Here is a 72,089-nt window from a genome sequence, read left to right as displayed (position 1 = left end):
TGGAGTAGCCTTCAAATAACGAACAATACGAAGCGCAGCATCCATATGAGATATCCTTGGCTCGTGCATAAAACGGCTTAGAACATGCACAGAATAAGTGATATCCGGCCGAGTGATAGTGAGATATATTAACCGACCTACTAATCGTCGATACTTTTCAGGATCCTTGAGAAGTTCTCCTTTATCAGATAATTTTGTGTCATCCATAGGAAAAGCAATGGGTCGTGCTCCCAAAAAACCATAGTCCTTGAGAATCTCTAATGCATACTTGCGTTGAGAAATATAAATCCCTTGTTTGGAACGAGAAACCTCAATACCCAAAAAATATTTTAAATCACCAAGGTCTTTTATCCGAAAATGATCACGGAGAAAAGACTTCAGAGAATTAATGGCACTAGCATCATTGCCTGTAATCACAATATCATCCACATAAATGAGCAAAGCTGTGAAAGAAATACCAGACTTTTTAGTGAACAATGAATAGTCAGCTTTGGATTGTTGAAAACCGGCAGAAATGATGGCACTAGTGAATTTGGCAAACCATTGGCGAGAAGCCTGCTTAAGACCATAAAGTGACTTGTGAAGGTGACACACAAGATTCTCCCCCTGTCCCCGAAGACCAGGAGGAGGAGACATATAGATTTCTTCTTGTAAGTCACCATGTAAGAAAGCATTATTAACATCAAGCTGATGAAGAGACCAAGACTGACTAGCAGCAAGAGCAAGAAGACAACGCACCGTAATCATCTTAGCAGTAGGAGAAAAAGTGTCATGATAATCAATACCTTCAGCCTGAGTGAAGCCTTTAGCAACCAAACGAGCTTTGTAGCGGTCAATAGAGCCGTCGGAATTGTGCTTGAGTTTGTACACCCACTTACAACCAATGGGAATTTTGCCAGGGGGCAAGGAAGTTAAAGTCCAAGTACCATTAGCATGTAAAGCTTGAAGCTCCTCAGTCATAGCACGTTGCCAATTGGGGTCAGTGGCAGCCTCGGCAGAGGAGGAAGGCTCCACAGTCCGACTGACAGAGTTAATGTAAGAAAAATGCCTGGGAGAGTAACGGTGATAAGAGAGAAAATTACAAAGTGGATATCGCATACCTTGTGTAGAACCGGGTTGCGAAGTCGAAGATGGGTGGGATGGCAGAATCACCTGCGAGCAAACGTAGTCTTTTAAATAGGATGGAGGTTTATGGGCACGGGAAGAGGTGCGGGGAAGGGGAGGATTGGTAGGTAGTGGGGGGGGGTAGGGATGTTCGTGGGTAAAAGGGTGAAAGGTAAGGAAGTAGCGGGGGGGGGGGGGGGAAGGAGGGGATGCCGAGAGGGCAAGGGCATGGGGAGGAACGGGTAATGGGGCAGCAAGGGAATTTGTGGGAGGCGTGGAAGGGGAGGAAGGTGAAGGAGGGTGAGGCGTCGGGGCAAGAAGGGGTGGGTTATATGTAAAGTCCAGAGGGGGTGGGATGGGTAGGGTAGGCGAAGAGGATGGGATAGGAGGGTGAGAAACGGCATAAGGGAAAGTAGTTTCGTGAAAGATGACGTCTCGACTAGTGAAAATGTGATGATTGTCGAGATCGTAAAGGGTATAGGCCTTTTGTCCATGAGGATAACCGAGAAAAATGCAACGATGAGCCCGAGGGGAAAATTTGGTGGTGGGAGTGACAGAGGTGGCATATGCCAGACAACCAAAGACGCGGAAGTGGTCATAAGATGGGGTTTTCGAAAAGAGAACCTCAAATGGGGATTTATGATGGAGAAGACGGGTAGGGAGACGATTGATGAGATAAGTAGCGGTAAGAACACATTCCCCCCAAAACTTGATAGGAAGATGGGATTGAAAACGAAGGGCGCAAGCGGTTTCAAGAAGATGACGATGTTTTCTTTCAACAACGCCATTTTGTTGGGGGGTATAAACACAAGAAGTTTGTAAAAGCACCCCATGATCAGAGAAAAAACTACGAAGAGATAAAAATTCACCACCATTGTCAGTACGAATGCATTGGATGGTAATGCGGAATTGGGTAGTGACATAAGCAAAAAAATCCTTAATTAATTGTTGAGTGTCGGATTTATGTTTCATGAGGAAGACCCACGTAAAGCGAGAAAAATCATCCACAATGGTTAAGAAATAATAAGCACCAGAAAGAGAAGATTGACGATTCGGGCCCCAAATATCACAATGAATTAAAGCAAAAGGGAAAGTTGATGAAATTGAACTCAAAAGAAAAGGTTGACGAGTTTGTTTTGCCAACGGACAAACATCACAAATATGACTAGAATCAAAAGTACAATTAAGAGAGCTAGATGCTAAAGCTTGCAAACGAGTGGAGGAGGGGTGACCAAGACGCATATGCCAGAGGGAGGAAGGGATGGTAATGATGTTGCAGAGAGGTTGACGGGTGGGGAGAGAAGAGGTAAGGGCCACAAGGTAATACAGATCGCCACGTCGCTTACCCACACCAATCATCGCCTTCGAAACCAAGTCCTGCAAAACACACCAAGAAGGAAAATAGGTTATGGAACACGATAATCCATCTGTAAGTTTACCAACCGATAAAAGGTCCACTCGGAAATTAGGGACACATAAAACATCCTTCAAAGTAACTGATGAATTTAAAGGAAGAGTGCCGGTAAAAGTAATGGGAGCGGAAGCACCACTAGGCAAAGAAACAGGCGGCAAATGTGAAGGAGAACGATTAACCAAACATGAAGCGGAAGAAGTAATATGATCCGTAACACCCTTGTCAAGAATCCATTGACCATGACGAGAGGTGACAGGTAACAAACCTTGGGCAAAATCAGTAGTGAGAACGGCATTGGCCTGAGGAGGGGTGGTGGTGTCACGTAGAGCAGCTAGAACACGGGAGTGCTGCTCGGCAGAGAGGTCAGGCATGGCAAGCTGCAAGTCATGCAAAGTGGGATGGGCCCCGTGCACTTGGTGGGTCGCTGGAGTAGAAGAGGAGGCGGGGGCCTGGGTGCCTTGCACGTGATGGGCCTGGGTGAAATTATGGGGCTGGGAAGCAGAAAACCGTGGCTGCCGGGGAGGACTGGAAGGTGCATGGCTGCGGGAAGAACTGGAAGCAGTGGCATGGCGCGGTGGTCGTCACGGTTGGCCATGGAGGGGATGGCCAACGGAATACCCATGAAGTTTATGGCAGGTGTCTCGGGTATGATAATCAAAATTGCAGTAGGTGCAGTGGAGGGGAGGACGAGCAGAGGAGGGACGGGACGGGCCACGAACAGCCATGGGAACGGCAGAGAAAGCTGCCGAAAAAAAAAAATTAGGGCTAGGGTTATAAACCTGCTCTGTATACCATGTAGAAATTATGGAAGAGAATGCTTTGTGGAAAATATGGAAGAGAATGCTTTTTTTTCATTAATTTTTCTCTACAAGATTACAAGGATATATATACATGATACAAATGTGTAGGTAGGACAAGGTAGCTGTCCTAGTGTGTAGGTAGGACAAGGTAGGACGGCTGTAGAGGACAAGGTAGCCGTCCTAGTGTGTAGGTAGGACAAGGTAGGACGGCTTGACGGTTGTAGGACGGCTAGTGTGTAGGTAGGACAAGGTAGGACGGCTGTAGGACGGCTTATTCTTTCAATAATAATATTATATACAATTACACAAGGACTCCAACCATATTCCTTATTTGTCTAACACACCCAAAACCACCTAATCTAGTGTGACTACACAAAGCCTCGTCACAATTCACTTTGATTGTACAAAATGGAGGTTTTGTCTTCCCTTCTTGGATTTCCCCTCACTTGCTGCCCACGATATGGTAGCTGCGGCAGTTCCCCTTCATAGCCCTCAATCTTAGCCCATTGTTGCTGAAGTAGTTCCAACGCAACATGAGGTTCGACACCAACCTTCTCAAACACCGCACTATTCCGACACTTCCATATCTGCCACAAAGCACATACAACCTAGCGCATTAGTTGGCCAGTCTCCCCCTCTTCGCCATATTTATTACACAACCACTTCAAACACTCCAAAAATTCCCTACCCTCAACCGTTACCACATCCAATTGAAGCAGAGAACCAAACCAAAAAACACAAGCAAACGGACAACGAAATAATAGATGTACCTACGTTTCCACATCTTATGCACAAAGCGGGTAGTTGCGCTCCAAGCGAATCCCTCAGCATTGCAAATTAGTACGCACAACAAGGATATTTTTGCACCCCTTCTAAATGAAATGACGTAGCTTGGGAGGAACCCTCAAATGCCAAATGCCATCCAAATCGGATCCTTGTTGTCTTCCCTGCTTGATTGTCCCACACTTTTCCGTCCAAGCTCCCAATTCCGATTCATCTCTTGAGCAACCATATAACCAGATTTAACCGAATACACCCCATTCCAAGTATAATGCCAAATAATACGATTAGGACATTCAAATTGGCTAAGTGGCATACGTAAGATAATATGAGCTTCCTCATCAATAAAACATTACTAAATAATATCCTTCTTCCATTTACTTCCAGGGACCACAATGTCGGCAACCATTCTAGGCATCTCCGCATGTCTTGAAAAAGGCCGAAACATGCGCGGCGTAGGCAACCATGGATCCTTCACAATTCGAATACTCCTCCCATCCCCAACCCTTCATCGTATGCTGGCCTTCAGTACTTTCCTCCCCTACAAAATCCCTTTCCAACCCTATGAAGTTCCTCGTCCCGCCGGTGCATCTAGAAAAGACGAAGAAGGATAGTATTTGGCTTGAAGCACTTTAGCCAAGAACGAATCCGGATTACAAATAATATGCCATCCTACCTTAGCCAGCATAGGTAAGTTAAAAGTAATGATTTCCTTAAAGTCGAGCCTTCCGAATGATTTCTTTTTAGCAATTTTATTCCAGGCCACCCAATGAACACCCTTGTTTGTCTTCTGATCCCTCCACCAAAACCGTACAATAACTTGTTCAATCTCCTTTGCCAATTGGATTGGTAATTGGAAACATGACATTGTATAATTAGGTAAAGTAGCAGCTACTTTTAATTAATACCTCATTCCCCGCAACCGACAAAAACTGTTCTGCCCATCCATTGATTCTCTCATCCAATCTATTATGTACATCTTCAAACACCTTTTTATTCGAGCCCCCAAAATCCGCTTGAATACCCAAGTATTTCCCGAATCCTTCCTGATGTTTAATCCTTTTCACCTACGATAATTAGGCTTTCAAAACTTGTGAACATCCATCACTGAAATGCACTGAACTCTTTTCCAAATTAATGAATTGCCCCAACCCCTCGGCATACTGTTGGAGTAAACAGGGAACATTACGAGCCTCAATCTCCATAGCACGGCAAAATAGAATTGAGTCATCTGCAAAGAAAACATGGGATAGGGGCTAGGCAAGAGAATTCACTGTAATCTCCCAAATGCGTCCAACCCTCTCCTCATTATGAAGTAGAGATGAAAAACCCTCGGCACAACTTAGGAATAGGAAATGAGATAACAAATCCACTACTAAGTGTGATATAACCCATGGCATCACCATTAACTACCACACTATACGACACAATTAATTTGCACATACTCCATCACCCATTGACAAAAAATATCATCAAATCCCAATTTGTGCAACATAGCATTAAAAAAAGATCATTCAACTTGATCATAAGTTTTTTCCATGTCCAATTTTAACGGTAGAAAATTAATACCGACCTCATTTCCTTGTTTCATGGAATGTAGTAGTTCATGAACCACCAAAATATTATCAGAAATTTGCCTTCCCGTAACAAACACCGCTTGATTCTGACTAATTTCTTTAGGGGGAACTTTCTTCAACTGGTTCGTTAGTACTTTTGAAATAATCTTATACACCACATTAGATAACGAAATTGGTCAAAATTGGGTCATTTACGTCGGGTTAACCACTTTAGGGATGAGCACAATATTAGTATGATTCAACTCTTTTTGCATCTGCCGTGAGTGAAAGAAAGATTTAACCATACCCATCACCACACCTCCCACCGTTTCCTAATGATGATGAAAAAATCCCATATTAAACCCATCTAGACCTGGTGATTTTGTTGGGTGCATCTGATAGATAGCATTTTCAATCTCCGCATCAATCACCTGAGCAATCAATAAATTATTATCCATGTCCCCTACCTTACTCGGCACACGCAGTAATATTTGCATAAAGCTAGCAGGTCAATCCGTGGAGAACAAAGACTAAAAATATCGAACTGCAATTCGATGAATCCGTTGCCTATCAGTGCACCAGGTCTCATCCTCATTTTCTAACCCACGAATAGCATTCCTCTGTCTCCGTTTCAATGTTTGAGTATGAAAGAACCTTGTATTTTTATCACCTTCTTGTAACCACTGTACTTGAGACTTCGTGCGCTAATAGACTTTTTTCCTTCTAATTGCCTATGTAAGATACGCTTCCAACTCCTGAATCCGTTGGCTATCAAACATCGGTTGCTGATATGCAGTTCGTAGGACTTCCTTCAAGTGACAAATATCCTTTTGTTCATTATGTCCCGCATTCTGCCACGTCACTAAGCCATATTTAACCTTTTAATGAGTTACCAGGTTATATGTAGGAGTTTCACCGAGAGCACTACCTCAACATGCTTGTACCCCCTTATTGCACTGTGCCTCATGATTCCATCGTGGGTCGTACATGAACCTTTTCTTTCGTCGAGGTTGATCCACCTTTGTCGAAAGCACTAACATTTGCATGGCTACCCGCATACATTTGTAGCAAGAGCGCGATCAATCATTTCCTAGATAAAACCCTCATCACGTCTATTCCTCCATGTATGCGGGTAGCCTTCAAAACCCAAATCCAAGAATCGTGCATGTGCCACAAAAGTCTGAAAGGATCACATACTTACAACCGTCCGCACATTGCCCCCTCATTTTCTGATTCTTATAATAAATCATTAAAATCTCCCATCGAAAGGCATGACTCTGGGTAGCTAGCAATACGATCATTAACACACCCAATTGTTGTGCCCTTTTGCACTCATTAGTACTCGTATAAACAACCACAAGCCGCCATATACAATGTCTGACCACATCCTTAATCAGGACCTCAATGAAAAAATCACCATACTTAAACAAAGCCACATCATTTGCATCTCTTCAAAACAAACACAAACCACCTGTAATTCCCCTAGGCTTGATAGCATGCATACACGACATTTCGAGCCTTCATTTCAAGTAACGGTACCTTTTACTATGATTTTTAGTTTCCAATAAAGCCACAACCGAGGGAGTGAAGCCGATTTTGCTGCAAAAGATCGTCAACTGTCAGGTCCCCCCCGATACCTTTATAGTTCCAACATATGATTTTCATTGTGATCGCAGAAACCCCTCATAGGTGGCCTCCGCTTGGTTAACTCCAGACTTTTAGATCTTGTTCACACGGGTCAAACCTTATTCGAACACCTCCAATTCCTCACCATCATCCACACATCTCATTTTCACTCCTCCCCTCGAGACAGCCTCAATTATAGGGAAAAGATTAAATGGATCGGAGTCCTGAGACAATAACCCTTCCCCCAAATCTCCACTTGTACTGTCCTATCATAACTCTCAGCATGCTCCTCTACAATTGGCATGTTTAGATCAATGTCACGACTTAGCTGCAATACCTTGGTACTTTCCCTATTAGCACCAACCTTTTCTAGATAATTCACCAACACTATCATCCCTGCTTCAGGTGCAATGGAACCTCCCGGACCAATAAAGGTTGCATCAAACACTCTCTCATGTTCCAACCTTTGGCGTTCTTTCCCCTTGATCTCCATGACACACCTTCCGCATAAATCAAACCCCTTTGAGCTATCATGTTGTCTCTAATTAGATGATGTGACGAACCACTCCGCCTCCTTGTCCCCCTCTGCCCATCACCTCTCCCTGCAAGCTAGTTCCCTCTCAGATCATATTTTGCATCAAGCCCCTTAAATGCATATAAAGCCTATGTGTCTACTTCCGAAGCCTTGTCACCAAGTTTTTCAGCCTTACACCACCGAGTGACATGCCCCACCTTGCCACAAATGAGACAATAATTCAGTAGCCCTTTATAGCGAAAATCAACCCATATTGTCCCATAATTTGGAAATTCCACATTTGCTCCCCTCATAAGCAGTTCTCGGACATCAAAAGAAATCCTCACACGTAAAAATTTACCAATACAATCTCGCCCATCGTCCTTGTCCACCTTGACCACTTTACCGATCAAGCCTACTATTTCCAAAGCAACAGCCTTCGTCATATTGAGTGGAGGAACATTATGCAATTGCACCCACATTGTCGCCAAGTGAAGAAGTTCTGCCCATTGACCATGGCGAGCACCATCAACAACTAAAACCATATCATCCCGAAATAGCCATGGCATATCTGCCTCTAATACTCTACACATATCCCAACGGCCTATAAAACGAGGCATAAACCGAGCCCCACTCAATGCCCTAATTGATACCCCTTCCCTTCCTTTCCATAAACTAGTAAATTAATCGATAAACCCATTCTCATTGACAGCTTTCTTTGAAAAAAAACCCCGCCACAACATTATAATGGAAGCCCAACAAAGCACCCTCAATAGCCTTATTTTCAATTTTAGTCCCCCCTTCTCCTTCTTTGACAGAGAGACTAGTTCCAAATTTCATTGCCAAAACATCCATATTCTGCATACCCATCATCTCCATTGCAAACCTTAAGATTATTAGGGTTAGTCGCACTGGTAGGAATATGCCACCAGGTCCCTAATACACTAAGCCACCACAAGATCCGATCCTAAATCACGTTCTATGATTCGGAAAGCAGCACGCCAGTATCAGCGCTGTCACGTTCTTGAACCCTAACCTTAGAGCCTTGCTGCACATATGATACCCTCCTCATGAGGACTCATTTTGTTTTTATTGAATGCAATTATATGAGTTTTAGTATTCTACTTATGGCATTAGAGTTTCTTAAATATCATTAGTCAGCAGCTATGATTCTTGAGATAAGATGCTTACAAAAGCTTTAGATTCCTGCACACACCACTACGCACCACTGCCTTAAGAGCAATTCCAGTGTGTAAGGGCTCCCCATGGCAACAGGCAATTGAATCCCCTTTAGTGAATAGTAATTACCTTTAATGAATAGTAATTGCATTTTGCATCTCCACCCCTAAACTGAATAGTCATGGCAATAGGCAATAAAATATTAGTATTTTTTATTTATAAAATAATAAAAAATATTTTTATTTGTAATTTTGGATAGGATTTTTAACCAATCACGCCACGCCATATGTCATTATCCGAAAGTATAATTTTTGGTGATAGATTTCGATGCAATTTTTTGTCATATGGCGATAGATTTCTATAAGATTTTATCCAATTCCGTTGCGCCACTTGTTGTTACCTTTTTAGAATCATTGAGGATAGATTTCCAATAAAATTTTTAACCAATTCCATCGCGCCATGTGGCACAATCTGTTTAGAATTTTTTAGGATAGATTTCAATAAGATTTTTAACGAATCACAGCATGTCACGTGGTATTATCTACAACCTAATCCTTTTTTTTTTCTCCATATAACCCACCATCCATCCTAAGAAATCACACACCAAAATCAAAATCTCTATCTTTATTCATAGTTTCTCCTTCCTTCTTACAATGTCTTCTTCAAGGATATTGTGAGAAATCAATGAGTAAGAGAAAAAATTGTTTAAGCAAGAGGAAGAAATGTTCAATCTCCAGGAGGGAGAAAATTAGATGGAAGAGGAAGAGGATGAAGAGCATAGAAGGAGAGATGACGAAGCAAGAAGCCAAAGAGCCTCACCTGGCCGAGATCTCCAGGCCCAGGCGTTCCGTAAAACATTGATAGAAATAGGCAAGGATGAGGTAAGGATCTCTTGGACGATTATTTTGACCGTAACAGTGCATTCCCTGATGTGTACTTTAGACGTCGTTTTAGAATGCAACGACATTTGTTCAACAAATTCATGATTTCTATTTGCAACCATAATTCTTACTTTGTGTAAAAGAAGGATGCTTTTGGTGTCATGGGTCTTATTCTTGAGCAAAAAATTATTGCTGCCTTACGGATGCTTGCATATGAAGCATCTATAGACCAAGTGGATGAGATAGCAAGGATGGGGAAAACAACCATTCAAGAGTCTTTAATGAGGTTTTGCTTTGCAATCGAATCTATTTACACCAAAGAGTACCTCCGGAGACCCACGACAATGGACTTGCAAAGGCTTCTAAAGAAGGGTGTGATGCAAGGTTTTTCTAGCATGATTGGAAGCATCTATTATATGCACTGGACTTAAAAAAACTGTCCAATTGCATGGCAATGAGCTTATAGAGATAGAAAAAAGCCAAAAGTATCATTTTGAAAGTTGTGTCATCATTTGATACATGGATTTGGCATGTTTTTTTGGGTGTTCCAGGAGCTCAAACGACCTTAATGTCCTTGCTCAATCCCTAGTGTTCAACAGTGTCCCGCAAGGAAGAACTCCTCAAGTCACATATACAATCAATGGAATAGTACACTCAGGGGCATACTACCTAGTAGAGGGCATCTACCCAATATGGACATCATTTGTCAAAACAGTGTCACATCCACAAAGTGAAAAGGAAAAACACTTCGCTAGATGTCAAGAGGGGTGCAGGAAGGATGTGGAGTGTTGTTTTGGTATCCTCTTAGCTCGTTGGGTGATTGTCAGGAATGCTACCAGATTGTTTGATTTAGAGTCGCTTTGATATATCATGAGGACGTGCATCATTCTTCACAGCATGATTGTGGAAGATGAGTATGATTATGATGCCAATGATGAATTTGAGCTAGACACGATGAATAATTCCAAAACACAGATGTATTGTGCTCATGACACCACTGAAGAACACCGTGCAACATGTCCTCTTTCTCCGAATTCCAAAAATATTTAGAATTCGGAGAAATCGCATCTATAGGCATGTTCATAATGTCACGATCTTGTTGAGCCCTTCTTTCTTCTTTAAGCATCTCCATTTTCTTGCCTAAGTAGCTCTCTTTCTCTCTTATTAGCTTAAAGCAGTCTCTCAGCAGTTGCAACTTTTGCCTCATCTTTAGCCTTATGAGCCTCAAATTTACCCATTTTCCGCTCCAAAGTCAATTAACCTTGGTGAGCAAGTTCTTCCATATATTTTGCATAATCATTCTTGGAAGAACTCCCTCTTCTCTTTGAAGCTTTCTTACCTTGAGGCCTGAGTGGATAACAGGTTGACCCCGACACTTGTTCAAGGTTCGCTTCCGGCACTCTTTTTGTATTACTTTCATGAACATGCGAGTCATGATCTGGCGTAGAGTGTAGAGGGGTGTTGTTCATGACAACTCCTGGACCAACACTTGTTCAGGGGTCGCTTCCGGCACTCTTTCTGTATTACTTTCATGAACATGCGAGTCATGATCTGGCGTAGAGTGTAGAGGGGTGTTGTTCAGGACAACTCCTGGACCGACAGGCACAACTCTGAATTTGAGACAATATTCCAACATTCCCACCAGATGAATGATTTATTGTTATTTTTTGGCATTGTGCCAAGCTTGTACTTGAAGTGTCTACAAAATGTGGGAGAAGAAAAAATTATAATCAAAGTAGCTAATGTAAATTTGGGTACAGTACAAACAAACAAATAATATATTGTTACCTGATACGCGTAATTTTCCCACTTCGAATATTAGTACTAGATTGTGCCAAGGCGTTTCTCCAATGAGTAAACCATTAGCTGAGTATTCCCTCGACTTGAAAGTGATTGTTTCGTTCTTTTGCCACCAATTTTCTCAAGAAAAAGGCAATGAATATTGCTCCACATTTCTAGCAACTACATCTCATTACTGATAATCAGATAACGAGTAATTTCAACCCAGCTAGAACACAATGCAACATCTTCAATAAGCGTCCAATTCGTACATGCATCATTGGCCTTTTTTTTTGGAAACAAAAGTATATAGAAACTTTGAGAGAAAGATCGGAATGTGGTTGAAAGTATTTGAGAAAATATGAAAGTGTGGTGTAAGGTGGAAAATAATGATAAGAGATTTATAGAAAAATAAAAAAAAATTTCGAATTTTTTTAATTAATTTTAATATTTTTTAAATTTTTTATTAACTTAATTAATTTGTACCGTTGGATTACACAAAATTTGAAATCCAAGCCTCCAAATTGTGACACGTGGCATAATGGTAACATATCAAATTTTTTTTTTTTTTTTTTTAAAAGCTGAAAAACTTGGACTGTTGATCTGTATTCGAAGGGCTCAGATAGTGTCATGTCAGCTAGTCGTTGGGGGAGTTTTGAAAAATTTTTTGACTGTTGGAAATCGAACGGTTCAGAAAAAAGAGTCGTTGAAATCCAACGGCCGAGAGGGTGCCACTTTGCACCCAGCAACGGCTACAAACAACTTGTCCAGCGCGGGCCCCATCGCTGCAAATCCTATCAATTATACACCCCCACGTGCGCTTGTGTTGCACGCCCCTAATGCAAAATTTTTAATAACATGACTAACGTCAGCTTGCATCATCTCCCACTCAGGCGGTCGGGCCTTGGATTTGTACCTGAGTTGTCCTTTGGGCTACCCCTCAACCCAATAGCCCGAATGGGCTGGAGCTACTTAGGCTGGCGATTTTAATTGGTGGAGCAGCCGGTACCCTTGGCGTTTAACCACGCTGGTCTTGCTCCAAGAACTTCCCATTACCCAGTCCTCTAGTTTGTTCATCGATCCATTCATCATGTCGGTGACTACTCACGTTAGTGTAGTTTGCGCTTCGATCGACATGAAACAATAATATAGTTTACACCAAAAGAAAAACAAAATGGCAGCTTTCTTTTTTAAGACAATTAATTATTTTATTTCATCAGAAGGTCAGGCTTCGATCAACATGAAACAATAATGTAGTTTACACCATAAGCAAAACAAAATGGCAGCTTTCATACTTTAATACAATTAATTATTTAATTCATCAGACAATGAGAAAAACAAATTAGTGTAGACTTGCCGAGCTCCGTATTGTCATTTTCCAGTAACTCCAACCTCCAGAGAATGTTGCGCTGATTTCTAAGTTATTCCATTAATAAACTTACCTTAATTTGATTGAATCGTGCATTCATTCATTTTCTATATATTAATTGGAAACGGTCTGATCATCAGTTCCAAAAATAAAATAGAAGTCCCACACACACAGACACATATGTGTGTGTGTATGTATATATGTATCTGTCATCATTTTACATAATGTAGGAATATAGTTCTGTTTTGGTCAAATTGTAGGAATATGGTTTAACAAGCTTAAATTCCTATGATATCAAGAGCAGAACAAAGTGGTGTTAAGTCTTATTTTGTTGAATTTTGAGGATAAAATTATTTGTAAGACTTATTATGCAATCGCCACAAAAGTTAAGCTTGAAGATGTGGAAAGTGGGAGTGATCACATGTAACTGATGATTTGTTTCATTGTACTTAAACCAAGTTGTGCTTGTACCCAAGCCAAGCTCCCATCCCACTACCGAGACAGAATTGGATTTTATATGCATAAAACCCTTACAAGGAGGATAGATAGTGGAACCCTAGAAAAATGGGTGGGATTTGTTCCCAACTTTCAAAACTCCTTCCAGTTGTGGTGATATGGCTAATTAAGTAGTTGATCATGGTAACGTGTACACATCAATTTTCTTTACTATATCAACTGCGCTAAATCAGCTTAGTGATTTCGGGGGTTTTTTTTTTTTTATTAAAAACCAATTTGCCTTAGGAGTTACAACTACAATGCAATTAAAGACTACTTAAGAGAAACCATGGAGAAATTTTTAGGTGTACCGGGTACACCAAAAAATTTTGGTGTACCCTCACTCATTAGAATTTGATTTTATTTATTTATTGAAAAATAAGTGAGGGATAAGTGAGGATTTATGAGTGAGGGTACACCAAAATTTTTTGGTGTACCCGGTACACCTAAAAATTTCTCGAAACCATGAGGCCAATAAAAAGAGGTGAAATTTTATTCAGTTAATTAGACCATAGCAGACGCAAAAGCTTAGACTAACCATAAGATTTTACACATAAAAACAATATAGGTTTAGGTTCAGCTTCACCATATATATGTATCTGACAACCACCAGAAAGAAGTATATGCCTTTGGGGTTAGTTCAAGTCATGATAAGAAAGTTATTTCGTTAAGTTAGGATTATGATAAGTTTAGAGTTCATATGTAAATAAACGAAAAAGTAAGGAGTGAGGAGTGAAGGGATAAGACACATTGCGTACTAGTTCTAATATCGTATTAGACAACCAATAAAGCTCAAAATACTTAAATTGTTAGGGACTTTTGTAATATAATTTAAAAAGTTGAGTATATAAATTTGTGTACTGAATAATCTTTCCTCTTTGCAGCACGAATGGCATATAGGACCATAAGTAGGTGAAGATAGAAAATTATGGGAGGTAGAACTTTAAATTTGCTCAGATAGAGTTTCAACAGGCCCGAAAGAGGATAAACAGAAAGTTTATTCTTGCAATTATGTTCATATTTGTTTGTATAAGTTCAACTTCCATATACCCCACATCATAATTACAAATTAAAAGTCAGTAGAAACAAAAATGATTACAAATTAAATTAATAGAGATCAAGCAGAGAAATGACAAAATTATGTTTCAGTCTAACTCATTAATAATTATGTATAATATAGTGCCTTTTTTTTTATTAGATGAGCTAGTGTAAGTAATTAAATATCTGTTAGATGAACAACGAAGATCAGACAAAGACAAAACGAAAAACAAGAAGCTCAAGTTCATAAATGTCTTCTTCTAACTAATTAATCTCACCAATTAGGTTTGCCTCCTGATGATCTGCTGGTTGTTTAAGAAACAGTACCCGACTGTTGACTCATTGATTCCACCCGATGAAGTCATCAGCAAAACCCGTGATTAAGCTAAACAGTGCACCTTAGCATGTTTGATCATTTCATTAATAACTAACTAAATTAATAATGTGTGTTCAGAACTTGAGCTTAATCACATGTGACCAGTTGGTCCAAATTATTATTAAGTCAGTAAAATGTTTGTTCATTCTGCAGAATTGTAACACCCGAAAAGGTTTTGGGTGGATAGTGTTCTCGGCACAATGTAAGTATTTGATGTAGATGATGGAGTGGACTGAAGATCAAGGGCTCCAGTGTTTGATTTTCATTGATTTTTATTAGGATGTGAAGTTTTAACGATGTATTTTTATTTTTAACCAAATTCGAGGAATGGTCTCTGAACTATTACTCAAATGTAGTTTTGGCCTCTAAACTAAAAATTCATTAAATTTTGTCCTTCAATTTGATAAAATATGGAGTGTTGGTCCTTCTAATTCAAATCCGTCAAATTTTCTTGTTAAGGTGCTTACATGGCAGGTATGAGAAACCCAAAATCACAATGATGGGATCAGTGGCAAAGTCAGATATTGTCGGGTAGGGGCAGAATTTAAAAGAGTAAAAGGTTTCCAAAAAATGTAGACAACCAAATCCTTTTAGACAGTAAACAATATATATGGATACAAACAAGTTACAATTGTTGCGAGCGAGGTTTCATGTCATGAAAATGTCGCATAATAGACTCATTATCAATAAAAGAAAATACAACACTCTCAATGTAAACAACTGTGCTATCAATCAATTATTGATTTCCTATTTTGTTACACAATGGTGTTTTCACAATATTAATAGCAAAAAACACTCTCCATTGAAGCGGTTGCTACTAGTAACACCATGTACATGTGAGATGCAAAACCACTTTTACATCTCAGTATACATCTCCGGAGATGCAAATTTTATTTTTACTCCAATGCATAGATGTAAATGAGGAGATAAAAATTTCGATTTGTAAGTGTTCATTCGTTTTCGTGTAGATTTTTTTAATTAATTTATTTTTTGTTAACATAACTTTTTTCCTCACAATTCGATCAAAAAATTTCAAAATTTGGACAATATTGATTTCATCAGAAGAACCTTGAAGCAAAACTTAAAAAAAAAAAAAAAATTAATGAGGAAATGTTTTGTGTGAGAATTGTTAGAAAAGAAAATTTGTGGATGGATGAACAAAATGTTATGCCTAAGCGTAAAGGAAATTGTTTTGTTTAAGTAGTATTTTGCATCCCGCATGTACCTTTCTCTTCTTTTTCCTTTGTGGAACCCACCTTTTGTGATGCAAAATCAGTTGCAAATATGTTTCTGTACATGCCTTTTCCGGTGAGTTGCAAAATTTGCAACTTATACATCATCAAGACTGGAGCAACTTCAGCCAGCAGCAAACAGAATTGCAGGTTTACGCGCAGGTTAAGAGGAATTAGAGAGGTAGATTTTCTCTCCTAAGGTCAATTTCTGATGACCGTAGATGCGGCCGTATGCTTCGCAATTGAATGGGGTGACACGTGGATGACAATAAAAATTTACTTTTTTAGTAATTGAAAATTAGAAAGAAAAAAAAAGTTTGGAGGAGACGTTCGGCGGTGAGCGGAGCATCACTGCCCATGATTTCGAGGTCCAAGTCTCCGCAGAATAATGAAAATGGTTCATCCTTGGTATAGGGGTTGGGTTGTGGTGGGGGAAGGGCCGGAAGGCTGTGGTGCGCAGCTGGGAGAGATATGGATTGAGGAGGGAGAAAGATCGGGTCAGGGAGTATGGATTCAAGTTCTTTTCGTTTTAGTTTAGTTTAGTTTTAGTTTCTGTTGTGAATATTATAAATATATGTGATCGTGTAAATCCTAGTTAGATTCGGTTCTAGATTATCCATTATTTTGGTGATTCTTTCCTATTAGATTTTGTATTACTTTGAGGACAAGTTATTCTTTCTTCAAAGTTTACTATACATAAAGGCACTGCATAAGAAACGCTCTGGTCCGATAGGTGGAAATGCCTTAACCAAGTTAGCTAAGTGTACTCTCAACAAAACTTTTGTTTAATGTTCACTAGGACGGACACATGATTCAAACTGGGAAGGAAACCCCTTCTTGGTTGACCGTTGCGATTATTAAAATCCTCTGACTCGTAATGGGGCAAGGTGAATGAACAAACGGAATCAAAGTCATGCATAAAGAAAAAACTTCTTGCGAACACTTAGAACCTTTTGCTATTGTTAGCCATTATTCCTATTCAGCCTAGCAATTGAAACATGTTAAACTGACATTAAGGTATGGATATCATTATGGACAAGATTCGTTACTTTTTCATCCTTAATCCGTTCAATGCATCAAAGCAAGTTTCGGAGCAAGAGATCTTTCATAGACCTTAGACCTAGAGTTGGATAAGGTGGTATTTCGATTATCGCAAAGGAAATCTTTATAAACACTCAGATTAGTAGATAATTTTTTTCTTCATTGTTATATGTGTCCAAGCCTTAACCTACAAGCTTATTCGTGTTTGACTCTATTACTTAGTACTTCGAGTTGGTTTCCTTTGGAAAGATACTCCGCAAGAAGGAAGGAATGAAGACTTTAGTGAAGTCAACTTAGCAAAATATCTCCGAAGGCATCTAAGTCCTTCCAAGGATGAAGCAAAATAGGCGCATTCTGCCTTGCATCCAACTTTTTCGTTATGCATCGGAACTTCGACCAGGGGTTTACAATATGGCTTAGAACTCTTAAAGATTAGATCCTTGATAGAAAAGCAAGTAAAACTAGCCAGACTTGGTTAGCTTCGAATCAAACAAGCAGTTCGAAGGACATTTTGATACTCATTTTGAAGAAGTTATTCTGGGATGATTTGCGCATTTTTCATTGGCAACTATCCATCTTCGAGTGGGATGCACTCTCAGAAGCACAATTAGGGGCAATTCTGGGACACAAACACGTGGCACCTCGAGTGACAAGAAGCACCGGAATACCCATAGCTCACTACTGTCAGACTAGTCAGATTTCTCAATCAGTTGGACTTAGCCTTAGTCTGTAACTTGTATTACTAGTCTCCCAACCCTAATTCAAGCCAAATTAGGATATCTTAGGGATTAGGCAATGTAATCATGATCCTAGGAGGATTGGATATCTTATTCTATATTCTTTCCTAGATAGTCTCTCAATTGAATGGGGATTACTCTCCCTACAAGAACTCAATGATCATTATAAATTCCCTAGCTTAGGTATTTACTAAGGATCTTTTTTCTGATCATATTCTCTCTCTACAATATACATATTCTCCCATACATGCCATTCACATATGCAGGCATGGAGATTTTGGTTCCAACATGCTATTCGTCAAGGATGGTTCACGATGTTGCACACATCACATCATTCTTTCTTTAGAATTACACTAGTAATTCGATTCTCCTTCTCGGAGATATGTAAGCAGTCTGATATGGATTCAATCACACTCTCAATCAACTCCATTCCCCCTTGCCGGAGTTCATGGGTAATTCTAGATTTCGTCTCTATCCGCAAATGTGCACGAATTTAGTTCTAACATATTCCTAAAGCTTCTACGGCTAAGAGGCATTTATATTTATTATTTATCTTATTATCAGGCAATAAAATTGGGGGTTTTTCTCATACTTTCTCGTGGATTCCACAAGACTCCCCGGCCAAATTTATCTCATAACACACATATCATAATAATTTGATGCATGAGCATATGAAAAGCTATAAAACAAATTTATATTTCCATGAACTCAAAGGCTAGCCGCTAGACTAAAGAAAGGGAAACAAATAACAAACTTACATTTGTAAATACTCAAAGGTTGACCCAGGATCATTCCTAACTATAGAATTAAAGAAAAACTAATGAAAATGACTTGAAAACTTTGAGTTCTAACGATAAGGACAAAATAAAGGATAAAGTGAATAGTACCGGCATTGATTTTTTAGTGTAAAAATATAATTTTTCATTAAAGTTAACAGTACAGAAGATTTTCGTTAAAGTTCCCTAAAATTAAGGGTGGTCATTTGCTCAACAGGGTCCGACCTTGCCACCTCTAGTAGACAATTGAGTGACTTCAAAATTAATGAACATGCTGTGCATATACTGTACTCCATGGGTTAAAAAAATATATTAATAAGGGAATCTCATTCCAATGGAAGGGACGAAGAATCTACATCACTCTAGTATTTCTAGAGCATATACGATTGCATATTTCTATTGGTTGAATTTTTTAGTTATATAGGGACCGGGTTGAAAATAATTCAGATCAAAACCTATATATTATTCCGTATACGTCCATATATTTGTGGCCAATAATAGAGTGGTTTGACTTGGATTAATAATATGATAAATGGCTTTTAACCAACGACCCTTGTCACCCTTCCGTGATGCAAACTATAGATATGCTAATTAAGATGTTTTACTTATACTATGCAGACGAGCAGCTTTTATCAATTTCGTAGATTTATTATGGGAGTTTTTATTTGCAGTTATGCAGTTAGTCTATGGTATCCTTTAAAGAAGAGAAGTGCTAATTATCTTTAATTTAATGATATTTTTGTAATGGAATCACTTTTATGCATAACAGTCTACTTTGATAATATAAAAAGTTGTCTGCAATGTAAACACAATTTAAGAGTAATGTTAGGGAGATCAAAATTTTTAAACCGAATTTGCAAATTAAATGATGTGATTGTAGATGATTGGATTATTAATTAAGTATCGATTAACGTGCTTGTTTTAGTGACACATCATTTGGTTTAAAAAATTTGGTCTTCGTAGCATTACTCTTACAGTAATAATGATTCCATTCTATTTCAATAACTATAACCTTCGCTTTCTGTGTTACAACATGGCATTAGAAACTAGAGAGGTTTTGCAACCTTTTGAGAAACCAAAGAGGTTCTAGGGGGATTCCCTTAGAAATGCTTCTGCATGTATTCTTGTCCTAATCGCTGGTGCTAGATAGCCTGGATTCATGCTGCATATGTCTTCTTTGACTAGATATATGAAGTCTTTAAGAGGTTAGAGGGGGAATTTGTTAGTGCTGTTGGCTAGATTTGTGAACTTTACGATGTTAAGGTGAAGAAGACTAGTGGATATCTTTCAGCTTTAATGTTCTCTAGGCGAGTTTGGTGCTCTAAATTATAAAAAATGATACTCTTACTATCTACTTGTATATTCATTTGTATCATCTCTCTAATAGAGATGAAATCCACATATGTTAACAAGTCTTACCTCTATTAGAGAGGTGGTACAATTGATGGTATAAATAGAAGTAAGTGTAGCATTACTCCTAAATTATATAAGAGTTTTGGTTGATTTAAGACCAATTGAGTAGTTTTTACATCATAATACTGGATGTGCATTGTTTGAATATGTTGATTGAATGTTAAATATTGCTTTGGGATCATAAGGTGATTTGAGAGTTTTTATCTATTACATGATCTTCCAACATCGATTGCGTTGGTTTCTATCATTTTCCTCCTTTCTGATTCTAGCAACATGTTGTGAATACTATTTTGTATTTTTTACATATTATTGTTTGTAAGGATCCTCCTCCTAGAATCATATTCTTCATCTGATTCCAATCTTTTGGAACTTTTACCTTCCCAATATTGACTGCCACTTACTCATGTATATATAACTCTTCCAACATACAAAATAAATGAATAAATAAACCCCTCAAGAAAGAAAAACTGATGATTGAACAGTCTCTTTGACCCATCTCTGCCGTCCCCCAGGTGTAAGAGCAGTGGAGTGCCAAAAAAAATTGCGTGTGCTTCTCTCTACGAAACATGCAGGCCTTCAGATTATAATAGCATTTTGATCCAATCAAGCGCCTAATGAACATGTCACTCAAATAATTCATTTAACCCAAAATTTTTTATGCTCAAATAGGCCTTTATTATTTCTTTTATCAATGAAAGTAACATACTTGTTTCCTATTTGGTTCTACAACTCCTAGTTCCTTTAATTCTTCTTATTTTCGAATGTCACGTACAGTCCTTATCAAAGGATTGCCGAGCTGACTTTTCCCTATTGTATATTGTTGACTTTTAGTTCCACTTCATCTACAGTAATCCTGGCCATTGATCAAGTTGACTTTGTTTATTGTGTTATTATCACTTCCATTGGTTGGCCATGATGGATTCGGATTTGGGACTTGTATGTGGTGAATGAACATTTGGGGGTCTAGTTAGTTAAGAGGTGAATATGGCTTTAAAAGTTAAAACAATAACTGAGGTAAAATATTAAGTTATATATCGGTGAATTCATAATTTTTAAATCCTTGTGGAACTTAATTATGGTACATACATTTACGTAATACATTCATTATATAACGGTTAGATATAGTCAGATATCTATGAAATCACAAAAGTTGTTAGTATATTCATTTGAAAGAGTAAATTTTAGTTTTGAGGCCACACTAAAAGTAGTTTCTTTAAGTGGAATAAGTACCTCAAAAAGCTAGTGAAGAAAGTTAAGTGTGACAAATATCTAGACAAGCCAGCAATGCAGCCCAGGTGAGGCGAATAAGAAAATGCAGAACCACCTGCCCAGGTCATTTGAATCAACGACATCTTCGTCGGGCCCAATTGCTTAGGGGCCACCAGCAGTTCTAAGAAGAGGAAGATCCTATGGGCAAGATCGGTTTTCCAGGATCAAGCCATAGATGTTGTACCTGAACCAATCATCGGTTTTTCAGAGCAAGACACAAAATGAGTAGACTTTCCCTATGTTAACGCCCTAGTGGTCTTTGTCCAACTAGCCCATGCCATGTCTACAGAGTGATGGTATCCAATTGACCCAAGATGTAAACATGAAGTTCTCAATCCTAATCAACCAGATCGTCTGTGACCTCAAGTATGAATCATGGTTAAAGCTGCCACTATCTACAAAGAGAGACCCCTCCAAGCTAGACCACTTGAAGCACTGTGCATTCCACCAAGGCATATGCCACACTACAGATAGCTACTTAAAGTGGAAGGAATACCTCGAAAAGTTGGTGAAAGAAGACAGGTGTGACAAATACTTAGACAAGCCAGGCGAGACATAGAAAAAAATGCAAAACCACCTGCCAAGGTCATCTGAATCAACACCATCATCACTGGGTCCAAGCACTTGGGAGCCACCAGTAATTCCAAGAATAGGAAGATCTAGCAAACGAGATCAATCTTCTATGTTCAAGTTGTAGATGTTGTACTTAAACTAATCATCAACTTCTCAAAGCAGGACACCAAAGGAGTAGACTTCCCCCATGACAATGCCCTGGTGATCTTTGTCCAACTAGCCCATACTATGGTCGACAAAGTGGTGGTGGACAACGGCAGCTCATTCAACATTCTTCAGTGTTCAGTGATTCAGATGACGTGATTGGAAAACATAATCAAAAGCCTACTCAAGCTCAACAGCTTATTTCTTGACCTTCGGAGATGACAAGTCGATGACGAACTTTTTAGCAGTGGCAAATCTCCCACAAGCAGCAGAATAAGTCTTTCGTGTCTTCTCAACTGATGACTTTTGAGCAGGTGGCGAAAACCTCATCTTTTCCCCTTATTGGCAACAAGCTCAATAATAGCGATCAGATGGGCAAGCTTTTCATCCTCGATCTTTTTGATTTCTTCTTTTGGAGGCAGACTATTTTTCTCCTAGCAAAGAAGATTGAGCAACCAACGCCACTCGTGATACTCAACAAGAATGCCCAAGGTGAAATGCACTTTCTTCATGTTTGGCACAATTTTTGAAGTTGAGCCGAATTTCGAAGTTGCATAAGGAAAATAAGACGTTCAATAATTTAAAGTCAAGAGCAGCTCTACAAAAATTCCAAGTAGGCCAAGAACGAAGCAATTCACTTACCATCAATAAAAGCAGTCAGGATGCGTAGCTTAGGCGAGGAGTCGGAATCCCACTCTCCACTAACCTTTAAAGTGTCCTTGGCTCAATCATGATCACCTTTGCTCAAGGGGTAGAAAAGCCTATGGCAGAAATCCCATATGCCATTCTTCATCAATGTGGTCAATATCGAAAAAGTACCATAACTCATTGATAGTTAAGTCCAGGTAGAAGAACTTGCTTAGATTCGAGAATCTCACCATCATGTGAACCACATTCGGCAGGAACACACCTCATAGAGCATATCACATCTTGAAAGAAGTGCAACAAGGGAAATGTCCCAACATGAAAGAGTATGGATAGAACTTGATAGATTTCTTACCCGACTTAGCAGCCTTAATACACGGCTCATGGATGCTTTCTTCCTTCACTCGTTTCACATAGACTTTGGGCAGGATTGCTTGCTTATACGCCTCAAGGAAGTCCTGGAATAGCTTTTCGGAACCTATTTTGGTGTGAACAACCTTCAAGTAGCCGACTTTACTAGAAGATTCGCCCTGACGGTACTTGGGCAGAGGATACTCGTCACTCTTACGGCTGGACAAAGGCATATTGGAGGAATCCTACACAAAACACACGAAAGATTCTCAGAAGATGGCTTGAAGAAAAGAAGAAATTACAAAAATAAAAATAAAAAATAAAAAGACAAACTGCGCGAGCACAACACCTAAATAGGGGCCCCACGGCCCAAGACAGATGGCAAGTCACAACGACCTATGTCAATAGCAGGCTCAGTCCATTCAGCACCCTAGCGCCTCCTCTCTCCTCCTTCATATATGGACTTGGCTCGTGCTAGTTTACCCATCAACACATTGCCAGAGAGAGCCTAGTGCACATAGTAAGCACAATGCATCAGTCCAGCCTGCTCATTTCCCTTAGCTTTCAGCCTAGTTCAACATAGGCCCACCAGAGCCTCTATCTCTCTTTCTCTTATGTGGAGCCAGCCTAATCTAGTCCACCGGATCCAAAAGCTAGGCCGACCCAGCACACCTGGCAAGCACAACTAGTGCCTTTCTAGCCTACCATGCTGCATACGGAGCCCTAGCTCGCGCCACTAGCACTTTGGCTCCAGTCAAGCCCACTCTCAACCAGAGCACCATGGTTCCCAGCCATGCCATCCAAATCCTCGGCGTAACACTGAGCTGTTTAGCAACCACGGCTCCAACCCAGCTGTAATATATATATATATATATATATATATATATATATATATATAATATATATATATAATATGTAAGAAGAAGACGACAACAATCAACTCTTCGCAGGGGAAGCAAAAAAAAGGTTTAGGGAATGGGTACAATTTTTTCTGGTTTTCTCTCTTTCTTGTTGGGAGAATAATTGTTCTCTGGGTTTATTTAATCTTCTACTTAAGGTGGACTTAAATAAGTTCTAGAGGCAGTTGGTTTTCCTTTCCTAGAAGACGCTAACTTCAAGTCAAACCCAAAATATAAAGCAAACCAAGGAACAACTTTTGCTCACCTACTCAACTTGGGATTTCTACACCTTTTCCCCTTTCTTGTGCCCAACACAACAGATGTTGGGGAATTTGTGGAACAAAAAAATAATCCAAAAAATCCTGGAGCTAAAACGTGAACTTTTACCAGCAAAAGATCAGAATGCCCTTATTAAATTGGCGAGGCCCACATTTAATTCACACACAGTTTAACAACCCGAGAGGCTTGAGCAACTGATTACAATCTCATCAAGCTCACCTACCTATGACAAGGATAAAAGTCAAGGGTACTAAGGATATGATTAATTACTAAATCCAATTAGTGATTCCACAAGATAATTCCGAGATATTATTTATTAAATATTATCTTAGAATAATTCTTTTCTCGTCCATCCTACGATTGACACACCTTGTCAGATGCCAACACATGTCAGGGCAAAACCCTACACATGTAACCGACCCTAGCTCTAGAAATACCCTTTCTCTCACTTTTCATAGAAACTGACTTAGGCATCAAATATTCATTGGCCAAAACCCACCACTCGTGGGTGTGTGTGGCTTTAGTTGTTGATCAAAAGTGTTTATTTGTTTTGTAAGTACAATTTTGTCAATATTGTAGAGTGCAAAAATTTACTACCCCACAGTAGCTTTGGTGTAAAATTTTCTAGGGCAACTCTAACTTATTTTTTATTGTATGGAACAAAAGATCTTCATAATGTTGTGACGCAAATGAAAAAAAAAAAAAAATAGTCCATTTAAAATTTGACCAAATTTGTGGGCTATTGCATGAATCGAAACACTATTAGTTTGGCGTATATATTGGCTGACCTATTATGCTGTGAAACTCTAACATTTAAACAAGAATTTACATAACCAATGGCTCAAATTCACATACTAACATCTAATACTAACCGGCTTATTTGGAAATTGCAATCACTAAGTAATATGATGTTATGTATCGCACCAGTTGGTAACTTAGTATTATAAATTTTTTTTATACAACGTTATATTAATGGTGATGCTATTCATACACCTTATTTTAACTTCCACATACGTCCTGTTAAAAACTGTCATTTGATCTTCTTCAATTTAATTGATTCGACAGCCAAAAATTAAGTGTATGGAAGATATAAAGATGTGTGTGGATAGCACCACCCTATATTTATACTAAAGATGGAGAAATAAATTAGTATCGAACTTGTCACTTAGGAGATTCAAACTTAAAAACCTATCATCTACAACTATATAACTAAATCATAGTATTAAGTGACTAGATTATAAAGTTAAAGATAATATATAATTGATGCCAGGACTACTCTTGCGTAATAAAAAACAAAGTGATACCCTACATGGTTCCAATCATTAACCAACCATATGTTTCTCTAACCTACAGCTAGAAGATCCGCATGGGGTGGTGAAACCCTTGGTGGTGTTATCTGTAACCCATTCACAAAGACATTCTCCGTGTAAAGTTAGTAATTGAAAGTGAAAGAAAGCGAACTTAGTGGGTCAGACAATCAAGATTTGAGCAATTCAAACTAATAAACAAAACACCTCTCCCTCTCTCTCTCTCTCGTTTTGGACTGTTACGATTCAAACCCATCGCTTTCGCATAAAAGTAGTTTGAAGTAAGTTGCACTTGAGCCGGTCGAGCCGGCAAGAGTGACGTGACAAGGATGCTGATGTGGTGATTTTGCATGGTAGTCAAACAATCAGAGGAAGCTTTTGAACCCTTTGCAACAGCTGAATCGTAAGTGACACAAACAAAGGTTGTGTTTTATGGAGCTTTTGTCCAAAAGCCCTTTTCGCAACGGAGCTTTCAGTTGATGATTTCTACGCGAATACAAGTAGTCTCTCTCCTGCGTTACACTTCAGGGATTGCTTGCTTAATTTGCTGTGGAGGACTTGTTTTTTCTCATATTTCCACTTGTTTCCACTATGCTTTTTTTAATTTTAACACTTCCCCATCACTTGGTTATATGGTTTAGTGATATTTCTCTTCACTTGTAAATGAGAGATCTTAAGTTTGAATATTATGGATGACGAATTCAATACCAATTTATCTTTCACTTCTTATTGTAAATATATTGTTGTACAAAAAACATTCCTCCAACTCTCCATGGATGCTTAATAATTATTGTATTCTCACAGTGCATAAGCAAGCGAGTTTACTTACTTAATAAATGTGGTATGCAAATATTTATTGCTTTTATCAATCGGTTTGAATTTACAAAATCTCTTTCAATTTCAATATTGAAAAGAGAAACAACTAAACTAATAGGTAATTGATGCAAATAAAATTCTTTTAGAGGTTTTACACAAATTCTTGATAACATCACACGTTAAAGAAAAACACTTCAAACTCTTTCTTTACAATAACTTGTTCTTTCTCTTTCTTCATAATTACAAGATTATCTACATTAAGATGAGAGAATCTTAGTCTCACAATGAGATAGCAATAATATGACTCAAACTCAAATTTCAATACTTTGTACCATCATAGAATTTCACAATTAAAAATTAATTAAAAAATAACAAGCAGATGTATAAAAGTGATATTTCTTATCAATTGAGCTGATGACATGTTTTCTATAAAAACTTTAGAATTATTTGCGGGTTTTTTCCTTTCTAATTTATTATTCACACACACAGATATATATATATATATATATATATATATATATATATATATATGAGATTTACCCTACCACCCTTTGCACTTCGCTATTCCATGAAAATAATGAATAAATGAAAAAATTGGTCGTGAGGTTTTCTCATGGAAAAAACGTGGAGTATCGCACGTATATGTTTATGTAAACACATGTTTGAGTCCTTTTATTTATTTATTTATTTATTTGTAAAGTCACATGTTTAAGTCTTAAATGCATCCAATCCCGCAGAAAAGGATCAAAGTATATATATATATATATATATATATATAGATATATATATGTTTTATTTATGTGTGGCACTTTTCTCGAAGTTTGAGGAACAATAGTCTCGTTTTCTTATATATATCAGTTAGCCACACTTTACTGACCAAAAATGGAAACTGTTCTAGACTCTTGTACACGTTTTTGGTATGCTTGTTATGTGTCATAAAACTTAACATTTTTATTTAAGCAAAAATTAAACTGATAAACGTTTCTTTTATTTGGCAGAATAGCTAATGCGGAATATGAGAGATGGACGATGAGGGCAATAGAAAATAAGAAAATCATTGAGAGTAGTCGAACTATTAAGGATGTTCTTGGATGAGGAATTTTGTCGAAGTGATGAAGTAATAAACTATAAAATGATATTAGAAATGCACTACATGATCATTACAAAGGCACTTGTGAGGAATTTATAAATGACTCATTTTATGTAGTTATTTACCAATCCCTCTCACATGTTTTTTTGTTATTTCCATGAAGTGCATTTCTAGTCCTCTCTAACTAACATTGTGTCCTTAGAATTTGAAAGTCCCTCGCCGAAACATAGCAAAAAATAGTGGTATTTAAATGAGGTAGAAAATAATTTTTTTGTTTTAAACATTTCGACCTTAAACATCATTAGCAGATTACCTTGAATACTTTCAATTATTTTATTTTACTTTTTATAAAAGCAATATGTCATTAGTTAAACTTTTAAATATAGACGATATTATCTACACTTAGGCTGGAGAAAGCGGGCTATACTTTAATCATACATCCAGATGTTTGCAGATATGAAAGACATTAACAACGAAAGTAATAAACCCGAAATACAAAATGTACAAGCATCACCACTAAGCTAAACTCAAAAACTAAGCTCATAAAACCCACAATAACCCAAACCCCAAAGTAACCTATAACTCTAAACCTTGACTGCCACACGAATTGAAGCCAGGAGGCCCTAGAACTCGTCACGTATTGCCAATACAATCTGTGAAACAATTGACGGATCGATCGAATGGAACTTGATCTCCAATAATTCAATTGCGTGTAAAATATAAAACCATTTGAAGTTCATGTGAAGTAATAAGTCTGCACACTCCTACCTATGTACTTGGACAATTTCTTATATTTGATATTTTATCTTTACTCAAAAACTATATTAAAATTCCTTGACGTATTATGTTATGTTACCTATATATGTGTCAAATGATGTAAAAAAAAAAAAAAAATAGAAAGAGGATCAGTCAACATTGCAAAAAGAAAAGTGATCACTGGGTATAGTTTTCAATATGCAATCTTCTCAACTTAAAGAAAGCATTAGTTTGAAATTTTTTTGCTTGAATTTTCAAAATATGATCAATTTTGAAGACTTAAATATGCGAAAAATAAAAGAAACGAAGTATTTTACTCATTAAATGAAATTTTATCTTTAGTACACCAAATTCTCACCGGAACACGCAACAAATTTGCGCATCAAACTTATAATTCTACTTGCTCATTCACTTTCACTAACATGTTAAGCAAAAGAAGATCGATGCCAATTAACTCGAACGTTTACTGTGTCCATTTGAAACTGCAATTTGAACTTAAAACATACTACCTCTAATTAGTTGCTTAAACTGAATTATTAATTAGTATCGTCACTAATATTTTAAATAAAAAATGGTGCTTTGAGATTTGAAGTTAAACGCATAAACAAATGAAAATAAAATAACCCATAAACATAAAAAGATACCCCCAATGCAAATTATTTAATTAATTAATTAAACTAATTAATTAGGTGGTTTGAATTTTTATTTTTTCTTTATTTTTGGAATGCCAATAACAATTTCTTGATTATTACTTAAATATTGATTACCGTGCTTAAATCTTATTGGGTGACACTATATGGTTTATAATTTTAATCTATAAATTTAGTTTTTCTAGTATTACCCCAACAAATTTAATCTCCTAACATTACTCGTTTGAAAATATGTTAAAACTTAGGGGCTGCAGTGTAAAGTGAATTAAATATATATAACTAATTATGTCTGATTAAGTCCCGCAGTGTATAAAACCAAGCTCAACCTTGGGCAGGATGATCATGATGAGCCCATCAATTAGTCGATATTGATATCTTAAGTATTAGCTTAACATACTCCAAACTCTCTTGTTCCACATCCTTTTTCTCCTCTGATCCCTCTATATTATCTAGCACCAAAAACCTATTAACCCGTTAACCTAACTGCATGACCCAGTTACTGTTGAGCTCAGCTATGGCTATTGCCATTGATGGGCATGACCTCGATCTCGATTTATCGGGCTGCACCACCACCACCACAAGCACCAACACCGTTTCCACCGACCACTGGTACGACTGGTCTCCGGTGGTGGACTGGGACGCTCTGGAGCCGACGGACCATCTCGCGGGCGAAGACTTTCATGGGCTCATTGAGTCGATGATGGAAGACCAAGACGGCAGCACTGAGCTGAACTTGTCGTCGGCCCAGAACGAGCATCTAGAATTAGAAGCGTCTAATGACACAACGTCGTCGGCAGAAATGATGAGGTTAACGGACGAAGATGGCAGCGCTAACGGCGAGGACTCGAAGGGTTTGAGGCTTGTCCATCTGTTGATGGCGGCGGCGGAGGCGCTGACCGGCGCAAACAAGAGCCGAGATTTGGCTCGGGTGATATTGTTTCGGCTCAAGGAGTTGGTCTCCCCAACTGACGGTTCTAACATGGAGAGGTTGGCGGCGTATTTTACCGAGGCCCTCCAGGGTTTGCTAGAAGGCGCCGGGGGTTTGCATGGTAAGCATTTGATTGGAATTGGGGCCCACCACGATCACGGCCACCATCCGACTGACGACGTGATCGCTGCGTTTCAACTGCTCCAGGACATGTCGCCTTATGTTAAGTTTGGGCACTTCACAGCCAATCAGGCGATTTTAGAGGCCGTGACCCACGATAGGCGGGTCCACGTTGTGGATTATGACATCATGGAAGGGATCCAATGGGCATCCTTGATGCAGGCCTTGGTATCCCGGAAGGAGGGCCCACCTACCCCACATCTTAGGATCACTGCCTTGTCGAGGGGTGGCAGCGGGAGGCGGTCGATCGGGACTGTTCAAGAGACCGGTCGTCGTTTGACCGCATTTGCAGCGTCGATTGGTCAGCCATTTTCTTTTCACCAGTGCAGATTGGATTCTGATGAGACGTTTCGACCGTCTGCTTTGAAATTAGTTAAAGGAGAGGCCTTGGTGATCAATTGTATGCTAAACCTCCCACATTTTAATTACCGTTCTCAAGATTCAATTGCTTCGTTTTTATCTGGATCCAAGACCCTTAATCCGAGACTAGTCACTTTAGTCGAGGAAGAAGTGCGGCCAGCAGGGGACGGAGGCTTTGTGGCCCGCTTCATGGATTCATTGTATCATTACTCGGCAGTATACGACTCCCTCGAGGCCGGCTTCCCAATGCAAAACCGAGCTCGAGCCCTAGTGGAGAGAGTGTTCTTGGGCCCTCGAATAGCCGGGTCATTGGCTCGTATCTACCGCGCTCATGAGGAAGTGCGTAGCTCTTGGTGGGAGTGGTTGGGCGCAGTAGGGTTTAAGCCAATGCCAATAAGCTTTGCCAATCATTGTCAAGCGAAACTGTTGTTGGGTTTATTTAATGATGGTTATAGGGCGGAGGAGGTGGCCAATCATAGGCTGGTTTTAGGTTGGAAATCTCGTTGCTTACTCTCAGCCTCCATTTGGACGTCACCCTCAGAATCTGATGTTATCAATTAGCTCCTTCAAGTTTTTTATTTTCCTTTCATCCCCTTTTTCTCGCTTATAAATTATCTTTTTCCAATTTAGCTAAACTGCCAGCAAAATTTAGAACCAAATGGTGGTCAAATTATTGTAACAAAACAAAATTTTGGGATTTCATTTCAGGCCAATGCAGTTGAGAGCTCTTTTAAGTGTGTCTACCTTGTTGTGTTTGGGACTTTTAAAGCTTTAAGATAAAAAAAGGATTTGGTTCTCTTGAGAATAATGGAAAGGATGCAATATTTTGTGAATATATGTAAATGGCAGTTTATCAAGGAGGTAGACAGAAATGTATATGTTAATGTTGTACATATAATATTAATAATATGGAAAGTAATTTTCGTACACATTTTTCTTCTTATGAACATCTCTTTTTACTTTGTCCATCGATGCACATATATCATTTTCTTATCGATTAAGATGCTCTAATAAAAAACAATTATTCACGCACATAAACAACTAGGTGCGTTAGCATCTGAAAAATAAAGTAAAAAACCTTGTCTTTTAATTGGTTTTGTTTGAACAACTAGTAATAAACATTCCCAAGGGTCTTGCAAATAAGCTCGTAAAATGTTCCTCTTCACATTCTACCACTGCATGGATTGATAATCTATTTCATTCTAGTCAATTTTTTTTTTTACTGTTGAAGTCAATAGTCCCTTGTACTTTCGCGTTCACATTAGAACCAGAGTTATCCCCCTTACATTTTTTAAAACAAAAATTCATTTTACAGCTGGCCTTTAGCTCACAAAAAGAAATTTACTTTAGCAAAAACAGCTTAAGAACCAAGGAAACATGGGTTAGTCTTTGGTTCTCTCTCTCTCTCTATCTTTCTCTCTCTCTCTCTCTCACTCTCCAGCTTAAAGCCTTAAGAACCAATGAAATATTAGGGGTGCAAACGGTTTTGTGTGGTTTAGGGTAAAACCCAAATCGAAACCGAAACCAAAATTTAATTCGGTTCCATTCGGTACAGTTTTGAGGTAGAATCAAAATGGCACCAAACCATTTAGCTTTAATTTAGTTCGGTTTCAAATGGTTTTGGTTTCAGTTTGTACCTCACTTTTACCAAGTCACTACTTTGGTTTTGGTTTCATGCAATTCAACAAAAAAAAATTGGTGTTTCATGTCACTACTTTGAAATTTTGAACCATTCAACCCTTTCCCGCTCACTTTCCTTTTGGACACTTAGTCTTCGAAGGTTTAGGAAACCTTTGAGCTTGTGAACGGGCTTGAGAAGGCACTCAAGCTTGAGAATGCGATAGTTGAGAAGACCTTGAACTTTGTGAAAGTAAAACCGATGAATGAGAAGCCATTGAACCTTGTGAACGAGAAGCTTGAGATAGACTTGGGGCTAGTTGTTGGTATTGTGGATTTTGTTAGAGAGGCGATGCTCGAATTTGAATTGATCAACTCTACACAATACAAAAACATAACACAATATAAATTACATTAGTTGTTATGAACTTTAAAACGTCTAAAAATAATTTTATATTATGCGGTTTTTGGTTTGGTTTCAAACTGAAACAGTTTCAAAACTGTAAAAATCAAACTGTTTTGTGCGATTCAGTTCAGTCCGTATTTTGGTTTCAGTTTTCGGTTCCAAGTGTCTACCCCTATGAAATAGGTTAGTTTTTGGTTATCTCTCTCTCCCAAAAAAGTTACCTTTAAATCGAACAATATTTTTGTATTGTGTTAATATTCACCCATAACATCCTAAATTAACAGTATAATATGATGCTGACATTGTAAACCAACTTGTTACAGTAACAACAATGTCATTCTATGTTAGTAATAATAGCGTCCTTATTCTTATGTGACCTTGGACTATAAACTATGATGATTTTAGTGTAACATTAAATTTTTTGTAATCCAAACGTTAAATGTTAAAACATTAAACATTAACAACAGTAATGTAACTTTATTAAAATAAAGAATACCAATACACTGTTTTTCTTTTTCTTTTCTTTTTTTTGTAAAAAGTAGCAAGCTACCGTAGAATTCTGCACATAACATATCTAAAAAGAGATAAGTTACTCAGTATTACGGTATCGTGATATTTCTCTTCACTTGGAAGTGAGATGTCTTATATTTGAATCTCGTGGATGACGAATTCAATACCAAATTAGATTGGCCATTGTGTGTGACTTAGCCGAACTCCCCTTTTCCTTAGTGTAAAAATATCGATGTACTAAAAAAAAAAAATATCTAAAAAGAGATAGTCAGCCATCAAACTTCAGATGGCTATTTTTTTTTTTTTTTGGGAATTGTTATTGGCACTCCAAAAGTCTCATTCTACACTCCAAACTTTCTATATTTGGAAAGAAAAATACACTTGAGAGGAGTGTAGAATGAGATTTTTGGAGTGCCAATAACACTTCCCTTTTTTTTTTCTAAAGTTAATTTATCAAGTGAAAGTTTTATTCATAACGCAAAGGAGTTCAAACGTTAAACAATTGCAAATAAAACTGATTTTTGAACCTACATGGAACCCAATAATTTAACCCTAGATTATTGACTGATACAAATAGAATTAATGGGTGTTGGTAGTTGGGATATATCCATCTCCTCCATGTGTTACTCATCCCTACTTATGGGACAATATCGTAGGCAAAGCAGATTATTCTCGGAATATGAATTTAAACAAGCACTAAATTTGGATTTTCAGTACGCCGTGTACGTACATGACAAAATAGCTTGAGATGCTCGGTGTTCCCATCCAAAGCACCACTATATTTTATACACACAGACATGTTGTAGGACGTCACCAGAAATTGTGCTCCCAGGCAATTGCTCAGAACCTTCAAACAATGCAGCGCCCACTCTTCCATAGATTAATGGTAATTAGGGTTTTTTAATTACACCTGATGCATTAATTATTTTCGTCAATAGCTCGTAAACTTTAGATAACAACAATTTAAAGTACATAGCTCTCTGCGCGGAAAGAAGTCTTTTCAACTGCAATAAAAAAGGATGGAATTAGGTCATCGGATTGGCACTTATGTGGTGCTAGTTGAAGACTCTCCGACGCCAGTTAAATCTTGTTAATGAAATGAAACAATAGTTGTTTTTAGGAGGGTTATGCATGAGAGTATCTTTCAAATCCCAATAAAAAAGTGCATAGTACTACAGTAGGGGTAAAAGTTATATTCCATAAACTCGTGTAAATGTTACCTATTATCTTTGATTTCTGTTAAGGGTTGTTGCTAAATTCTCAAATTATAACACATGAATTTAGAATTTAGCATTCATGATTATACACATGATAAGATTATGTGAGCAATTGTAACACTATATGGGCTTGCGTTATCGAAAACTTTATTTTTTGCACTAGGTGTGTTTAGAGCTTAGTTATCTATAATTTGTTATCAAAGTTCTAATTCTAGGAAGGTGTGTGTATTATCAAGCTTATAATATCCACCTAGTGAAGGATATATTAGCTTCATATAAGCCCTATGAAATTTCCCATCATCTACATTTGGAAGGCTCCAACACTTCTAAATTCGTAACCAAGAGTTTTTTTCCCCCCACTATTAATAAGCGTCCCAATACAATGAGGTAGATGGCGTGAGAGTTTTAGTAAGACATGCAAGGGTTGTACTTCGTAGGGAGTGTACGAGGGTTTAGTTACTGTAGATATTGGGTTTATTTTATAGTTTTTATATATGTTTTATGTTGCAATGTTGCAAAGTCTACCTCAAATTTACTTATGATGTTAGTGTTAAAAATCAAATGATGGATTCAAATAAAACTGTTAGAACTGTATTTGGAGCAGAGACCTTGTTGGCGAGCTAAGAGCATTCCCACCGTTGGGAATTACTCGGGGGACAGGGTCCAAAACAATGGCCCGAGGGCCGGTGGAAGGCCTCCAGCATGAGGTGGCCCGGTGGAAGGGGGAAGCCCGAGCAAAGGGCCCGTGAGGGATTGCCAGCCCTTGAGCCCGAGGTGGGGGTGACGCAAGGCTGACGCCAGGGTGGCGTCAGCGCATTATTTTATTTTTTTTGTGTCAGGCGCGTGCACCCCACCCGCGCGTGGGGGCGCGTCCCAACACAAAAGTTAGAAAAAAAAAAGCAAATGTCAGTTACCGTTGGGAAGCCACGTGGCTTCCCACGGTGCGTTAGATCCTAATGGTCACTTAATGTGGACCGTTAGATCTCAACGGTAAAAAAAAAAATTAAGTCAGATTTAATATCCACCGTTCGATCTGAGATCAACGGTGGATATTAAAATGCTTTATAAATTAAAAAATAAATGAAAAAATAGTTTAAAAAATCTGAAAAGTTACCGTTGTGACACGTGGCACAATCTAGAGCGTTGGAATTCAAATTTTTTTATATCCAACGGCAGAGATTAATTAATTGAATAAAAGTTTAAAAAAAATTGTAAAAAATTCAAAAAAATTCAAAAAAATATCTGAAAAATCTGAAAAAAATTGTAAAAAAAATTGTTTTTACTTTTCTATAAATACCTTCTCATTATCATCTACCTTACACAACAATTTCATATTTTCTCAACTACTTTCAATCACATTCCTTTCTTTGTCTCAAAGTTTGAATCCATTTTTTTTCAACAAAATGACCACTGGTGCAGGTACGAATTGGTCGCTTATTGAAGATGTTGCGTTGTGTACTAGCTGGGTTGAAGTTACTCATAGTTCGCTTACGGGTAATGAGATGCAGTTGCGAGAAATGTGGAGTCTTATTCATACCAGTTTTCTTGAGAAAATTGGTGGGAAAAGAACCAAAGAATCGATGTCCAGTCGTTGGAAATTACTTAGCCAATCGTTTAGTACGTGGAGAGACGCTTTGGCACAAGCTAGTAGTAATATTCGAAGTGGGGAAAATTACTCGGATCAGGTAACAATATATTATTTATTTGATACCCAAATTTACATTATATAGAGGATTCAGAAAGGATTAGGTTCTGCATAATGCCACGTGGCATGCCGTTATTCGTTACAAATCTGATGGAAATCTATCCTCAAATATTGTGAACAGATTATGACACGTGGCATGCCGTCATTCGTTAAAAATCTGATGGAAATCTATCCTCAAAGATTGTGAACCGATTATGACACGTGGCGCGACGTGATTGGTTAATAATCTTATCAGAAATCCATCACCAATAATTGTATTATTTTGTATTATTTAATAATACTTCGGATAATGACACGTGGCACAACGAGAACGATTAAAAATCTTATCCGATATTACAATTAAAATTATTTTGTATTATTTTATAAATAAAAAAAATACTAATATTTTATTGCCTATTGCCAGGGCTATTGAAGTGTAACGGTGGAGATGCAAATTCTATTGCCAGGGCTACTTACTGTTCATTAAGGGCAGTTACTGTTCATTAGGTGGATTGAATAGTGTATTGCTAGGGGGGAGGGCTCCAACGCTGGAGTTGCTCTAATACTATTAAGTTTGTTTGTCTAGGAATTATTTTCGTACGTTATTTGGAGTTGTTGCTAATTAAGTGAGATTTTGGGGGTTGTTAAACTGTGGTAGGGTTAGGGTTTAGAGAGAAAGAGTGATTGAAAGAGATGGAGCTGGAGGAGGATACACCATTTGATCTGCATGTGTACGAGAGAAAGATGGCCATATCGTTTTATGCATGGGTTTTGGGATTTGACCAACCCCTACAGTTGAAAGCAGGCAATCGGTATCTGGATCAGTTCTCCCAGCGAGTGCAGCGAAACATGATGAACGATTTGTGTATCAACTTTTCCTTTCTTTGTTTTTAGCACAAATGAGCCCTTCTAAGATATCTGAGCTCCAAAATCTCATAATAAGAGGCTTCAACGGTAGCTTGTTTTACTTTAATATATATGCAAAACCAGAAATAAGAATTGATCTGTATATACTCTTTCTATGGCCTCCCTCTGCATATATTGCACATGTAGGGGGTCAGAACTTAAAAGAGCTACTAATAAGAGTGGGGACAGTTTGGTTCGGTCAATTTGGTTCACCATCCAAACGGGGACAAAACCAATTTTGTTTTAAGGTTCTGATTCGGTTTGGTTTTTTTAGTTCGGCTTTGGTTTAGTTCTAGTTCTTGTTCGGTTCGGTTCGGTTTCCAGGCAGTTTTGGGCCTAAGCCCATTTAACTCTTTTTTCTTTCTTTTGTTTGGGCTTTAAGAAACATAGTGTCATATCTAATCAGCAATCCAAATGTCCAAACTGAAGGCCTGCATTCAATTAGTCCAAGAAGCAAAGCAATCAAATCCTAAATCAATGTACAAACCAAATCAAAGCAAATCCTTTTTAGATACCAAATCAAAATGCACAAAATAAAGTCTTAATTATACAACTCAATTCATAATTTAAAAACTGAAAGATCATAATAAGCACAATGTTGTTGCATATTTAACTGAAAGGAGAGAGGGGTGCAACGACAAGAAAGAGTGGAGAAAGTATAGGGATTTCTTGTGTGTATGTTTTTCCCTCCACACAATGCCTTTATTTATAGTAGAAGATATGGAGAGGATTAACTTGTTCTCCAAGTAAATACAATCCTAGAGGAAAAAATAACTCGTAACCCAATCTATCTAGGATTTATATAATCACAATCCAAGAATATCTATAATACTCCCCTTGAGTGTGTAGATACTCAAGTAGATTCATCATCGGTAAAAGTTCAGGAAGTCGACTCATTGGCACTAAACTGGGTCAAAATTACAATAATTTAGGAAATGGATCTCAAAAGTATTACAATAATTCAGGAGAGGAGAGTTTCGAACCTAGGATGTATGGTATAAATACAACGTTCTATCCACTAGAATGTTGGACCACATGTAAAAACTAAAAACAAAACATAAATCAAAGCAAAATAGTAAAAGAAAAACATGCTAAAACTACAATCAAAACATAAATCACAGCACACAAGTGTAATGCACCCCGATCAAGAAGAGAAGATATTTACCCGTAGAGAGTTTCAAAAATATGCTTCAACTGTGCAACATTAACACCAACATTGTTAGATACCCATTCCTTATCTTTAATGAAGACCACCGCTGGCTGCAAAAAAAAGTGCACATTATCAGGAAAGTAATTTTCCCTTCTCAGATAAACGCAGGGATAAATCGATCGTTTAAAAGTTATTTAATTAGCTTTTAACTATTAATTAGTCAGGATATATGGTAAAAAGACAAACCAATTATTATTTTTTAATTATATTACTGTTCTAAGGGCGGGCACTTACCACAGCACGGACGTTGAACAATTTCATTGTGTAATCAGAGTCTTCCTATAGGTAGAATAAACCAACGTCAGGACTATCAGTTTTTAGGCATAACCAGAAATAATATCATAACTGCTCTAAGTACAGATGCATATATAGCTAATGCAAGTACAGTGTTGAATAAGTGGCCAAGTGGCCATACTTTAGAATAAACAAATTCAAAGGTGGCAAACACCTTCCTTGTTTTGGGGAGGAAAAGAGGGAAAAGACCTTTGCTTTTGAAAATGTTTTGGTTCCCTTCACCACCCGTGAGCTTTGGTTTTGGCATAAAGACTAGAGAAAAGAAAGAGTTCTTTTTTTAGTAGAGAAAAAGGGAGTGAGAGCTCATTGTTCGGATGAGAAGAAAAGAGCTCCTTTTGCAGAGAGCTAAGGAGAGTTGCAGAGAGCTAAAGGAGCTGCAAAGAAAGAAGGGAAGCTGCTGCTTCAATTGGTTAGTAATCATCCACCAAAGTAGTTGTTGTTGTAATAGCTTTGAGCTATATGTATAGAGAAGAAATTATTCATTATATTTCTTCCTCTATTTGTTTCTTTGGTGTGTGAGAGCTATTGGGTGTATTGGGCTTTTGGGTTGTGAGATTGCCAACACTTTGTAAACTCTCATTTGGTTGATAGTGGATTATTGGGTGAGCTCCTACTGCTCCGAGGACGTACTCCAGTTACACTGACTGTGGAGGAACCTCGTTAAAATCTTTGTGTCTTTTATATTTTGTTCTTGCATTTTCATTTGATAAAATTTCTGTGGGTTAGCTTGATTTGGTTCCGCGTGGTTTGGTGCTATCCTAGCACAACAATTGGTATCAGAGCACTGGTTGCTCTTGGGTACTGTCTAGTTGCCAAAGATGTCAGACGGGCAAGATGAGAATCCTTTTGGAAGCAGCTCCGGGTTTGCAAGAACTACGGTGCAAAATGCAAAGTTCGAAGTGGAAAAGTTTGATGGCACAAACAACTTCGGGATGTGGCAATGTGAGGTTAAAGATGTGTTGGCTCAACAAGATCTTCTTGCCGCCTTGGGAGAGAAGCCTGAAGCTATGTCGAAACTGGAATGGGAGAAATTAAATTTGTGGGCTTGCTCTTCAATTCGGTTGTGCCTTGCAAAAACTCAGAAGTATTTTGTGATGCGGGAGACATTGGCAAGTGTGTTGTGGCAAAAATTGGAAGACAAGTATATGACGAAGAGTGCAGAGAACCGGCTACACTTGAAGAAAAAGCTCTACCGCTTCCAATACAAAGAAAGTACAAAAATGATTAGACACCTTGATGCTTTTAATAAGTTGATTGCCGACTTGTTAAATTTAGATGAGGATATTAAGGATGAAGATAAGGCCTTAATATTGTTGAATTCCTTGCCGGACTCTTATGAGCATTTTGTTACCACTATTATGCATGGTAAAGAAACTGTGAAATTTGAAGATGTGTCAAATGCCTTGATGAATTATGAAATGAGGCATAGAGATAAAAATCATGATAGTACCTCTGAAGCTTTATTTGTTAGAGGTAGATCATCAGAGAGGAGATCCTCTTCTAGCAGGAAAAAATCACAGTCTCGACCTAGAGGAAACTCTAAAGGTAGAAAACCTTTGGAAAGGGATGAATGTGCCTTTTGTCGTAATAAGGGTCATTGGAAGAAAGATTGTCCTAGATTGAAGACCAAAGGCAAAGAAAGTTCTGAAGCTAATGTTGCTGAGGTTGAAACAGATTTTTCTGATTTTGCTTTAACCACTTCCTCATCATTTGATTGTGCTACTAAGTGGGTGTTGGATACGGGTTGTACTCATCATATGACTCCTCACAAGGATTGGTTTTCAAGCTTGAAAGAGTTTGATGGCGGTGTTGTGTTCATGGGAGATGACAATCCTTGCACAACAAAAGGGATTGGTACAGTTCGTTTGAAGTTGCATGATGGCATGGTTAAAGAGTTGACAGGTGTTCGGTATGTACCGAATTTGAAGAAAAATCTTATTTCTTTGGGAACTTTGGAAGCCAAGGGCTTCAGGTGTCATTCAGATGGGCAGACATTGAAGGTGACTTATGGTGCACTTGTTGTGATGAAAGCTCCTCGATGTGGCCATTTGTATTTATTGCAAGGAAGCACTGTGACAGGTGAAGCATCTGTAGTCTCAGAAAATATGGGCACATCCGATTCTGATACTACTAGACTGTGGCATATGAGATTAGGCCATGCCGGTGAGAAAGCTCTACAAGGGCTTGTGAAACAAGGTCTTCTAAAAGGTGCCACGACTTGTAAGCTTGATTTCTGTGAGCATTGTGTCTTGGGGAAGCAAACTAGAGTGAAGTTTGGTACTGCTGTACATCAGACGAAGGGCATTCTTGATTATGTGCATTCGGATGTTTGGGGTCCTACAAAGACTCCCTCTTTGAGTGGTAGACATTGGTTCGTGACCTTTGTTGATGATTATTCAAGAAGGTCTTGGGTCTACACTATGAAGCACAAGAGTGAGGTGTTGAGCATTTTCTTGGGTTGGAAGAAAATGGTTGAGAACCAGACTGGGAGAAAGATTAAGATTTTGAGATCGGATAATGGTGGTGAATACACATCCGACCCTTTCTTTAAAGTTTGCAATGAGGAAGGGATTGTGAGACATTTTAGTGTCCGTGGAACTCCACAACAAAATGGAGTTGCAGAAAGATTGAATCGAACCTTGCTTGAGAAGGTTAAATGCATGTTGTCTCAGTCGGGTTTGAGCAAGTCGTTTTGGGCAGAGGCAGTTACTTATGCATGTCACATCATCAACCGATTACCCTCAGCTGCTGTTCAGGGTAAGACGCCAATGGAGGTATGGTTTGGAAAACCCTCTTCTGATTATGACTATATTCGTATTTTTGGTTCACCTGCTTATTTTCATGTAACTGAAAATAAACTTGATCCTAGAGCCAAAAAGGCTATCTTTCTTGGTTTTAGTAGTGGTGTCAAAGGTTACAGGTTGTGGTGCCCAGAGATGAAAAAACTTGTAATCAGCAGAGATGTGACATTTGATGAAGAAAATATGTTCAGAGACTCTGAAAAGAATGTGAAAGATGTCCAACAGGTGGAGCTTGAGAAAGTTGCCTCTAGTACTTCAAATCCTATTTCCGCTGATGTCGAAGCCACTACAAGTGAAGAAGTGGGAGACCATGAGGATGTTGAAGAAGTTGAACTTGAAGATTCTATTCAAGTTGAAGAGCAAGTTTCACCTCAAGAGTCTATTGCTAAGAACAGAGGAAAGAGAAATATTACCAAGCCAGCTTGGTATAGTGACTATGTTGCTTTTGCTCTTCCTATTATCACTGATGAGATTCCATCCAATTTTGAGGAAGCCATTGAGAGTGAGGAAAAGGAGAAGTGGTGCAATGCCATGGGTGACGAGATGAATTCTCTCATGAAAAACAAGACTTGGGAGTTAGCTAAATTGCCTAAGGGTAAGAAAGCTATTGGTTGCAAATGGGTGTATGCCAAGAAGGAAGATGCTGATGAGAAAAGCAATGTGAGATTCAAAGCAAGATTAGTTGCTAAAGGGTATGCACAAAAGGAGGGCATTGACTACAACGAAATATTTTCTCCAGTTGTGAAGCACTCCTCAATTCGTATTATGTTAGCTCTTGTTGCACAATATGATCTTGAGCTTGTGCAACTCGATGTGAAAACGGCTTTCCTACATGGTGATTTGAATGAAGAGATCTATATGTGTCAATCGGATGGGTATAAAGTGAAAGGGAAAGAGAATTTGTTTTGCAAGTTGAAGAAATCACTTTATGGCTTGAAGCAATCTCCAAGACAATGGTATTTGAGGTTTGATAAATTTATGAGAGGCCAAAATTATTCTAGAAGTCAATATGATCATTGTGTGTACTTCAAGAAGTTGCAAGATGGGTCTTTCATTTATTTGTTGATATATGTTGATGATATGTTGATTGCCTCAAAGAATGTTGAAGAGATTGAGAAATTGAAGAAGCAAATGAAAAATGAGTTCGAGATGAAGGATCTTGGTGAAGCAAAGAAGATCCTTGGCATGGAGATCACTAGAGACAGAGAGAAAGGTTTGGTATGCTTGAATCAAAGACACTACCTTGAGAAGTTGATTCGGAAGTTTGGAGTTCATGATTCAACCAAACCGGTTAGTACCCCTTTGGCTCCTCATTTTAAATTAAGTTCTCTACAGTGTCCTAAAACTGATAAAGAGAAGCTGCAAATGAAAGATATACCATATGCAAATTTGGTTGGTAGTTTGATGTATGCAATGGTATGCTCTAGACCGGATATTGCTCATGCAGTTGGCATGGTGAGTCGATATATGCATAATCCTGGTAAAGAGCATTGGAATGCAGCTAAGTGGATATTGAGGTATCTCCATGGTACTCGAGATGTTGGTTTATGCTTTGAGAGAGATGACTCTGGTATTGGTCATTTTGCAGTTGGTTATGTTGATTCAGATTATGCAGGTGATCTGGATGGAAGGAAGTCTACTACAGGCTATGTGTTTACTATGGCTAAAGGGCCAGTTTGTTGGAGGTCCATTTTGCAGTCGTCTGTTGCCTTGTCTACTACAGAGGCTGAATATATGGCAGTTGCTGAAGCTATAAAGGAGGCCATTTGGATACATGGGCTGATTAGAGATTTGGGGGTTGATCAGAAGCAGGTGGAGGTGCATTGTGATAGTCAGAGTGCCATTTATTTGGCTAAGTATCAGGTTCATCATGCGAGGACCAAGCACATAGATGTGCGTTATCACTTTGTTCGTGAAGTTGTTGGTGAAGGAGAAATCATTCTCCAGAAGATTCCAACTAAAGACAACCCCGCTGATATGTTGACTAAGGTTGTTGGTGTAGCCAAGTTTGTTCATTGCTTGAACTTGGCTCACATTTTGCCTATATAAAGAAGGCGTTGAGCAGTAGGAGTTTTGGAGCATTTGGCTTGGCATGAGTTGTTCTCTTGCTAGTGATTGGGAGTGATGTTGTGTGTTAATTGTGTTGTTTGGCTTATCATGGCGTTTTTCGGAACTTGGCCAAGGTGGAGATTGTTGAATAAGTGGCCAAGTGGCCATACTTTAGAATAAACAAATTCAAAGGTGGCAAACACCTTCCTTGTTTTGGGGAGGAAAAGAGGGAAAAGACCTTTGCTTTTGAAAATGTTTTGGTTCCCTTCACCACCCGTGAGCTTTGGTTTTGGCATAAAGACTAGAGAAAAGAAAGAGTTCTTTTTTTAGTAGAGAAAAAGGGAGTGAGAGCTCATTGTTCGGATGAGAAGAAAAGAGCTCCTTTTGCAGAGAGCTAAGGAGAGTTGCAGAGAGCTAAAGGAGCTGCAAAGAAAGAAGGGAAGCTGCTGCTTCAATTGGTTAGTAATCATCCACCAAAGTAGTTGTTGTTGTAATAGCTTTGAGCTATATGTATAGAGAAGAAATTATTCATTATATTTCTTCCTCTATTTGTTTCTTTGGTGTGTGTGAGCTATTGGGTGTATTGGGCTTTTGGGTTGTGAGATTGCCAACACTTTGTAAACTCTCATTTGGTTGATAGTGGATTATTGGGTGAGCTCCTACTGCTCCGAGGACGTACTCCAGTTACACTGACTGTGGAGGAACCTCGTTAAAATCTTTGTGTCTTTTATATTTTGTTCTTGCATTTTCATTTGATAAAATTTCTGTGGGTTAGCTTGATTTGGTTCCGCGTGGTTTGGTGCTATCCTAGCACAACATACAGATGCATAGCTAATGCAAATACATTTGTTTCATCAGGTACAGAAACAAGCCATCCTTAAGCAAGGAACACGTAAATCAGCTAAGCGACCATCAAACAAATGAAGAATTGGTGAATGAAAATGCAAATATGGGTTAGTTGATCATGGTCAATGACAACATTTGGTCTCCGGGCCGGTTTATCTAAATTAATGAAGACAGATAACTTATAAAGATAAATGAGGTAAAAGTTCATAGTAGCCATTTTCCAAAAAGTGCACAATTCAAAGCCAAACATACAACTTTAAGAGAGGGGGAGGCAAGGAGGGCAAGGCCAGGCCCGGTGTTACAACGGCTCCGCCTCTGCTTAAGAACCATAAGAAGATAACTATACAGACAGCTGTTAAGTTTTTCTAATCTTAAACTTCGAAATGGGATCCAACACTTAACAATGAGGCATGCATATCTAACGAATGGGAAACCCGAAGAGGCCAACGGGTTTAAAATTCCTCTTTTCATGTATATATATACACCATACGCATGCATATAAATGTAACATGTTCTGAAAACATGTACTTACCAAACATGAGAATGATCTCAATCCTCTATTCGGCAAACAAAATATGGGCTCAAACATTTTAAAAGGATAAGACAAAGAACGAAACAAGTTAACAAAAGACCAAGTTGCAAAATGGCGCACCTTAGAAGCATCAATCTTATATCCTTTGACATTTGGGCGTCATTCAATCAACTCTCGAAGGACTTGATGCATGATGGAGCCTGCACAGAAGAATTAAATTAATACGCAACGATTAACTTGAAGGAGGAAGGTATTTAAATTTGAAATTTGATTGATAAAAAATAAATTCTTTGGAACTTACAAATATGAGAAGCGTGAGAGGCGGCAGGTGCAGTGAAGAAGAAAACTAGTGACATATCTTTTGAGCCTAAATGAATGATATATTTGCGTCAATGAATAGGGAAAGGATAAAAAAATAATAAAAACAAAATTAAGAACTTGACGAGACTATATATAAGTCCTAAGTCGCATAATCAAAAAGTAAACATTTACAACCGTACACCGAAGTTTGAACATTGGCCTCCGAAATTGGAGCTCTGAGTTAAGGCTAGTAAATCATGAGCGACCTGAACCAGAACGTCCTGAGGATGAGGAGAGGGTCCAGTGCTGCTGCAGCAGAAAATAAACATTTGGGGAGCGGAGGGAATTGGAGAATGAATTGGTTTGTGGAGATGGTGTAATTGGGTTTGAAGCTAGGGTTAGGGTTTTCAGGGTACGGTGTTGGATACAATTAGAATTGGGAAGCAAATTCAGTACCAAAACCCCTAACCTCGCCTTTTCCCTTTCCAGTTTCACCTCTCTCTCTCTCTCTCTCTCTCTCTCTCTCTCTCTCTCTCTCTCTCTCTCTCTCTCTCTCTCTCTGTGCGTGTAGCAAGTTTAACTGAACCATCCCAGTCGAGCCGAACGAAACAGTTTTGGTCGGGTTAAGGTTAGTTCTTGGGTTTGCCACTTACCGAACCAAACTGGCTACACTTACATGACTTGAGTTGGTCTACTTTTCAAAATTTATAGTTTGCTAAAATACTGCTCGATGTTTACTAAGTTTCTAAAATGTATAAAACAACGAGCAATATTTGACCAATCCATAAATTTTTTAATGTCAGGTGAACAATCCAAACCGTTCATCTCTCGCAATCCACCAAAATATGAAACTTAAAAAAAAAAAACAGAATGACCGAAAAACCTTAATGGTGATGACCAAACCAAGGCGTAAACATAAACAACAATCTGACAGTTACTATTGGCTGCAACGGATTATGCATTATGGGTACATGGTTTGTACTTCTATCCTTCACGGAAGTTGTATCCCTCGTCCGTACGAGCATTGCTATTATTTTTCACATTTTTCCACTTATGAAAAAAAATACTTCATTTTTTACATGTTTATGGCCAATCTAGTGAAAACACTATTCACCATCATTTTGATCATTACAAAATTCCACATTGCCATATGACCATGACCATCACGTAGAGGATGTGATCCCAAGCCTCTCCATAATTTTTTGGATTTTAAAATTTTTATTTTTATTTTTTTATCAATTTTTATTCATGAAAATTCAATATTCCAAGGGAATTTTCACATGGCGTTATCTGACCACGTCGCATGGATAATTCAGGCGGCAGTTGCGACTGAAGAAAATGCAATTTTTTTAGGGGAGAAATGTTTATGAAGACGATAAATCTTTGCCGCCCACATGGTAAATTTGGTGGTGGAGGGGAGTTTTTACTTCAGACTTTGGTGTTGGCTTAAAGATCCAATCATACCCTACCATGTCTCCAAACCAGGAGGTTTCTTCTTGGGAGTTTCTTTTCTAGGGTTTTGTGTCATAACATGTCATAAACCGTCATCCCATGCATAATAAAGTTACGACTGTAAATTTAACACCCACGTTGGCAAATGAAAGGTTGGGAATTACTGTAGGGACCTCTACTCTTGGCATACAAAATATTGGTGAGGAGGTTATGCCCTCTATGTGCCACGATTGGGCAGCCATTACCAAATATGGATGCCTTTCATTTCCCCTAGGTGCCTTGGGGGTGCAATATTTTCAAGCACAGACGACTTCACTTTGCACATATAACTGCTATATTGGTCATCATTATTTAGCTATTGGTTATGTTGTGCACACCACCTTAATCCTCTATTTAAGGGTGATGGTGTTAAGTTTGCATGCCATAATCTCCTTGCTATCTCATCATTCAAACACCTAAACTGAAAACTGCCTCTTAGTCTTTCACTTTTCCAATGGCTTCCAACTTACAAGTTCCTGGAACTTCCTCCTGCTATACGAGATCAATCTCATTGCCCGATCTTCCTTCATAGGCAAACCCATTCCCAAGCCTTAACCATGGTCAACCCCTAATTGTCGGGGAAAAAGACAACTATAAGTTCACATTGGAGAAGGGTGTCACAAAGGTTAACACCAACAAGATCTCCACCGTGAACCTGACCCATACGAAGTCTAGGGTGTTAGTGGGAAAAATGTTTGGGAAATCATGATGATCATCACTTAACCAATTAAAAGCCTTGTAAGGATGGATGATGGGTCTATTAATTCCTTTAATGCAATCGTCATCAGGGTTTTAATAGAAATTGGCATTCGTCTGCCGCTTAAGTTGGTACTAATCCTGAATGGGGATGATGAGTTGTCAACTTTTATGAGTTATGAAAAGCTATTTGAGGCATGCTTCTATTATGAGAGAATGGCAGTTGAGAAATATGGATGATTGTATTACATTGGTAAACTTAGAAGATGACCTCATCCTTTGCTTCCCATAACTAGCAAGTACCAAGGAAGATGGTCTAGGGGATGAGTCAAAAGTGGGTTCGAAGGGGGATGATCGAGAGATGATGATTGTTGTTTGTAGTTCGTTCGACAAAAAGAAAAAGAGATGTGATGGCTGAAGGTGCAGGGAGTAGTAAGATGGTCAGTGATGACAACTGATGACAGAGTTGAACATTTTACAAGTGCATATGGCTTAATTTCATGTTTTAATTTATGATGTATTACCTTATGATTTAATTTCATGTTTAAGATGTTTTAATTTATGTTTCATGTTTTAAGTAGTAGTTGTATTTTTCATTTCATAGGTTCTTTAATATCTCTCAACTTTTCTGAAATTTTGTTTGAATGTGGGAATTTAACAATCTAGGCTTGAACTCATGAGCCTTACTTATTATATTTGCTTTTTTTCATCGCTATATGTCCTTATTTAATGATAGAAAGTATTTGTGAATGAGGCTTTCATAATCCTTATTGGTTGAAACTATTAACGAAACAAATGCCACTTACGCATTAATCGTAGCGATAACTGGAAATGTCACTTACGCATTAATATTTCATAAGCATTAATATTTCATAACTTGTCACATACATATTCATTATACAAGTACCAATCTGGAAAGATATTAAGAAATAAGGGTTGGTATCATGAACTATCACAAACATTCATTCAGCATAATAGTTGATTTCATAAATTATCATCAACATTCATCCAACAGATAAAATTGCAAGGGTTGCCACTTACGTCATCCAAAACAAGTAGCAAGTCCTCACACAGTTGTCTAACTCATTAAATTCATCCCACAAAATTACAAACGCGTGAACTAATGGAAAAAGATCTCCAACAGAATATATCAACAATATAATAGTTGTTTTTGGACTAACATTGTTCATCATATTATCTCCCTACACTAACACTACACTAAAATTCTTAATTTTAACTCACTCTACACTTTGTGAACCCTTTGCAACATGTCAATTGCCATCCTCAATCACAATGTAGGTATGTTGGACGATGTAATTACATCCAAATGAAGGCCAGTGGACAATAACTCAATCACTTTTCAGGTGAAAATACATTAATTCCCCCTGTGCAATACAACAATTCAACAAGTTCAGAAACAATTAAATAATCTAACTAAACTGAGTAACAAATAAGTGAAATTTCAACTCATTCATTTTCTTGTTATAGGGACCTTGTACTTGAGTAGATTGGTCAAGGTCCCTTCTTCACATCCCTTGACAGACTAAGGAGGACATCCGGTAGGATGTGAGCAATGGGAGCTAATTTCGAGCCTCTTGCCACATGTGAGTGACTGTCTTCATTGAGTCATACACAGATATTGTCTTATCCTTAAGATTCATCTCTACTAGCACCCAATGGTGATCAAGGTTAAGAGGCATGTACACCCTATCCACATCATCCATCCATGATGCACCAAACTCTACCCCCTTCCCCGTCACAGTTCTGTACAGTACCAACTCATACTGTTTGGACTCAACCATTTTCCGCCCTCTACTTTTCAATTCAGCATTCCTCTCATCATAGCTTCGTTGACAGTAAGACTATCCTTAACTGTAAAATATATCAGAAAACATGTACAACACTTCATGGAAATGAAAACAAACTCAACATCACAATTGCCAAACTTTTCAATATTATGGGAAATTAAGTGGGATACATTACCATAAACCAATTCGTTGTGTTAGTGGTCACCACTTTCCGAATCCTCCATGCCTCGTCCTCATGCTTCCACAGAAGATAAAGCTATAAGGCAATGTGATGCAATATACAAAATTTATTTCAATTGTTACACCAACGCAATCACAACATATTTATATCACCCCATAACACATAGGGTTTAATCACTTAAATCTGTTGGCAGCCAACCTTCCTAGTCTAAAAGCTGCCTCTAGAAATTGGTGTCTCCAATCGTCATATACTCCAACTGGGCAACCGAACTAACAATTGAAACAAAAAATTGTTAGCCTCATCATTGTATTCCTTTTATCAATTCTTTCGTAGCTTACATAAAATCTTAACGTTAATGAGTAACTTACTTCTTCTCTTTCCCCTTCCCCTTCAAATTATTGAAGTGATAGAAATATTGCATCACCTCAACTGCAAAATCCATGGCTTTATGTCATGCTTTGATTCCAGATTAAGTTCTAATTTGACATTAGGACATGATAGACACCTTAACTATAAATTCTAAAATTATATACTTAAAACATGAAAACTAAAATATAAATAAATAAATAATGAATTTATTTATACACAAACTTATCGGGAACAGAGTTGCATTTGAGTATTCTACATAACGATACAACTTCAAAACTACTCAAAACAGAGTACAAGTAATCTTTTATTCAACAAAAAACAAATAAAAGAAAAAGGTTTTAAAACAATCCAAAGTACCTCATTATTTGATATGAACAAACTTCACATCTCAGAAAAGTAAACATCCAATTCTCTAGTTCATTACCTGCAAAATTTAGTTAGGATGAGCCTACAAGCTTAGTAGGAACCTATACCTTTATGTAATATAAGAGTAAATTATTATAATTTGAATCCAAACAAATCAAAAGCAGAAGCACTGGAATATTAAGATGTACTACGCCACAACATCACATCTACCATGACTGATTGACCACGGACATAAAGAAGTTCGTTGTAAAAGTTCAATTTAATCACAGATGTTTGAAGTCCGTGGTAAATAAATTAGTTTAACAACGGGCGTAGGGTGGCCCGTGGTTGAAGGTGTTAAAGCAATAACGTGCATTTAAAGCCCGTTGTAGTTTGCCTAAATAATATCACGAGGCATGTTCGTGGTTACAAAAATTTTGACAATAACACTTCTGTAAATTTATCACGGACTGTAAGTGTTATCATTATAATTTTATTTTTATTTTATTTTTTAATCAACCAGTATAATAATACACACTCAAATTTCAAATCTTAGTGAAACCTATTTACCATTTTCATATCTGACACTGCCAACCACCAAGTCTCACCCCCTATTCTTATGTCGACGATTACTCTGAACCCAAACTACTCATTTCTTCACCTTGCTTGCATACATTATTCGAACTCTAATTTTTTTCTATTTCTTTGGGCATGTCAGGTATTCCTAATCTACAGGATGTGTGTCTTTGTCTCCAACTAGAGAGCACGAGATCTCACCAGTGTATATCTCGATGGATGTTAAAGGTAGTGGCGGCTTTGGCACAAACAACGTTGTCAGTTGAAATGGGCATCAATCTTTGAGATCGATTAAATTCTGGGTGGTGAATCTCCACCATTGATGAAATTGTGATTCTTTCTTTCTATGTTATAACTTTTGCAGATGTGTGCTCTGTATATTTCTCTAATTTTGATTTCTCAAATCACTATTGTTTATTACATTTTGCTTTCGATCTGATTCCAATTGAGTTCAATTTCAAACTTGAATTTATATTCCATTTTGATTTACATATGTCCTAATTTTCTTCAAGGTATTGCTTCTTTGATTTTGATTTCAAGTTTTAAAATCGAAAGATTAGGGATCGGGGATTGGGCTAGGGTTTCAAAACCAGAAAGATAGAGTTGGATTTATGGCTAGGGTTTCAAAACCAAAGAGATGGAGTTGGTTTCAAAACCAGAGAGATGGAGTTGGTTTCAAAACTAGAGAGATGGAGTTAGATTTAGGGATCGGGGATTAGGCTAGCACTCTTCTCCGCATATAGTTTTTAACTTTTTATATGTTTAAGTTTTTTTAATATAAATTTTGAGTGATGTTTCATTCTTAAGCCATGGCTTTTTTTGCCTTGCAGTTTCCAGTTTCTATTTGCAAAAAGAACTTGCAGACAGGGTAAGAATTTGAAATTAATTTTTGGGCTAATTAATGATTTAGTTTATAGCATTGGTTTGGTTACTACTGTTTATGGTTTATTAAAAAAAAAAAAAAGGTCTTTGTTTATGGCATTGGTTTGGTTAATCTTGTACAGTATATATTTGCAGAAATATATGTAGTGTGAAAGGGATGCATGAGTAGAAAGGTTTAGAAGCAAAAACTGTATATGAAATCCTAGTTTTAGATGTAGAGCGGTTGAGAGGATTATCTAGAAACTTGATAATTGATGATTGTAAGTTAAGTTTTGTATTTACTCCATTCACTTTATATGCAATGTTAATTTTGCACTACATGCTCTTGTTAGAGTTAAGTCTGTATATCTGCTTGATTCTTTACTAGTTAATTTTTGGCTTCTTGTGTGGATTGTTAGAGATTCGTATATCTATACAAGTCTTTACTAGTTAACTTTTGACTTTTTTTCGACCAAAAAAAAAAAAAAAAAAAAACTTTTTCCTTCAAGTTTTGTATATCTTTTCACTTTTCTTGATTGTGATCAAGTGTTTATTTTTGCCAATAGCAGTACAAGATTTTCTTTCTTTGATCCATATGCTTATGTTCATGTAGATAGAGAAAGGCAACAATTGTTGAGGGTCAAGCATTAGGGGCAGTATTTCACTCTCAAGGCCCTTTCATTTGGAGGTATTGTCTTCAAGCGACAATGTCCTTGTTATTGGAGCCCTATTTGATACTTTTTGGATAGTTAGGTATTTCTTAGTATAGCTCATTGGTTCGTTATTAGTTTTAGTGTACAACTTGTAATATTTGAATATTGAATATGTGATGTTTAGTGTACAACTTGTAATTTTTGAATTTTGAATCTGTGATGTTTTATGTAATCATTATGTTGTAGTAATTATGCAATTTGTATATAAATATTATATATTTATATATATATATATATATATATATATAATTTTTATTTTTTTTTATTTTTGGGAATTGTTTTATAACGGGCATTAGTTGTCGTCAATTTGGAATCCACAACGGCTATAGTGCGCGTGGTGTTAGATTCCAATCTACCATGGGCACAATCCGTGGTTACATCACATTAGACAACGGCCATAGCCTGTGGTCAAAACTGTGACTTTTTATCACATCCAAATTACTAACAGGCACATTGTCAGTGGTGGATTGCAATCTACCATAAGCATCAACCGTGGTAGATGAGCTTTTTTCTTCTAGTTATGGATGCAATGCAAGATCCTTCATTTATTCTCATGAGTTCAAACAATTAAACACTTAGAATTAGCACGTCCCATACCATGTTATCCCAAGTGAAAATTATTTGAAATTTGAACAAATCCAAATCGTAACTAAATTTCCCTTTTTGCTAGTCATCTTGCCATGAGAACCTGGTAAACTTTTTTTCTCCAGTTCCGAATTGCCCTAGAAAACTTGTGCACTGTGGTCGACATGAGAACCTGGTACCTACCAAGAGTTGGCTCAACTACATGAAACCTAACTACTACCCAAAACTCCAAAGCTCATCTCTTCTCAAGAATTCATATTGTTGAAGTTTTTGAGAGTAGAAATATCATCCTAACTCATTGTCTCACATTGGTCACCACCAAAACGTTCCCTCACTTTATAGGACTTTGTCCTTATTACAAAGTACATGGAGAGCAAACTTGGGCTCAACCTTGTGTTTAGGCTTTGAGGTGTTATAATTAACTAATAATTAATATATAATTAATTATCAAAATATGGGCCTTGGGCTCCAACAATTAATTTGTTAAATTAATTTTGAATTTAATTAATCTTTTTATTTTTCAATAGACTCATCTTTTCAGATGAAGTCTGGGAGCATTTGAGAACGTATGAAAAAGTATGAGGAAAAGATGGAGCAACACACCATTTGCATTGAATAGTCGCCTTCCAAAAACATGTATGTTGAGAATAGGCATATGATTACTATAAATACATGCATCTGCATACCGTTCATGTCATTGAAAATCATCAACCCATACAAAACATACTGAGAGTACCACAAAGATATTTGTCAGAAGTCTAGTTTTCCGGTGTTGGAATCTTGACTTAGATCATTGAATCTGGTGAAGCAGAGGTCCATCAAAATACAAGCACAGAATAGGGACGAAATTCTTTTTCAAGGACTTGGCGGTATGCAAGCCTAGATCTTCAGTTTTCTGTTTAATCTTAATTTTGTTTTGTTTATACTCTGCCAAAATATTTATTTGCATTTATTGTTTATGAACATATATAAATTTTTCATTGATTGTTGATATTTGTCCAACACAGACATCCCTTGTTAGTATATGGACATCTATCTCTCGAGTGCGTAATCCTAACATTCGATGGTTATTCCTGAATAATCTTATTTTTCTATTATTTAACCATTTCATTTTACTAAGTTCAATGGTAGGCAGATTAATCCTTCTCAATGACAAACAGAAACAATGTTGATCAAACGACAGTTGACTAAATGGGTCTAGGGTTCCTGCGTAAGCTCTTCGGGGGTCTCCTTTGCCGCCGCCATCACATCGATGGCTTTTGGGGATTTTCTGCTATGATTCCCCTTGATAATTCAACTGCTAGGATATTTTTTGATAATTTAGTGTCTAAGATTCCAATAGGAGCGATGACTAGTTTAGCTAATTGGTGTAAGAGGTTTTGGGTGATAATTAATTTGGTCATTTTGATAGTTAGGGTGTGCAATTGGTCCAGAGGTAAGCCTAATTGCTAAATTTTTCTGCAATGTCCTCGACATAGGCAAAGGGATAATTGGTGGGTAAAGTGTAAATTAGGGTCTACTAAGATTAATAGGAAGCTAAGTGAGGTGAGAGAAAAAAGGCTTTGGAAGATTAATTGCTTTGTTTCTAGTCTGACTTATGACTGGTATAATGATGGTTATATGTGTTTTTATGTTTTCCTTGATTGGTGGTTCTTAATTGCTTTTAATTAAGTTTTGTGTGGCGTGTTTTTTTTTTTTTTGGCTTGTTTGGATTACCGGAGCTCAAGCTTTTGGTTCAAAGCAACATTTTAGATCTCAGTATGTAGGCCTGTTTTACTACATCGGTTATGATCCTTTAGACATGCTCTATTTAAGAAACCTTGGGTTCTCTGGTGGTTGATTGAAGCTCAGAAGAACAAAGAGCAAGTGCATGAGTGTATGGCAAGGCCTGACCTTGATCCGGATTTGAGGAAAGCAGGGAAATTGGTGGAGCATGGCCAGAGAGTAAGCACTGTGAGTTGTAGCTCCTCTAGAGTGATAACATTTGTCTCTAATCTTTTTAATTTTAGACAAAATGATGATAGATGGATAGATATCTCTAGTAGTAATTCTATTGACCCCATGTTTAATGACGATGAGTTCTTTATTTTTCCATGTGACAATAATCTTGCTTGTGATTATAGGAGTATTAATTTTGATTTCTTTGATGTTATGAATGATCTTGCTTTAAACCTGGATGTTGTTATGTCAAATGTGAGATGTGAGGAGGTTGAGACTAGGTAGAACACTAGCAATACGGTTGTTACTTTGCTTGCCGTAGAGGTTGGCTTTGTGAGTGCAAGGCCTAAAACTGGAATGATAAGTCCAATGAAAAGAGTTCGTGACAATGATGTTGATGAAGCTAGACCTAGTGGTGGTGCCCCTCGTGCCATTGTTGGGATGCTAAGTCCGAGAGGAGTTTGCAATTAAGGATGGGTCTAGTTATCCTAAAGAATTAGATTGATGAAGTGTATTGCGTGAAACTATAGGAATGTTAAGAGGAAGTAATTTCCTAGAATTTTTTATTTTATATGTTTAGCTAAATTGGACCTTTTTTGCATGATGGAGATTAAAATGGTTGTTCATAAGGTCCCTAGAAACTTTTATTCCAAGTACTTTGACAATATTTTTTGTTGTGATCCAATTGGCAGATCTGGGGGCCTCTACTTATGTTGGAATTCTACCAAAGTTTTTGTTAATATAATTTCTTCCTCTCCGAGATATATCCCTTGTTCTATGAAGGATTTAGTTATTAATTTGCAGCAAGTAGTTACTTTCATTTATGCCTTTCCCCAAAAATATATGCAGTGTGACCTATGGGAAGAGGTCCTCAAGTTAAATCCAATTCATAGTCCTTGGTACATAATTGAAGAATTTAACAATATTATTGATCTTTCGGAGAAAGTCAGAGGTAATCAAACCCATACCACAGACATGAACAATTTTATCACTTTTCTTAATTGTGGCAATTTTTTGTCTTTAAATGCGTCTGGAGTTCCTTTTACTTTGACTAATTGTCATACAGATCATACGATTGTTTTTTAGAGATTGCACAGGGTGGTGGCTAACCCCTTATGGTTAAATATGTTCCCGGATTATCATTTGCATAACAATCCTATTTTTTGCTCTGATCATAGTCCTATTTTATTATCTTTAAACTCTAGTGTGTAGAACAACTTCTTCTCGTTTAAATTCCAGGCTATGTGGCTTAATCACCCTCAGTTTAAAACGTTTGTGCAAAATTCTTGGCATTGTGACCCTAATATTAATCCTAAAGATAAATTTAGAGTGTGTGTTGATAAGTTTAAATTTCTTATTTATAAATGGAACAATGACACTTTTGGCAATTTAAAGGAGAAAAACAAAGAATTGTTAAATGAAATTGATGAGCTTCAGAAGCAAATTATGAGTAACAACTCTTTTGATTTGATGAAGGAAAAATCTCTTCGAAATAAATTGAATCATGTGCTACTTTCTGAAGAAATTATGTGGACCCAAAGAGCTAAAGCTAATTGGTTGCAACTTGGGGATAAGAATACTAAATTCTTTCAAACTGTGGCTACTATTCTTAAGAAAAGGAATGAAATTACAAAAATCAAAGATGAGAATGGTTTTTGGTGGTAGACCTCCCTCGGGTGCTGACCTAAGTAATTTAGCAGATATCATTCAACCTTGTATTTCCATTCATCATAATGAAAGTTAGTTATCCCTTATTACAAATCAGGAAATTTGGGATGTTGTAAGTAGTATTGGAGCTCTCAAAGTCCCGGGTCCTAATGGTTTGAGTGCAGCTTTTTTTCATGGTTGCTAGGACCAAAATAGGGACATTGTTTCCTATTTGGTCAAAGATTTTTTTTTTTTTTTTATCAGAATGGATCCAACTTAAGGCTCATAAAGCATACTAGCATTGCTTTAGTTCCTAAAATAGATAATCCGAAAACTGTTAGTAACTATAGGCCTATTAGTTTGTGTAATATTAGTTATAAAATTATGACAAAGATCATCATTAAGCAACTAAAACCTCTATTAGATCTTTGCATCTCGCAAAATCAATGTGCTTTTGCTCTGGAAAGAGCCATTCAAGATAATATTCTTATTGCTCATGAAATGTTTGCAGGTTTCAATAGGATGAAAGGAAGAACTGGAGCTATAGGTGTCAAGTTGGATCTGGAAAAGGCAATGATTACTTAAACGGGGATTACATTAGGTATGTTCTTCTTAGATTTGGTTTTTATTGTCGTTGGGTTGTGTCAGTTATGGAATGTATTACTTCTCCTTCCTTTTCTATGCTTATAAATGGGCAACCTCATGGTTATTTTTATCTAAAGCAAGGAATTGACAAAGGGACCCCTTGTACCCTTATATCTTTATCATTTGTAAGGAACCTTTAATTAGACACCTCAACACCCTAACAAATAATCCGAAGTCATATATTGGCATTTTGTCCTCACCTAAAGGATTTAAAATCTCAAATCTAGTGTTTGTTGATGAATGTCTCCTGTTTGGTAAAGCCACGCCAAGGTGTGTGAGGAATATTCTTCTAATCCTTAATATGTTTTCTAAAATGGCGGTTCAACAAATAAATTTTCATAAGTCATCCTTGTATTTTTCCAAGAATCCTACTGCTCCAATTAAAATTGATATTGTTAATATATTGCAAATTCAACATAAAACTACTATTGGTAAGTATCTAGGTATCCATAATATTATTTTCTAGAAAGATCAACTTAATGGAAATGAGTTTGCTTAAGAGGGTCAAGCAAAAATTAACTGGTTGGAAGGCAAGCACTCTTTTCAGAGCAGGGGAGCTTACTTTAATTAACTCTAATCTAACAGGTATGCACAATATTGTTATGTCTAGTTTGAAGTGTCCTAACAAGATTGTCAATAAGCTTAGTAAAGAGTGTAGGGACTTTTTCTAAGGTAGGGATAGGAAAATCTTTCCATTAGCTTGGTATTTGGTATGTGCTCCCAAGAAAGTGGGCGGTTTGGGAGTTAGAAAACTGGATCATTTTAATAAAGCTTGTATCGTAAAATTGGGTTGGAAGGTGATGACTGAGGAAGATAATCGGTGGGTGAAGTTAGTAAAAAGTAAGTATCTTAGAAAGAAAAATTTTCTGGATAATAAAATTAGACAATCATTCTTTTGCTTGGACATGTATCTTGAAAAGTACGGATGTTATTCTTAAGGGTATGAAATGGAGAGTGGGTAATAGTGAGGACATCTTGTTCTGGTCCCACAATTGGGTTTTTCCTTACCCTTTGTTCCATCTCTTACCTAAAATTGACAATCAAAATATTAATTGGGACTTGAAAGTTAGTGACTTTATTGATAATGTTTGTTGGGATAAAAGAAAGCTTTCGCAAGTGGTTAGTAATGAAATTGTAAGGAAAACATGTAATATTACAATTCCCTTACAAGATTCCAAAGATGTGCTAGTTTGGTGGCCAAATACAAAAATGGTAAGTTCAATGTTAAATCGGCTACTTGGATTTAGAAAAGGACATTGACTCAATCTACAAAGCATAAGTTAATTAATAAGATGTGGAAACTTAACATTCCTCCTAAAGTTAAGATGTTTGCGTGGTTGTTCATTCGTGATAGACTTCAAGTTAGGAAAAGATTAAGTCATATTGTGATTAATAGTGATAAGATGTGTCCTTTTTGTAATTTTTTAGACGAGGACCAAATGCATTTATTCTTTAATTGCGGTGTCACTAAATCGATTTGTGACCTGTGTTTAATTAAGCCAGCAATTTCACTAATGCTAGCTTCAACTCAGTAGTAGACTGGCTGAATTCTTTAAAGCATGTTGATAAGGAAGTTCCTAGTGATTTAAGCTTGTGTTTGCTCCTTTGTTGGCAAATTTGGAATGACCATAATAATATGGTGTTCAGAAATGTTATGCCCATCCCAACCTGATCTGTACTATTGGTTATATCTATGGGTGAACAATATCTTAAAGCCAATTGTAAAGGTTTGATAAGGAATTCTAATGATACTTTCATGATTATTAAATGGCATCCTCCGTATCAGAGTTATGTTATGCTAAATTTTGACGGTTCGGTGGTTAGGGACAAGGCGGCGGCGGGATTTGTCTTAAGGAATCATAATGGGCAACTTATTGCAGGTGGAGCTTTAAATCTTGATGGTGCCACTATTTTAGAACTAGAGGCTAGGGCTCTCAAAGAGGGCCTTCTTTTTGCTCAAAGAAAAGACTATACAAAGATTATGGTTGAAGGCGACTCTACGTTGGTCATTCAATCAATGTTGGAAATGCTTTAGCTCGTCAAGGCCTTCTTATTAGTGATTGTCATATTTGAGATCACTGTATTCCTTCAATTGCTCTTCATGCTCTTTAGTTTGATTATGTAGGGAACGGTTGTGCTCGGGGGTTTTCTCTTTAATATATTTTTTCTTGTTTCAAAAAAAAAAATGATAAACAGATTTCCGATTTCAATTTTCACATGACAGAGAGAAAATAATTCTAATGGATAACAAAAAGCCGTTCGGGAATTAAATTCAGTTATGTAGGTTAAGGATGTTAGATATTGGTATGTAATAATGACTAGACACAAGTATGGAAGATGATATGGTTATGTTACATATTGGTATGTAATAATCTAGAAACAAGTATGGAAGATGATACGGTTTTTACTAACACTGCTTAATAATCTCTCTTAATAGAAAAACAAAAAATAGATGGTCTATATAAAATGAAGATCACAAATGAAGAAATGAAAATCTAAATTATCACTACTTGTGCCATCAAGTTTATTTATTATGGACTACTATACGAACTTTATATAAAATGTATTAGAGTATAAGTCCAACAATATTGGTTCGATTCCGTTTGGTTTTACTCCTCATTCTTTATTCTTGAATTCATTTTATTTTATCACAAATACTAATATAAAATAGCACAATAAACTTACAGAAATGAATTCATAAATTATATACAAATATATAGATAGAAGGCTTCCCAGAATCCCCTCCCTGGTTCACTGAAACTAACTTCTCCGAAAGCTTTGCTGATTCCTATTTCGAACTCCAGTCTAACTACGAACACCATCAAACAAATAAACTAAAATCACAATGCAACCTTACAATTTATAAGTACCCAAAAAGATGAAATAAAATCTACACTTAAGCTTTAGATTTACAAAAATAGAGCTGAGAGTTCTTCTCAAAATACCCAGGAACTCAAATTAGGTTTAAACTAAAATTAGGTTTTTATCCTTTGCTATTTATAGGAAGGAAAGAAATCATTATCACCTAAGCCTAGACCCTCCAGCTATACCTAATAGGTTGGATGGGATTCCTGAGCTAAATTATGGATGATGAATGAGCAAGCTAAAATCCAAATTGGAAGACACTTAGCTATAGACTTCCACCTCCTGCTTTATATCTCTAATCATCCAATAGGAAAACATCCTTCCACCGCTTAACTCTCTCTGAAATAAATTCTTTGATAAGGATAAGAATTTGAGAATACCTGAGAAGGCTAGCTGTTATGTCTGTTCTTCGTTTCCATAAGAGATGAGAAGAATGGCGAATAGTCGAGAGAGAGGGAGAGTAAGATGGAAACAAAATAAAATAGAATATAGGGATGGTTAAGGTTAGAGGTTGCTGGGCACGGGACAACTAATTGTCCAAGTGGGCTTCCCCTTTTGTTTTGTTTTGTTTTTTTAAAATGGGCTTTACCTACCATTAATAATCTTATAAAAACTCAATACTAACATATACAAGCATACTGTATGGTGAATTAAATTAAAGCCTAGGTAATTGACAATTAAAACAAGTTACATCTACAACAAAAAAATAATCATACTATTTAACAGTAATTATTAATAGTAATTTAAATGAGGGTCTTCACACTCTACCCTACTAAAACAAAATTTCTTCCTCAAAATTTAAACTTACCAAAATCAAAGAAAAATTCTGGGTATTTCATACACATCTCGATCTCCAATTATTATGTTGCTTCGTCTGTGTCTCCATGTAACCACAAAATTTGCACTAATGGAATTATCTTAGTGTGTAGCACTTGCTCTTTGTAGTCCAACATTTGAATTTGTCTATCCTCGAAGGATAATTGTTCATTTATGTTGAGTTATCCCCAATCGATCACATGTCATGGATCCATTTCATACTTCCAAAACATAGAAACATGAAAAACATTATGTATGCCAGAAAGTTGAGGAGCCAGTGCTAACTTATAAGCTACTTCACCTATTCTTTCTAGCCTTTCAAACGGTCCAATAAACCTTGGTGATAATTTTCCAGATTTTCCAAACCTTTTAATTCTTCTTTGAGGTGGTACTTTTAAAAACACATTATCACCCAATTAAATTTCAATGATTTCATCATTCAAGCGGCATAGCTCTTTTGTTGACTTTGAGCTGTTAGGATCCGTTGTTTAATAATCTTAATCTTTTCAATCGTCTCTTGTACCAAAGCAGGTCCTAACAACACAGTTTCTCGTACTTCTGTCCAGAATACAGGTGATCGACAAGGTCTTCCATACAATGCTTCATATGGTGCCATCTGTATGCTCGATTGATAACTATTGTTGTAAGAACACTCTGTTAGTGACAAATGATCTTCCCAACTTCCACCGAAATCCATAATGCAGGCTCTCAACATGTTCTCCGAGATTTAAATGGTCTGTTCTGATTATCCATCAACTTGGGGATGAAGGGCACAACTAAAATTAAGTTTTATACCCAATGCTTTTTTGTAAACTTCCCAAAAAATTTGAAGCAAATTTAGAATGTCAATCAGAAACAATCGAAATAGGAAATCCATGCAATTTAGCTATTTCTCTGATATAAAGCTTTCCAAGTATTTCAGTGCAGTATGTGGTTTTAACCAGTACAAAATATGTCAAGTTGGTTAAAGGATCCACAATAACCATACTATGTCTCGTTGTGTTGGGGATTTTGGTAGACCAGTAACAAAGTCCATAATGATGTGATCCCATTTCCCGTCTGCTACCGGTAATGATTGTAGTGAACCTGAGGGCTTATGATGTTCAGCTTTCATTTGTTGACAAGCAAGACATTTTGCCACAAAATCCACTACATCTCTTTTCATACCACTCCACCAAAATTGACGCTGAAGATCTTGATACATCTTGGTTCCTCCAAGTGTTTCCCCAATTGAAATCTTTGTTCAAAAAGATTGAGACATAAAATCGCTTTGTTGTACACCAATGATTCTCTTAATCAAAGTGGGATGAGTGACTAAATTACAAATAAGCACAATCTTCTTGCATTCCCACATGCAAGTCAAAATCATAAAGAGATTCTACCATCTTTGACTTTTGATGAAACAAATTAGTTGCAAGTGTTTGGGGTTTTCTATTTAAAGCATCTGCCACTACATTAACCTTTTTTGGATGATAATGCAAAACCAAAATCATAATCCTCAAGATAATGTTGGAAGTATGCCCACAAAGCCACTCATTTGATGTAATAGCTTTTGGAATACTTATTGTGTTAAACTATTATATGTTTAATGAAGGGCAAAGCTTATTGTTAATCACTATTCATTTTATTATGTGTTTAAGAAATAAGGGAATCCAAGGAATGTATTTAATTTAAGAGAGAAGTGATCTAAGTAAGTTAGATTAATGAGACATTTCTCTTACAATCATTCCTGAAACGTCCCTAGCCATAGGATTGCCAATTGGGCATTGACAATCCGCTAAGGTTAGTATGTGTTATGTTAACTCAAGCGTGAGTATGACTAGTCTTAAGTCATTTAGTGTTGGACACTGAGATAAACACATAGGTGCTCAAAAGGTATTCGAGTACACTGAACTACGATCAAAAGAGAATTCAAACAAACATGTCATGTAAGAACTCGTAAGTTGCAATATGCAAAGTAGTCCTTTAACTTGAGGCATCATAGATGTCTAATGGTTAGGCCCTTGATCTTTGATCATGTCAAAGGCATTCCATCGAGAGTGTCCATGACATTATTGAGGTCAAGCTATCTAATCATGTAGGCAAATGAATGTACAACAAGGGATCTCTAACCTTCCATGGCAGATGGAGAATACTCTGAGATATGATTCGGGAGTCTTTGGCCAAAACATACGAATATAACTTAGGAAGTTTGTTCCAAAACATATTCAATTGAATCATATAAAGAAGTATCACATTGGATAGTAGACATGAAACAAACTATCACTCAAACAATGCGATTAAGAGTATTGTATTAGAGATGGATCGTATTGCATTATAATAGTAACTGGATAGGTTCTCCAACCACTTCTACTTAGCTTAGGTAGTCATGACATACTGTTAGGTGTCACTCATGGTTTGTGGAAGCCCTGAAGATTAGCAAACACTAATCTTCATCAAAGGGAGAATTGAAATGTAGTTTCAATTCACAATCGATCGTTAAGAGTAACAATCGCCCACTGCCTCGCTAATTGGAACCTAATAGATCATACACCGAGTAAGGATGAAAGTGAAGAAATATAAATGAGATGGATAAGCAATTAAATGGTTTAATTGAGAATGGTCAAGACTAATTAATTTTACGAAGGGTTTGTATTGGGCTTTCAAGTTAGTTTAGGGTCTCGAGGCCTAAAAGGGTTTTGGTCCACAAGGCCCATTGAGTTTAAGTTATATGACAACTAAAACTAAATGGAAATTAACCCAAATACAAAGTCAAAACCGGCCATAGGGTGAGTGGTAGCAAATTTGGATAATTGCAAGTTTGCCACTCACATGTGAGGTGGTATAAAGGTATCTTTATAGTCATTCTCTCACTACGGTTTTCTTGAGGCAAAGAAGAGAAACTTTTTCTCCTTTTTTCTTTATAGAGGCCAGCCACACTTAGAGGAAAATAGCTAGCAATCTTCCTTCCTCTAAGTCATCCATTTCATCTTCACACCTCATCCATGGTGTGGAGACTTAGAGACACCAACCCTTTGGTATTCTTGGAGATCCTTTCCTCATATCCTCAAGGAGCAAAGGAGTATCAAAAGGAAGAAAATCACAAGGAAGATCTAAGGAGTTAGGAGGTGACTTGAAGGCCCTCCACTTGGGTGAATCCCTTGTGTAAACAAGGATGAGCTTCAAGTGTAATGAATCTTAAAATCCTTTCTTCTCTTTAATGTTGTTAAAGAGTCTTGTGGTTCACCACTCACTAGCCTTTGAAAGTCATGGGTTTTAGAATTGTACTTTTAGAGTGTTATTAGCTTGCTTATGTGTTCAAATGTTCTCATATGTTCTTAGCTAGGACAAAATTTTTCCTTCAGATATTCCATCCAGTGTCGTTGCCTTAAATTCAACTCTTTCTGAGTAAATAAGTACTTTAAACTTTTATAATTAGAAAATAGTTCAAATTGTTCTACATATAAATAATGTCTCCACGTCTTAAGTGCATGAACAATAGCTGCTAGTTCTAAATCATGTGTTGGATAATTTCTTTCATATGGCTTCAGTTGACGGGAAGCATAAGCAACAACTCTGCTAGATTGCATTAAAACACATCCTAGTCCACGTAATGAAACATCGGTAAACACAGTGTAACCGACATCTCTTTCAAGAATGATTAACACCAGAGCAGTTGTTAATCGAATGTTTAATTCTTGGAATGATTCTTCACATTCATCACATTCTTCGACTGACTCCAATTCAACATTGCTTCCACTTTTGGAATGATTCTTCACATTCTTCGACTGACTCCAATTCAACATTGCTTCCACTTTGGAAGGATCCACTGCAATGCCTTTATTCGAGATGACATGTCCTAAGAATTTCACTTTAGTCAACCAAAACTCACATTTTCTTAACTTAGCATATAACTTATTTTCCCTCAAAGTCTATAAGATGATTGACAAATGTTCTTCATGTTCTTCCTCGGTCTTAGAATATATGAGCATGTCATCATTAAATCCATGAATGTTGTTGGCACACTCGTTAAACCAAAAGGCATAACCAAAAACTCGTAATGTCTATATCGAGTTTTGAAAACTATCTTTGGTATATCTTCTGGTTTATTCAAAGTTCATGACAACCAAAACGAAGATCAATCTTCGAGAAATATCGTGCACCTTTCAGTTGATCAAATAGATCATCAATTCTAGGCAATGGATACTTGTTCTTTATAGTGATTATATTCAGCAAACAATAATCAATACATAACCTAAAGGTTTGATCAGTTTTCTTTACAAATAATGCAGGAGCACCCAAGGTGATGTACTAGGCCATATAAAACCTCTCTTGAAGTTCTTAAAGTTGTGTTTTCAGTTCTTTCAATTCCACTGGTACCATATGATATGGGGGTATAGATATGGGTCATGCATTTGGACATGTCTCCATGGAAAATTCTATTTCTCGGATAGGTGGCAATCCAGATAAGTCTTCTAGGAATACATTAAGAAAATCTCTTATTACTGGCATAGATTCAGTTTTGGATTCACTTAAACAATTTACTTTTGTCTTATCCATTATTGAATCAGGTTTTGGAACACTCTTAATCCCATAAAAACTAAATTTTTCTCCAATAGAGGTAGTCATAGTCACAAAGTTCCTAGCACAATTAATAATACCTTCAAATCGTTTAAGCAAATCTATTCCAAATATTACATCATAATCCAACAAGTCTAACACCACCAAATCACATTCAAGCTTAAGATGCAATATATCTATTGTGCATGACTTGCACACCTAATTGACTTGCACACAATCTCCCAAAGGAGATCCAATCAATGATGGAAATTTCATAAATTCATACTCTAATCCCAATGTGGATGCAAAAGATGTAGATATAAATGATTTTGTAGCACCAGGGTTAAACAGTATCATAGCCAAAGAATTGAACTAGAAAAGTACCTTCCACCAGTTTCAGCTTGTTGCTCAGCCACTTGACCAACAACATACACTCGTCCTTGAGCAAGTTGCCCATGCCTCCTAGAAACAACTGGGACCCCAGGTCTCTCTTGAGCAGGTTATCCTCTTGGACGCGATGCTTGTTGATTAAGAGGACCCCTAAATTGGTTTTGTGGGGTTGGTACGGAGCATGGTACACTGGTGCCAGAGCATGGAATTGTTGTGGTGGTGCACAGTACTGAAGTTGCAGAATCCTAGGTGCTTGATATGTCTGTAATTGTGTGAAATCCCTCTGATAATGTCCTTTTTGTCCACATTCGATCTTGATTTGGCCTAAGTGATATCTGATTTGGTTGTTGGAAACGAGGTGGAATAAACCTTGGGAGCTTACTACTCTGCCATCCACTAAAGTTCTTAAATGTCCCAGACCTCTTAAAACCAAGGATTCTCTGTTCTGCCATAAAAGCACAATCATTAACCTCAGCATATTTCGTCAACTTAAAAAGTTCTACCTTCTCCTTGATCTCAATTCTTAACCATTCCTCCAATGTCTTTGCTTTAGTAATCTCATCGGGAATCATATAAGGTGCAAAGCGCATCAACTCTTCAAACTTAGCTACATATTGCGCCACAGTCATCTCATTCTGCCAGAGATTTGTAAATTCATGTACCTTCATAGTTCTCATAGTCTCAGGAAAAATTTCTCTAAAAGTAGAGCCTCGAAAATTTCCCAAGTTGAAATTTCAAGATCAAGATTAGTTAAAACGGATTCCCACCAGTGATAAGCTTGCCCCTTCAAGTAAGTACTTGCAATGGTTACCTTCAAATATTCTAGAATCATATGATCGTTCATCTTTCTACTAATTTGTTGTAACCATTCCTCTGCTTGAACATGATTCATATCACCCTTAAAATACTGAAAGTTGAGTCTTATGAAATTCCCCTTGAATCCTCATTATTTGATCATTCTCGGTTTCTTGACAAGGTACATGATTGTGTTGGTTCGCCTCACGAATAATTACTCAGCTAATTATGGAGGATGAATAAGCAGGCTAAAGCCCAAATTGGAAGACACCTAGGTATAGACTTCCACCTCCTACTTTATATCTCTAATTCATCTAATAGGAAAACATTTTTCCACCGCTTAACTCTCTAAAATAAAATTTTTGTTAAGGATAAGAATTTGAAAATACTTGAGAAGGCTAGCTATTGTGTCTGTTCTTCGTTTCTAGAAGAGATGAGAGGAATAGGGAAAAGTTGAGGGAGAGGGAGAGTAGGATGGAAACAAGATGAAATGGAATATAGGAATGGTTGAGCTTTGAGGTTGATGGGCACAGGACAACTAATTGTCCAAGTGGTCTTTCCCCTTTGTTTTGTTCTGTTTTTGGTTTTTTGTTTTTGTATTTTTTTTTTTTTTTTGCTTTTAAATGGGCTTTAGTTAATATTAATAATCTTATAAAAACTCAATACTAACATGCACAAACAGGCCGTATGGTGAATTAAATTAAAGCCTAGGTAATTAACAATTAAAACAAATTACACCTACAAAAAGAAAAAACATACTATTTAACAGTAATTATAAATGGTAATTTAAATGAGGGTCTTCACACTTTAATTAACTCTTCTCTTTGCACAACTGACACACCCAGATTCGGTATGTCCATTAGGACTCCGAATCGAGTTGTGCTGGCCGACACCTGGAAGGTGACGAAGCCACAAAGTATAGTGATGTGGAAAATATGAATAAATTTAAGGGAATTGTTATTAGCACTCTAAAAATCTCATTTGACACTCCAAACTTTCTACAATTAGAAAGAAAAATACATTTGTGAGGAGTGTAGAATGAGATCAAAAGTGCTAATAACAGTTCCCTAAATTTAAACCTAAAAATGCCTAAATATAATAGTGCACTGGTGAGTAGGAATGAACCCAATTCACACGTGATGATAGAGAATAAGTACAGTACAGTAAAATAGGGTGAGAATTATACCATCGATGGTAATCGTCTACACCAAGATTTGCCAATAACCCTTGTCGGTACGAAAACTCTGCTACTAGAACCCGAATGGGCAAAAAACAAGGATGAGAGGGCCTAAAAATAAAGTTTTATAAAAACCTTTTTGAAAACGTTATAACCCCTCGCTGTAAAACATGTATAGTTTCCAAAATATCATACTAAGTATAAGTATGAAAATCAAATGCATGCTAACTGTAAGTCCAGAAATATGCCACAGCAAAATAGTTCAACAGTAATATAGATAGGATCATGTGCTCAGTAATCCATACTAGCATGCCAGTCGAAGTCACCTAATGTGACATGTACGACTGCACATATCACTCATCAAACTATGCTAACACACGAGTCGGAGTCACTTAATGTGACATGTACGACAGGCTAAGTGTAATAATAAACGCTCTAGTGCTATGATCACGTGAAGCTAGCGTTATGCGCGAGTCACCTATGAGTCGGAACTGCCTAATGCAATCTGTATGATAGGCTAGCACCTACTTGGATCCAAGGCGAGCGTGTTGTACAGGAGGTGAACAATCACGTGAAGGCTGGTCTTGGCCCGGGACGGGAGCACTAACACCGAGGTGTAGCATTGATGAGCGAATTATATGAGTACAAGCATAATGATGCAATAATTACCATTAACATAATAAACTTACATGCGCATCCCGTAGGATCATCTTGGTATTTCACAACAGTGCAACATTACTCATAACATAATTTAATCATGGCATGAAGTGCATGAATCAATTCAAAAGCATTTGTGGAAACTATCAATCATATGTGTATATATATATATACATACATACATACATACATACATACATACATACATACATACATACATACATATATATATATATATACACACACTATAAAAAGGAAAAAACCCACTTACCTGGAGTCTGCGCTACAACTCCCTAGCATGAATATTGAGGCATCTCGAACGATCGGCGCCTAGAACAATTATCAAATCACATCTTAGAATTCTTATTGATAGGACATGTACCTTACATAAAACACATCCCCAAGGACATTCTAAAATGATTTGAAACCCATTGACCAAAAGTCAACCTTTGGTCAAAGGTCGAAAGTAAGGTCCACAACCCTACGTAACTCGATCCAGAAGATCCGCACCTCGGATTTCCAATCCATAACTTCCAAAGATCCACATTATGCTTCTAAAACATCGTACTAAAGTTTCATTACAATCCAACGGTTGGATCTCCACCAATTGCAAATTTAAGTAGCGGTCAACGTTTTATTTTACGAACTTACAAATCCAATTTAGGAAGATCCATACGTTAGATTCCCAATTTTTAAGTTTCTAATATCCTCAACTATTACATACTATAATGTATTAAAGTTTGGTGACGATCCAATGGTCGGATTGTCAATTCATATAAGGATCAAGTAGCGGTCTCTATCAAAACTATGTTCAAATGATGCAATTTCATCAATCGGACTTCACCTATGGAATTGGGGTATCAAACTTAGCTTAGGAAGGTCAGGGGGTGCCTCGGCCCACGCGCCGCCACACACGACGGTCGGCCGCCCCGACTCGCCGAAAAATAAACTATTTCTAAAAATTATCAAATTTTACAGGAATGAATGTCTCAATGAGTAGAGCAAGTTTCATACCTATGGCCAAGTCCAATTTGGTCGGGAAAAGCTTCAAATCTCCAAGAACCCGCCGGAACCCTAGAATTGGGTGTTCTTCAATTTGATCAATCCGCAACACCACCGCCCATAAAACTGTGTGGGCTTTGTTCCTAACCTTTAGAGAAGTGTTTTGGTGCTGGTGATTGAAGGTAACTGTTTCAAAAATGGGTGGATCGCCGCCTAGTACCCATTAAGCCATGCGTCGGCCCTCACGAAATTGGAACCAAAACTCTCTATTTTTGGACTGAGATGGTGGACGGGAGGCCACTGGGTGATTTGCAGGTGATTGAGGGTGGTCATTCAACAAGAAAAATAGCATGATTTGCTCGGAATCAAACCGGGTCACAAACAGGTTGGTCGTGGGTGTGCACAGGTCGACGAGAAGGAGACCCCTCTCTCTCATTTCCCAATTGGTTGTTTCTCTCTCATCTGATTGGTCCTTACCCTTTAATCTGATTGGTCAGTCTTCCCACAAGGTAAAAGATCAATTTATTTAACTAAAGTTTAAATAACTAATTTCAAACGTCCGTAACTATATCGTTATAATTCGGACTCGCAAACAGCTTTCGCCTATGCCTTCGTAGTGATAAGTACTACGAGGATACGCTAAAAGAATAAGTCATGCATCTCTCTAACCGATGGTCAACAAAAGTCAAAATCTTTGCCTCAAGGGTATTTTCGTAAAATCACTAATTTAAAATTTATAAAGCTTAGAATTAGGGATGGGTTGTCACAAAAACATCCTCCTTAGGCTGGCCAGCAAAGATTTTTTTAGCACTTTGTGATGTCAAATATCAAAAGGGTATGGCGAACCACTTTCATCTTCTTTTTCTGTCCCTTTTTGGTTTACATAGACTTAGACGTTGCCCTTGTGCACAAGACCTTCTTCTTGGTTCCCATATGCTGGTCATCGGGTGTGTATATCACCTCCTCATTGTCATCATCCAAACTCGTGGCATCTTCATACTCCTCCGTTGGCCGTTCTCCAACTAAACCAACCATCTTCGTTCATAAATCTAAGGGATTGACCCAATCACATTCCCTGCAAACTCATTCCAACCCTCTTCCTCCACATCTCTCATTACCTCGTCCCCTCTCGATCCCTCACATTCCCTCCCTCCCCTTACTTTTTCCTTTATCCTTTAATTCCTCCTCCTAAATCCCCTCCTCACCCACTAGTTTTTCCTCCCTTCCCTCCAAACCATTTTTTTTTCATCACCTTTTCACCACCCACTTTTTCTTTTTCTTCACAATAATTTATACATAACTGCCAATTTGACCAAGTTGGTCTTCTTCTTTTTCCTCATCTTTATCTCCTTCTTCTTCTTTTGCTTCTTTATGTTTTGCCTCTTCATCTTCTTCTTCTTTTCCCTCTTCTTCATCTTCTCATTCCTCTTCAACTTCTTCTCCCACATCATTTTTCCTTCTTCTTCTTCTTCCTTGGTATTCTCCTCCACATGTTTTTTCTTCACTACCCTCCTTAATTCCTCCACCACCTTCAACAACTCTTCCACTTTCTTCACCAAAATCATGTATGATATCTCATTCTCATAGGCTAACCGTGCAAATGACACCTTCTACTCTTTCAACTACATTATCAATTGGGTAAATTACACAAAACTACCTTAACTATTGGTCGAACTACAATCTCATACCTCATGTTTTAAACATTGCAATGTCATACCTTAACTTATGAATTCATTGCAATGTCAGACATTCGTTAAATTTTCTGTTAATTTAGCTGTTAAATGATGACATGACATGAGAGGAGCCCACCCATTCACCAACTAGAATAAAAAATTAATTAATTACTAATTTTTAATTTTTAATTAACAAAAATTAATTTATATAAAATAAAAAAATTTAAAAAAAAAAATTTTTAAAAAATTAAAAAAAAATCTGTCTCTCCTTCCCCAGAAATCATCCTCTTCGTCCTCCCCACACTCCCTCATCCGTTCCTCACCCTCGATTCTTGATGTTACCTCCGACCAAACCCACATCTCTAATTTTATTTCCTCCTTCTCGAAATCCATGACAGCCTTCCAACCCACCTCGTTTGCCCTTCAACTGTCAAATTTTCAGAGCAAATCACCATTGTGACAAAACCCATGATCTACAAACTCGATAACCCGACCCGAGTTCCGTCAAAGCTTGTCCGAATCATACTCATGGGCGTTAACGCCACCAACTCCTCCAGCGACAACGAAGACAATGGCTTATGCAAAGTCAAACGACATTCGGAAAAATCATCCTTGAGCTCTCATTGCTTCCTCTTACTCTCCTTCCTCTACATCGTTGTTTTCTTCAGGTCAGTCAAAGCGAGCCAGGAAAGACCCGAAACCCGTGTTTTGATCGACGTGTAAGTCATTCCCGAGGGAGGACAAAATTTGGTTGTGCTTAAAGAGGAGGAGGAAGAAGGGGAAGACAAATGGGTGAAATCTGGGGAGAAAGCACAATTTCTGGGGAAAGAAAAAGGAAAAGATGGTTTTTTTTTAAAATTAATTTTTAATTGTTAAATAATAATTAATATTTTATTCCAGTTGGTGAAGGGGTCGGTCCCTCTCATGCCATGTCATCACTTAACAGCAAAATTGACAGAAAATTTAATAGAGATCTGACATTGCAACAAATTCATAAGTTGAGGTTTGACATTGCAATGTTTAAAACATGAGATATGAGATTGTGGTTCGACTCATAGTTGAGGTAGTTTTGTGTAATTTACCTTTATCAATTCGTGTCAAGAGTCAGGTTCTCAGGAATCACAACATCCACAGCATACCCCCCACGTCTAGTACACTCATTCCTCTCTGCTTCAGTCAAAATAATTTCTCTAATCCTCATAGCCTATTATTTAAAGCCACGCAACATAAATATATTTCTCACACATACAATATATGAGGCTTAACTTGAAGGCATCATCCCTGTCCTTGCATTCCTTAAACACCATTTCAAGCTCCCCGCAAGTCACATATATATTTTTTTTCCTAACTTTCTTGCGGATGGCCTTGGGTTTACCTTTCCTCTTTTCTTTCCTCCCCTTGCTACTTTCACCTACCAACCCTAATTTTTGGGAAAATACTCCCACAACAACCTAATCATTTGTGGCTAAACCTCTATGTCATGGGGTTCGTTACATCGTAACCCGATAATGAAGCAGAAGTCCTACTTTGGGAACCGGTCAATTCACAACCTATTAAATAGGTCATCCCCTCTAGGTCTTTAACCCCTTGA

At 37.4% G+C, this 72,089-nt stretch overlaps 2 protein-coding genes and 1 pseudogene across 2 annotated transcripts; 1 reads left to right on the top strand and 2 right to left on the bottom strand.

The window, feature by feature from the left end:
- Positions 1-7,943: 7,943 nt before the first annotated feature.
- LOC137726218 (uncharacterized protein At4g02000-like) lies at positions 7,944-8,387 on the bottom strand. Its single transcript, XM_068465109.1, has one exon. It carries the CDS (start codon positions 8,385-8,387, stop codon positions 7,944-7,946), a length of 444 nt encoding a protein of 147 aa, XP_068321210.1.
- Positions 8,388-29,376: 20,989 nt separating this feature from the next.
- Positions 29,377-30,918, top strand: LOC137731971 (protein NODULATION SIGNALING PATHWAY 2-like). The gene has a single exon (XM_068471245.1). It carries the CDS (start codon positions 29,377-29,379, stop codon positions 30,916-30,918), a length of 1,542 nt encoding a protein of 513 aa, XP_068327346.1.
- A 6,940-nt stretch (positions 30,919-37,858) lies between these two features.
- LOC137726199 (uncharacterized) lies at positions 37,859-65,871 on the bottom strand (annotated as a pseudogene).
- Positions 65,872-72,089: the final 6,218 nt, after the last annotated feature.

This window comes from Pyrus communis, chromosome 1, assembly GCF_963583255.1.
Source record: "Pyrus communis chromosome 1, drPyrComm1.1, whole genome shotgun sequence".
Lineage (NCBI taxonomy): Eukaryota > Viridiplantae > Streptophyta > Magnoliopsida > Rosales > Rosaceae > Pyrus > Pyrus communis.
The sequence above is the reverse complement of the archived record's forward strand: the minus strand, read 5'-3'. Positions and strand labels throughout refer to the sequence as shown.

Coding starts and splice junctions, on each gene's coding strand:
- LOC137726218 (XM_068465109.1), bottom strand. CDS start 8,387: ATGTGTAGAGTATTAGAGGCAGATATGCCATGGCTATTTCGGGATGAT.
- LOC137731971 (XM_068471245.1), top strand. CDS start 29,377: ATGACCCAGTTACTGTTGAGCTCAGCTATGGCTATTGCCATTGATGGG.